Raw genomic sequence first — 72,089 nt, forward strand, 5'->3', positions numbered from 1 at the left:
ACTTTAATGTCGGTCGCGCCTACCGCGGTACAAGAGTAAAGTCCTATTAAAAAATTAGAAGCTCGACAGTTAGTGGTACGAAAATACTTGTTAATTAATGTTATTTTAAGATATCTAAACGCCGAATTACGTGCTCGTTTCGTTTGGCAGAATTTCGAACTTAAATGTCGGTCGCGCCTACCGCGGTACAAGAGTAAAGTCCTATTAAAAAATTAGAAGCTCGACAGTTAGTGATATGAAAATATTTGTTAATTAATATTATTTTAAGATATCTAAACGCCGAATTACGTGCTCGTTTCGTTTGGCAGGATTTCGAATTTTAACGTCGGTCGCGCCTACCGCGGTACAAGAGTAAAGTCCTATTAAAAAATTAGGAGCTCGATAGTTAGTGATATGAAAGTATTTATTAATTGATGTTATTTTAAGATATGTAAACGCTGAATTACGTGCTTCTTTCATTTCGGACTTAAACAATTTTTTTTGTGAATTGCGTCAATTAAAGTGTTGTTTGGGAATTAAAGGAATAAGCTCAAAAATCGAAACTATATCAGTTTGAAAGCTCCTAATATAGATAGCTCCTAATTCTGCCGCAAAGAATGATTCAATATTTTTATTTTTAAGTAGTAGGGGGGCTGAGTCGACGTCGACTCAGTCCCCCCACAAAAAATATTAAATTCCTACTCAAAGCGACGAGCTCTAAATTGGTTTTTTTATTTTTCAAAAGTGAGGGGGCCAGCTCGACAGGGGTGATCCTGTTCTTATTATAGAAGATTCGTTAAAGGTTTTTCTTTGATTGCAAAACCGCTGTTTGCCTTGACAGAAAATAAATCAAAGTTTGTTTGGTCCGAACAGTGTCAAGAAGCTTTCTTAAAATTGAAACAGGCTTTAACCATTACCCCTGTACTTTCTTTTCCTTTAGAAGATGGAAAATTTATTTTAGATACGGATGCTTCTGGTCACGGAATCGGTGCGGTTCTGTCACAAATACAAGAAGGCACTGAAAAGGTTATAGTTTATTTTAGTCGAGATCTAAGCAAAACTGAGAGAAATTATTGTGTAACTCGAAGAGAGTTACTAGCGATGGTGGAATCAATTGAACATTTTCATCATTATTTGTATGGACGACAGTTTTTAATTCGTACGGACCATGCTTCCCTAAGGTGATTAATGTCTTTTAAAGAATTAGAAGAGCAATTAGCACGATGGTCGGAGAGACTTAAGCAGTATGATTTTGAAATTAGTCATCGAGGTGGACACTCTCACGGTAATGCTGATGGACTTTCTAGACGTCCTTGTGTGAAGACAGATTGTAGATTCTGTTCAAATATAGAATTACAGAATACTCTGGAAGAAAATGGGTTAATAGCTCGTATAGTTCTTGAAGAAAATCTAAAGAATGGCGTAGAGAACAATTAGAGGATCAAGATATTTCTTTTATTTTACAAAGAAAAGATTTAGATAGACGTCCTGCTTGGGAAGAAGTTGCTGCTAGGGAAATTTCTTCAAAAATTTATTGGTCGCATTGGGATGCATTAATTATTCGTGATGGAGTTTTATATAAGAGATGGGAAAACCCAAATTTAAAAACTAGTTTGTTTCAGCTTATTGTTCCTAAAAATAGAGTTAAACGGATCTTGGAAGAAGCTCATGATACTCCTTCTGGGAGACATTTCGGTGTTAATAAAACCTGGGAAAAGATTCGCAAGCGTTTCTATTGGGCTATTTGTAAAAAAGACGTAGAAGTATGGTGCAAAATCTGTAAGATTTGTATGGCAAAAAAAGGTCCTTCTGATAAAGGAAAGTCCCCCTTACAGGTTTACAATGTTGGGGTACCTTTTAAAAAGTTACAGATGGATATTCTAGGACCATTACCTGTTTCTATGAATGGAAATAAATATCTTCTTGTGATAGTTTATTGTTTTACCAAGTGGGTAGAGGCTTTTTCATTAAAAAACGTTAGGGCTTCGACAATAGCAGAAGTGTTTGTTAATCAAGTTGTTTCTAGGCATGGTGTACCGTTAGAATTACATACGGATCAGGGAAGAAATTTTGAATCAAAATTGTTTCAGGAATTGTCTTGGTTGCTTGGAATTAAGAAAACTAGAATCACTGCTCTTCATCCTCAATCTGATGGTCAAGTTGAGCGGCAACATCAGACGATATTACAATATTTGTCGAAATTTATTTGCAAAAATCAAAAAAATTGGGACCGTTGGATCCCGATGTTTCTTTTAGCGTATAGATCTTCAAAACATGAAGTTACAGGGATTACTTCTGCAGAATTATATTTCGGAAGAGATTTAAATTTACCTTTGGATTTATTACAGGGTTCTCCTCCGAATCAGAATTCTTCGGATTCAGTGGAAGATTATGTCCGAGGTTTACGGGAAAAATTAGACGAAGTTCATCAGAGAGTAAGAGAACAGTTGAAAATGAAATCTAGTAGAATGAAAAAGCATTACGATCGAAAAGTTAGGAATTTATTCTTTGAAGAAGGACAGCAGGTTTGATTGTTCAATCCTCGGAAAAGTAGGGGTAAAGCTCCAAAATTGCAAAAAAGTTGGGAAGGCCCTTATGAGATAATTTAAAAAATGAGTGATGTGGTTTATTGTATTCGTCGTTCAAATAGACATAAAAATAAGGTTGTTCATGCAGATAGGTTAGCGTCGTATCATGAGAGACTAGATTAAAGGAAAATGAATATTAGAGCCCGAGTTTTGACGATGTATGTAATTTTAGTATTATTTTAGTTTGTGAAAAGAAAAGTTGCTGTTTGGTTTGTTTGTTTTTCAGAAAAAAAGAGAATGCTCAAGGCGGCGTTTAAGGAAACTATAGAGGAATCTCTTTCGGATATCAAGGCTTGGACTTCCAGGAAGGAGTATCAAGGATATTTTGAGGAGTATTGCCTCGCTCACGGTTTTTATGAGCCGTGGTTTTTCCGTGGGACTCAGGGCAAATGCCGAGGCAGGAGCTTGGTGAGTCTTTTTAAGACGATGGGTCCACGATAAATACCCCCACATGCTTGAAGTTTACAAGACATCTCGAGAGGAGAAAATCGATTTCGGAAGAAAAAAAAAGAAAAAGATGAAAAAAGAATTTCCAGTAGTCGAATGGGCTTCAAGATGTACAGCTCAAAATTCTGTGGCAGCAGCTCGGAAAGGAGCAGGAGTACGAGAGAAGATCTTGAAGTCGACAAGGAAACTGGTAGAAATATTTCGAGCACTTTTAATCCTTTGGTTGTCGGGACGATAACCTAGAAAAGGGGGGAGCAGTGTTGCGATACTGCGTCCCCGGTTAAGAGTTACATTCCTGGCAATCGTTGCTAAGGAGGGTTGTTGTCTAACAACCGGCGTTTGGTTGTTTGGAAGCGCCATATTTGAGAAAGTTTATGACAGCTATCGAGATGGTCAGACGCGTAATTAAGATTATGCTATTTGCTTTGGTATTGGTTTATGTTTACTTGTTATTAAAAGTTCTTCGCTTTTTACGAGAGCATTATTTATTTCGGCGCGAGTGAGTGAGTGCGCGAGAGACGGATTGTGACTTTGTTTATTAACAAAGTCGGCTAGCAGAACGTAACAATATGTTGAGCCCTCGGTATTGATTTCTAATAGTAATGGGTAGTGGTCCAATCCCCATGTATCTTTAATTTGTTGATAATCTGATATTTTTGGTATTTCTTGAGAGCATGGTATGAGGTCCAGGTTAGAGTCTCTCTGATTAACATCCCCTATTCTTGTGAGTGTGTCTGTATTTAGACATATGGTCTTCTATTGTTTCCATTAAATATTCACGGTTGGTATCTGTTTCTTGACAGTTCCATCCTGTGTTGTGTGCATTAAAATCTCCCGTTATTATAGTTGGGCTATTTTTGTAATCAAACTCGAATATTTCTCTCTATACTCTGTTACTCTCTTGTCCGTAGGGTTTTCTATATATAAGCACCAAATTAATCATGGGAACAATATTTGTAATTCTGATACCTAGGTGTTCGAAGTTGGATGAGTTGATTTTTATGTCTTTTATTATATCTATCGTTAAATTTTTTCTAATTAGGATCGCTAGACCTCCACTTTTTCCCTGGCTTGGTTTGAAAATGGTGTTGAATCCTGTGACTTTAACCGTTTTTTCATGTTGCATCTTCGTTTCCGCTAGTAACGCCACATCAATATTTTCCAGTCTTTTTAATAATTCTGGTTTCTTACTTTTTAAACCTCTTGTGTTCCAAATTAGTATGGTAATTTTCTGTTTCATTTATTTGTGTGTGTATGTGTTTTTTTTTTTTTAATCGCTAATCTCTCCTTCCCGACTTTCTCGGTTGGTGTATTGGTACCTTTTGCTATTTGTATATTTATTTGTTGTCTTATTCCTTCTTATCTCATAATTTTCTTTTCTAGGTTCTTCCAGCCAAACCCTTTTCTCTTCTTCAGGGTCGTTTTTCGTCATTAAAGTATGTAGTAATAGTTCTTTGAACTGGTGGTTGTTTTCCATTAAATCTACCAATCCTGAGACTAGCTGTGTTCTTCAAATGAAGTTTTGTTCTTCTCGATCTTGAACCATTGCTGTTGAGCATGAGTTTATATTGCTTGTTCTATTTTCCAGTATAATTCCTCTTCTTTCCTTCGCTATTTCTTCTTCTCTGTTGTTAATTCTTGGAAAATCATTTCTATGTATTGGTGTGTACCTTTTTCCTTTCCAGCTATCTTTATTTGTAGAATCCGCTGTCCTTTCTTGTCTGTTATATGTTACAGTTCTTGGTTCCTTTATTGGTCTGTCTTCTAAGTGTATTATTTCTTTTTCATGATAATTATTCTTAATTATATCCGTTGGTTTGTTTAAATATCTAGATTCCGTTGGTATCCTGGGCATATTATTTTTTTTAGGCAGACTAGGCCAAGCCCCATTGGAGTGTGGTATATCTGTCATATTCGTATGACTTGCTGTGTTCTTTACCTTCTATTATTTTTACCGCTTCTTGATATGTACAGTTATTGTAGGCCATGATAACCTTAAAATTTCTGTTGTATTCCATAAAAGGGCAGTTTTTATAATTCGATTTATGTTTTCCATTACAATTCCTACAGCTTGCTTCTCTGTCGCATCTTCCATGAGCGAGGTCTGCACAAATAATGCATCTTGTGTCGCTTTTGCAATGTATTTTTAGGTGGCCGAATCTGAAACAGTTATAACATTGTTTTACTGGTTCAACGTATGGTCTTACTTTTAGAAATATTAAATCGTTGTATAAGCCTATTTTTTTATTGGTTCTCTTCCCTCAGTCGTAATTATTAGTTTATCCGTATATTCTTCCAAAAGTTGCTTATTTGTATTGTCCCACCTTTTTCTTCTCATTCTATCTATTTTAAGAATACCTGATTTATTTGTTAAGGCCTCTATTAGTTTCTCTATCGAGTATTCCCAGTCATTGATGACGCCTCTACTCTTATTTGTTCTTTCCTCAATGTAAGCATTATACATTTCCTTGTCTTCTTTATTACTTTTATCTAAAATATCTAGACACCTATTGGCCTCTTTAAAATTGTAAAATGTAACATTTGCCGTGTTAAAACTTAGCTATATCACTGGGTTTTATATTCGATTTTAATAAATACATTAAGACCTTTATTTGATTCTTGCCTCTATTATTAGTGCATAACTTTCTATCTAACTTAATTGTTATATTGCATTGCCCTTTAGTATTTTGGTTATATCTGGTCAATTTATTTTCCGTTTTGTTTATTATTCTACCTTGTAGGTCACGCGTAGGTGACTCTTCCCTAACTAGTTTTCCTTCCTTTAATATGTATGTTTCTTTTATATACTTATCTCTCTTATGGCTATTTTCTTCACTTCCCCTTTGTCTGTTGATTTCTTTTATAGTCTTATGATCAGACGGTATCTCTTCCGTTATTTTCATTTCTTCCTCATGTTGGCTCTCTTCTTCACTATTGATCTCAATATCTTCATATTTGGATCTCTTTTCTTCCCTGTTCTCCTCTGTCTTTTTGTTAGTCGAATCTCTTGCTTTTTTCCTCGTCTGTCTTTGCACGCTATTCTTGACTAATATATCTTCCATAACTGTCCTTGTTAACTCGTCTAGATCTTTTTTCGTTCCTGATATTTTTCTCTTTTTTTCTATATTGTCTTCTTGACCTGTCACTTGTTTGTCTTTAGGATCTTTTACTATTATTTTTTCTGTTCTCTCGTCTCCCATTGTGGCCGCTTGTCTATCTAACCTCTTTTCCGCATCCACTGAATACGGACTATTGTCCGTCCTCCTTCCGACGGGGGACGTTTTATCTTTGCTCCACTTGCCTATTTCTTTGCTATCAGCTCTAAATCCCTCTCTACTTCCGTACCATTCCTCGATCTATTCTCTAAATAACTATTCTATTACTACTAGAGCACCGTCAACATCCTTTTCTCTCAAGCACTCGCGCGCGACTCTCGAGTGGGGTTAATATAATACAGAGATTAAAAATTATTATAAATTTAACATAAATATTTAATTATATAATTTTTGGATTTATAAATGGTGTTTTAATGGTGTAAAAGAATGACTCATCATATCGTACGATAAAGTAATATATATATAATATTAAATGTGTGTGAATATCATTAAAGTTAATTTTTTTTAAATGTGCATTTAAAGTTAAAGAAGGGATGAAGAATACACAATAGAAAAAGATAGAAAGAAGAACATAACAGAAGTACTAATGCTGGCGGTAAATGGAAAAAATGTATGGGTAACTTTCATATGTAATAACTCCGCGAAAAAAATCGTACGAACTTTGCTTTTTCTTAAAATTTGTAGTAAAAGTCCACATTTTACGATAGTTATAATAAGATTTGCGAAAAAAATTTATTCCACCCCGTGGAGTGCGTCAAAGTACGCAATTTTCTAAAGACAAAACACGTCCTTACTTTTGAAGCAGTAACGTACAGGGGGGGGGAGGATAAATTAAAAATTTGACGAATGGTTTTTAAAGTAAAGACTTCAAGCTTGACACTGAAAAAAAAAATTTTTTCAAATACGATCATTTTTAGTGGAGTTATGCTTATTTGAAATTATGCGAAATTTTGACTTAAAATACATATGCGTTAATTTTGTTGACGAGTGTATATACAGGGTGTCCCATTTTAATCTCCCCAGGCAAACATCTCGAAAAATATGGAAGATACGGGAAAATGTTTCAGACAAAAGTTGTAGGACTTGAAGGGGGACAGATGATGAAAGTATGGACTTGACCTTGAGTGACCTATTGAAGGTCAGGTAAAAGTCATCGGTGTTTTCTTAAATGGAACCCCCTATTTTTTATTGCATATTCTTGTAGCCCTTGTCGAGACGTTTTCAAAACATTACCTATTGATGTCTCTTACGCAAGCCGTTCCCAAGATACGAAGCTTTAAAGTTGATATATCATCGGCATTTGCATTATTCAATGTACAGCGCGGGGAGGTTGTTCAGTCAAATTTGTACATCAAGTGGCCCTAAAAAAGGCAGGCTTTGTGTGTGTATGTGTGTATGTGTGTGTGTGTGTGTGTGCTTTTTTAATAAAACTCTTGTTTAATTATTTTTCTTCTTGTTATTTTAATGTAAGGGAAAGGATAAGAAAATGGTAGAGAAAGAGAGTGTGTGCTTCTTTAGTAAAGCTTTTATCTCTCTTTCTCTACTATTTTCTTATCCTTTCCCTTACATTAAAAAAACCAGAAGAAAAATAATTAGAGAAAAGTTTTACTAAAAAAGCACACACCCACACACACATACACACATACACACACAAAGTCTGCCCTTTTTTAGGGCCACTTGATGTACAAATTTGACTGAACAACCTCCCCGCGGTGTATGTACATTGGATAATGCGAATGCCGATGATATGTCAACTTTGAAGCTTCGTATCTTGAGAATGGCTTGCGTAAGAGACATCAATAGGTAGTGTTTTGAAAACGTCTCGACGAGGGCTAGAAGAATATGCAATAAAAAATAGGGGGTTCCATCTGAGAAAACATCAATGACCTTTACCTGACCTTCAATAGGTCACTCAAGATCAAGTCCATACTTTCATCATCTGTCCCCCTTCAAGTCCTACAACTTTTGTCTGAAACATTTTTCCATATCTTCCATATTTTTCGAGATAATTGTCTGGGGAGATTAAAATGGGACACCCTGTATATATATAATATATATATATATATATATATATATATGTATTTATGTATGTATATACATGTATGTATAATAAAATATTATTATATATTTATTATACATATATGCATGTGTATAGAAAATAGTGTATATACCTATATATAATTTCAAATGTTTGAATATTTTATTAAAGTTAATATTTTTTAAAATGTTCTATATAAGGCTAAAAAGGAATGAAGAATAGGCAATAGAAAGAGATAGAAAGAAGAAAAAAATATAAAAGGAAAAATGAAAGAAAAATGAAAGATTTGAAATCAGAAAAGGCGAAGAATAGGAAAAAGAAAAAAGAAGAGAGAGAGAGAGAGAAAGAGAGAGAGAGAGGAGAAGAAGAAAAAGGAAAAAATAGATAATATAGTATTAGGTAATAATATATTTAATAATAATATTACATAAGTTTATAAAATATGTATATATACATATATAATATACATATATATATATATTATTTAAATGTTTAAATATTATTAAAGTTAATAATTCTTTAAATGTTTTATTTAAAGCTAAAGAAGATGCGAAACATAAGCAACGAAAAAAGATAGAGAGAAGAAACAATAGAACGAAAAAAGGAAACTTTAAAATTAAGGACAACGAAAGTAGGAATACAAGGAGAGTTTTAACCCATGGGGCTCCGAGGGGGGCGCGGGGCGGGGGGGTTCCCCAGGGCGAGAGGGTATGACGTCACGCGGGGCGGGGGGGATCTTGTAGGCGAGGGGGATGACGTCGCGCGGGGCGGGGGCGCTTATCGCTGTGCGGGAGACGCTTATCGCGTATTGTTTTTCATAAACAAAACAGCGTATTGTATTACTTTGAATTATCTAACATGTTTTATTATAAACAAAACACCGCAAAGTGAGCGCCGACATTCGGCCACCCTCGCGATACCTCCCCCACCCCTCCCCCATAAGGCGACGCGCTTTGGCGGTACTTCCGCCCTCCCCCTCCCCTGCCCATATGTGACGTTTCTTCCTCATTGTTTAGGAAGAATTCTTTTGCGATAATTTTGCCGGCATTCGGCCGCCCTCGCGGTACCTCCCCCTCCCCTCCTCCATCTGAGGGGATCTTGGGAGGTCGCGCTTATCACAATGAACACGTCGGGACGTGTTTTTTTTCGCGGTAAAAGACCGTGTTGCATTACGCGCCGATATTCGGCAGCCTTTGCGGAACCTTTCCCCTCCCCCTAAGCGGAATTCTTTCTCATTGTTTAGGGAGCGCCGATGTCCGGCCGCTTGAATTTTTATAAACAAAAATGAGCGATTAAAATCAAGAGGGGAGCAACATTATAATATATGTGTCGTGTCAGAGTAGCAGACTTATACTCACATGCTCGTGCTGTGCGATTGCATGAAACTGTAAGATATACTCTAATTGAAGGGAAAACGTGTTGTAAAGATGTTAACTCTGGAGGAATACATTGCATCGCTGGAAAAACATGTGTTAAAATTTGCTGCTCGGTTTGAAGAAGAAAATTTTGCAGTGCGTCCGACTGAAAGTGATAAAGTGAGTTATAGTAAATGGGAGTTGGAGTGCGATGGATGTATCGACTTGTTAGAAGGAAAATGCCCACAAGAACTAATGAGAATTTTCGTAATGAAAATCAACCCAAAGAAATTATTAATTGGAAATTTGCAGTCACGGACCGCTCGAATCGCGCGACTTGAAGAAATAAGAAGATCGCTACGCAGACGTTACTTAAGCGTAGATACCAATGTTCCAGCACTATCGACAAACACTCCAGTAAATTCAATCGTGCAGGCAATACACGAGCGTGAAATAGGTTTTAAAAAACGTCACACGAAAAACCTGTATGATTGCATCTTTACGCATAATTTGTATCATTCTCCACTCGACTATTTTGATTGGCGAGTTCAAAATTTCTGTGTAACAGAACTCAATCCTGGTTGTATGGCAAACGAGTTTTGTCTTTGGTAAGTCTCATTAATTTTATAATAAATAAATTAAAATATTTAAAAATTATTAAATTAATAAAAAAAAAACTTTTTTTTTTGTTATGCAGAAACCGCATCCACCTCGCCCTGCCGCCTCACAGCCACCGCCGACACCACCTCGCAGCCACCATCGCGCTGCTTTATATATTTTATATTTTTATATATTATAATTATTGTATTATATTTTACATTTTATATTTTACATTTTATATTGTTTATCTTATTATTTGTATTTTTTCTTATATATTCATATTATATTATTATTATATTTTTATATTATATTCATATTATATTATATATTTTAAATTTTTTAAATTTACACACACACACACACATTTTGTAAATACACACACACACACACACACACACATACTCATTTTATAAATAAACATTATTTTAAATATTAAAAATATAGTTTATTTTAGAATAAGTCCTCTCCCCTTCCTCCTATTAAAATCTTATTAATTAAAATTACTATAAATATTATAAAAAAAGTCTCTCTCGCGATCCCTAACCTCGCGCTATCTTTCTTTTTCATGTACCTCGCCGAGCCATCTCTTTCTTCTCTCGCGCTCTTTGCCGCTACATCTCTCTCGCGCTATCTTTCTCTTTCATGTACCTCGCCGAGCCATATCTTTCTTCTCTCGCGCGTCATCTCTCGCGCTCTTCGCCGCTACATCTCTCTCGCGCTATCTTTCTCTTTCATGTACCTCGCCGAGTCATCTCTTTCTTCTCTCGCGCGTCATCTCTCGCGCTCTTCGCCGCTACATCTCTCTCGCGCTATCTTTCTCTTTCATGTACCTCGCCGAGTCATCTCTTTCTTCTCTCGCGCGTCATCTCTCGCGCTCTTCGCCGCTACATCTCTCTCGCGCGCTATCTCTAGTAAACGCTCCACGCTCTCTCTCTTCTAAGCGCTCTCGTGGTCCTTTTCGAGGGTATAAACAAAACAGTATGACAGTGAGCGCAGGCAGCTCGAACTTATAAACAGATATTTATCACTATGGTATTCCTTTGTGGAAAGTTTGAGATGGAGCTGAAGCTTATGGAGAGAGTCTGTCTCCACATCAAAAAGTCTCGAACAGTCGCCGAGCGAAGTGCTAGTGTAAGTGCTAGAATAAAGTGTTAAACAGTTTTTAAAAAAAAATGGAATTTATTGGAGAGATATTTGGGCGGCGCTTCTTCGAATCGCTAATTACGGGATTATTCCGGAATGTCCCCTTCCTGGGGACATCATATATATTTCGAGATGAGTTTGAAGGAAGACGGTTCATCGAATGTGTCGTAAGGGCCATATTCTGCCTCTTCGCAATCCCGGTAAGGCTTATTATTATATACATATATATTAATATTTTTATTTTAATTTATTTAATTTTTGTTTTTAATTTAATTTTCTTATGTTGTTTTTATTAATTATTAATGATATTAATATTTTTTCCAGAGCTTTATGATGTCTGACGTTCAAATTGATGGTTTTGTGAATATAGAAAGAAGGAGAGATGTGAGGTATTGGCGGCGGGTGGATCGCGAACTTCATGATTGGTTGTGGGGTGACCTCCCCGAACAAAACAATGATCATTTCGATTATGAGGATCGCTTCAACATGACACCAATGTTTGGGGAGGAGCCATATCCAGAGGATGAAGATTGGAATTGGTACGTGTCTTTCTTATAATAAATTAAAATATTAATATGTAAATAATAATATATTTAATATATAATTTGTTGTAGAAGAAGCCCTACCCGGTCGCACCACCGCTTGCCGCCTTGCCACCCCCACCATCGTCGGCACAGCCGCCCGGCCGCCTCACCGCCTCGCATCAATCCGCCGCCGCTCCACCATCGTCGGTTCCACCATAGCCACTTCCACCACCGACAATTTTTATATATATATATATATTATAATATTCATTTATATTCTTATCTTTATATTCTTATCATTATATTCATATTTTTATATTCATTTATATTTTATATCCATTTTATACATTTATACATTTATATACATTTATATCCATTTATATTCTTTTAAACACACACACACACAAACACATACACACACACACAAATGTATAATACACATTTATTCATAATTAAAAATAATTGATATTAAATTAATATATTCATTTTAAAAATTCCTGTTCTTTTCCCTCACTGTGTCATCTCTCGCGTGCGCCTCTCGCTCTCTTTCTCTCGCGTTCACCTCGCGCTCTCTCTTTCTCTCCTAAGCGCTATCTCTCTAGCAGTCCCTAGCCTCGCGATCCCTAGCCTCTCGGTCCCTAGCCTCTCGGTCCCTAGCCTCGCGATCCCTAGCCTCTCGGTCCCTAGCCTCGCGATCCCCCTTCCCCGCATGACGTCATCCCCCGCAAAGACCACGCAATTATTGAGGAGCTATACGTATAAGAGCTGGGACTGCTTACGGGTGGGAGAAAGATGGAGATTGGAAATGCATGCAAAGAAATTACATCATAATTTAAACTTAAAAACTCTTTTATTCTTTTACATATTTTTTTTCTTACATATTTTTTTTTCCTACATATTATGAACTAAAAACTAAAGCTGCCAGCTCACAATCGATGAGCTGATGCTTGTTGAAGGCGTCGCTAGCGTGTATTACATTTAATACTTCTTTATTATTCTTTACAGTGGACGCGATATTTGAAAATTGCGTAAACTTGATATCGACTGTATTGGTAATTTTAACTAATCGGTCAAAAGTTACATCGATGCATGGATCGAGATCGAACATGCAGTGTAACGTCGATTCGATCATCATCATGCATATATTTGAAGATTCAAGACTTATTAACTTGACGTCGTTAATCGTACGAACTCGCACTGTTAGTGGTCCAAGGCTTATAAAACTGTAGGCATCTTTAGAGTCGTTTCGAAGCAGATCCTGAATATTGTAACGTTGCTCGTAGAGTCCCTTCCACGCTTCGAGAGATAGTATCAGTTCCTTTCCTCGATAATCTCCTATGGCGATTTCCACGTAACTCGGTGGATCCACTTTGATACCAATTTCGAGGAATTTAAATCCCGTAGCTGTCAATGCATATCGTTTGCATAGTATACGAACCGCATGAGGCTTTAATGAAAAGCTGTAAAAATGAAATTAGTTTAAAAATAAAACAATTTGTAAAAAATATAAAGACAAAATAGAAAAAGTTAAACTTACTTGTCGCATTTGTTCTCAAACGATGGAGTTTCATCACAATTCGGTATGTAATTATTCACATGTCTGCCGGAGCCGCTGCTTCTTTTGGTGGAGTACATTTTTTTTCTATGTAATTAAAGTGAAACCACCAGTACGAACGGTTAACGCGACACTGATCGTATAAAGAAATTAATCGAGTGTTGTACATGACGCTTATTTTTAAAAGTAATGGGGTAAATGTGGTGGGAGATTCTAGAATACTATTGGCGCTATGAAATTTAGGAGAAGGGGAAACGGCGCTCGGATAAAAAGAATTCTTAGAAACGATTCGTGAGGAAAGGATTGGGGAAGGGGAATAAGAGATAAAACACATTAATGTTTAAATATTTTATTTTTCCAAATCTTGCAATTCTTTCTGGCGTTGCGACCACCAGTTAAATATTTTGAATACATTTTGTAATGCGCAATTCTTAACATGTTTTCCACATCGCATAGTGTTTTTAGCATCTAGATTATTTAGAGACTCGATATCGTCGTAATCAGCATCCAAGGTCTCAATAATGAAACCGTTTCCCGCATCATCCAATATATCGGCTAACCATTCTCGTTTTTCAAGTCCTTTTACATATACGAGAATGGATTCTTCTTCTTCTTCATGTGGTCCACCAACGATAACTGTTGTAATCAAACGCTGAGCCATGCTATATGGAACGTTTCCATCATTCCATCGTAATCCATGATGATTTCGAGTCAACCATGAGGCTTGGTGTCTCTCCGATTTTATGAGCACATCCCATGGTACAGGACATGCGAAAAAATAATGTGATAATATTTTATCCTCTTCTCAGGATTTTAATCCTCTTCTCAGGATTGCCGCTTCCTTTACAATGAATTGTTTATTGAGGATAAACCCCTGTAGATCCACAAACGTTGGTACGGACATGACGAAATCTTCCTCTTCGATGTATCAGTTTAAAAAGAAGAATGACAACCATCTCATAACACTTTGATTTATATTCTGCTATGCTTCCCCCTCTCTAAATTGTTGGTGCATTTAGGTGATTTTGCGCACAACGTTGGTCAACGGGTTGTACTGGATCACGCGATCATGTATGATGAGACAGTATGCAGAAGTATTCATCGGCACGTTTTCCTTACACTCAAATTCCAATCTCACATCCACGGTTGCACTCTTGATCGATTCGTTTTGTCGAGAACAATCGATGATTACGAATGGGCCGTTACGTAGAAACATTGAGACGGTGAGACTCGGCTCGAGATACTCGTATCCGTAATAGTTTTTGCAGAAACGCGCATACGTGTCGACCATCTGTTTTTATCGAAGTCCAGATTCATGTCGTCGTACGGATAACATTCCGAGTTCAGATAGAGTTTCACGTTGGTCAATTTACAATCGTCGAATCGACTCATATCCTCAGACATGACATTCTTCCGGCCTGTCTGCAGAGCAAAGATAATGTATCGTGGTTTCTCCAGCTGAGTCGCGGTTTTAATGGCCTACGAATGCTTGGTTGTACGCTGCAATAGCGGAAACTCATACAGATCCCACGAGCGAAAACCCATGCTGAGGTAGCGTCCGTTTTCCAGAGCGCGCAGCATAGACAGCTTCTTAATCTCGCTCAACAACACATGTGGCATTCGCCATTGTATCTTGAATATGTTGATCACAGGCTCCAGCGTCGAATCTCCAACCAGACAATTGTTGTCGTTGCGCGATCGTATTAAGATCAACTCGTGGCGAGCGTTAATCACCACTCGTCTGTAATCCTCGCAAAATCCCAATAACATGTAGAGCGGCACGCAAAAATTGAAGTTTCCATTCACAGTAGTCGGATCACTCCAACTGGCGTTTCTCATAATCACGCTTCTATCGGATGATATCGTTACATAGTTTTTGAGCAAACTTGTTATTCCCACGTTTCTATTGCGATCAATATCCACGCCATCGAGTTCATATCGAATCTCATCAAACATGAATGCGATGCAATTATTTCCCAATATCACATCAGATCCTTCGGCTGGTCTATTTATCCTTAATTCTCCTTCGATGTATAGAAAACTGTCAAACGGCAACGTATACAGATCCTGTTGTTGTATGGGTATTCTTATCTCATCACTGTGTCCGAACGTGGTGTTGGCGAACGGGTTGTACGTGTGAGTCTCAATTTTGATGATGCGATCGTCGAAGATTGGCTCTTCCCCGATGTTGAGGATGTCGGTCATTGTTCAGATATTTCGCACCGCGAATCCCAAAGATTGTAAAAACGCAACGTTTGATGCGTTCAGTTTCTTTTTCTTGGCGCAACCGGATGATTGGATATTAGCGAATGTCGACGTTGTTGTTGTTGTCGCTGGCTCCGTAAAGATTGTGTTATCTCTCGTGTCTTTCGATCCGTTCAACACAAGCATCTCCTACACCGCACACGTACGTTATCGCTGTCGTCGTCGTACGTACAATCTAATGGTGATCTCTTCTCCTCGAAAATCGAGCAATCGTCTGTCCTGGTCGACAACGCGTAACGTTAAATCCGTAATGCTCCGCGCGATGATCGGCAAGTAAATGATGTGCGCCGGTGTTTCCGATATCTTATATCCTGGTGATACCCTCGGTGAAAATTCATGTATCGTATGAACGAGTTTGCCGTTGCTGTATGCGCCCGCGGTCACGTTACACTCTACGCGGATAATGTTCACGTTGATAATGTTAATCGGCATGTCCGACTCGTACCATTTTCGCGGCTGCAGTATACGGTTCGAGAATCCCAGCAGCGATCCAATGTTGTTAGGCTTGTTAAAATTTATTCTGTAGGCACATTTGATCTCGCTCCTCATCGTATTGTAATTAGCGCGGAGCACTATCGGGTATTCTTCATCTTCAAAATCACCATTGTCAATGTGTTTTTTATCGTCATCACGAACAGCGTGTCGCGGACGTTTTTGTGAAATTGCATGTTTCAAAAACTCATGTATCGCTTGCAGCTCGTACGATCCCTCGGGAATCGTAATTTCCGCGTCATCTTTGCCAAAGTAAAATTTATTATTCGAGGAATTCACGTTCGATATTGTGTCTCAAAATCCGCTAGACCGAGTTCGTATTCATCGTCGCTCAAATCTATGGCGGGAAAGTAGTTTGCCGCGAGGACGCTACTCTTTCCAGTCAGCGTGAATGTCATAGACATATCGGCAAAACTGTTTAACGAATACTGAGTTAAATAATGCAATGTCCGTCTTTAAATTCACGTGTACCGTTCGGAGAAACTGCAAACACAATTGTCCACAGATGTTCTGATCATAAGTTTGAACAGGTGTGTGATTGTACTGTATCTTTGTCACGTTCCGCCCGAAATATTGGACCAATTCATGGTCCAATTCGGTGGTCGAAGATTGCCAAAACTGTCGAAATATATAGCGCGATTCCCCCTTTTTGCGTACGCCACCCAATGAGTACCTGATCCTTTAGCGTCATTCAAATTTATGATGCTGCTCTCGTTTTGATATATATCACCGATCGGTAGCGAATCACGCATGAAAACACCTCTAAAGTATGGAATGCGCATACGTTTTGCCAGTTGCAGCAATTGTATATTAGTAGTTTCGCCCTTTGGCATTTTTAGCGTCTCTTTGACGTTTTTTTTCCCCTTTTTTCTCGTTGAAACTCCTCGTCCACGTTTGTATGGAGCGAGATACAATCCGTGACCTTCCATGGCGCGATTGTGACGTAGCATCTCTTGCAACTGACGTTGTGCAGCTTTTCCATCGTTCACCATCTTTGCTACACCAGCCGCTCCACCAATCATGGATCCAAGCGCGCCCAACATTGGTAGAATTGGCAATATGCCACCGCGTTTCGATACCGGAAGTATCCGTTTCTTCGTCGTCTTTTTCTTTGTCTTCAGGCCCATACCGAGCTTCGTCTTGGTTTTCATCGCTGCCCAGACAGCTGTGGCGGCGGCTCTTTCACCGAGAGTCGAATCTCTCGCAATGATACGAGTTCGCGCTTTGTCGGCGAGTACCTTATCCGCCACGTGTCTCTCGGTGAGATCGTTGCTCCGAGAGTACGCAATATCGTGTTCACAGCACGCCTTGTCCAATGGGTTGATACCTCGATCGCCTCTGGCTAATCGCTTTTGTAGCCGCGTGCCCGGACCACAAAACTGATAGCCGAGGATATGGAATTCGATTGGAAGTGCGTTTATTGCGTGATTTAATAGTCCTCTACCTATTTTTTTCGCTGACATTCGCTGCAATCCTTTATCATCGGCGCTGGACCGTCGATGTGCGTTCGCTGCCACGGTCGATTGTAATGTTCGAAACAGCGGCGACAGGCCTGAATCTCTGGATCCGCCTTTATGTGTTCCGGAAGCTTGTCCCACACGTAGTGGATGTAATTTTCACATTGCAGTAAAACTGCTTTTGGCACAAATTGCAGCTGTTCGGTGCTTAAAACGTGAATATCGGAGGCACTTGTTAGCAGAACAAACATTTTTTCGTTACTAAGCGATTCGTGCTTCCGCGCAGCTATAAATAGGCAAGCGTTCGATTCAATCGGGGAGTGGGAAAATGAGATTCATGCGACAACCTTTGACGATACGCGTGACGAATTGCGACGACAGATTACGCTCGGTGGAGGACAACGCGGAAATGCGCAGACATGGTACGATGTTGCCGACTACTATACGCGCGATCGTATGCGGCCCCTCGAATTGCGGTAAAACTAACGTCTTGATTAGTTTGATAGAAAGCCCGCACGGTGTTTGCTTCGAAAACGTGTACATGTACTCAAAGTCGCTGCAACAGCCAAAATATCGGTATCTGGAGAATTTGTTGACGTCGATCGAAGAAATCGGCTACTTTACATTCTCCAATAACAGTGACGTCATTCCACCGAGCGAGGCATGTCCAAACTCGATTTTCATCTTTGATGACGTGGCGTGTGACAAGCAAGATACGATAAGAGAGTACTTTTCAATGGGACGCCATTCGAACGTTGATTGCTTCTATCTCTGTCAGACGTACGCGAGAATACCAAAACATCTTATACGCGACAACGCGAACTTACTGATCTTGTTTAAACAGGACGGTACCAACTTGAAACACGTGTACAACGATCATGTGAATACCGACATGTCGTATGAAGATTTCAGTAAATTATGTCGTATTTGTTGGCAACAAAAGTATGGATTCCTAGTGATAGACAAGGACAGCTTGCTTACAAACGGGCGATACAGAAAAGGATTTAACGAGTTTGCGATACCGCAAAACGATTAGTCGCTGCCGATATTCTGTCGAGAAGAGTGAAACGCGAACCCTCTGCAGACATGGCTGATAACCATAACATTCGCGAGCGTGAAAAGATTGCGAAGGAAATTGTGAAAACGAGCGAATCGATCCGTAAGAAACATCGTGCTTTAAAGATTGGTAAGATCGATGACGATATTGCAGTCAAGACTCACTTTAAACCTATTATCGAACCACTACAAAAGATTGTCGACAACGCGAGCTTGATCGCAGTGAAAAACGAACCTGAGAGTAAAGCTGACGTGAAAATTAAAACGTTACCCGCTGTTAAGCGGTACGAGGAGGAAGAGGAAGATGCGACACCGAAAAAGAGAAAACGACCAAACACAAATCGCTCATCGACATCACGTACATCGGACGGATTTTTACTGGATGAACCACCGATAAGCTCTACACCGTCCACCTCTACACAGTCCGCGACAACGAGCATCCTACCATTTACAATACCCGAATCACTCGCAAACGAAAATGTTTTCGAAACCACAAGCAATTCACTTGAAACATCCGTTCGAAACACGTTACAAACATCGGAAGGTCAAGAAATGTTGCGAGAGCACTTCGGACCACTGGGACAAAAATACATGGGTGCTCTCCTCGCTGTCGATAAAAAAAATGAGATTGATCACGTATATGGTGTCTATTTCGAAAAGGATGGAATGTTGCTCGGTAACAAACAATTCGACATGGATAAATATGACTCTATAATTATAGACAAAGTAAAGTACATTGGTACACCTGGATTATACGAGCTAGTCTTCAAGAGGATTCCCGATGATGTTATTTACACGGAAGACGATATGCAAAAATACAAGAGCATATTATTGGCGACGAACGCGCATAAACGCAAATATGATGCGCAAGGTCAATTACGGAGCAACAGGGGATACAAATACAAACAAATAATCGCACCGTTGATGTCAATTGAAAAGAAAAAATCTGGAAAGGATGTATTCATGCCTCAAGCGATGACGCTAACCGACAATAAAATTGATTACGTTCACTGGGACGACCCCAACGAGCTAGTGGATCGGGTACGATTGCTCGATGCTTCGCGCCGAGCTGGCCACAACGCTCACGACAATGAGATCCTGTCGATCATCGAGGAACTTCGCGAAGCAGGCATTATTATAAATTAAACGGGGTCTCGGCAAAACTAATCAGTCGATCGGCGTCATTCGCATCGAAAAATGCCTATCAACAAATTTGGATTATTCGAACGGAGAAATGATGCAACTGGCACAAGCGATCATTGGGATAGATTGGTGAGAAGTTATGTGCGCGGAAACGCTCTGTGTCGTGTCGCTACAGACTATGATGCAAGATCGCGCAAGATTCGTCGTGTAGCGCAACCTGAAGCTGACACTGATGCTGTCAACAAACTGTATGTGGAATCCTGCGTTAAAATATTGATGAATCAACAGAAAGAATCAGATGAGAAGCTGACTTCGTTCGAGAAGGACGTGCGAGCAGTACAGACTGCGATAAACGAACTTCAACGTACAGCTAATGCTAACTCAAAAACGACCTGAATGAGCAGCAGTGAACGGGTTAGGAGCGGTTATCGAACGGTAATCAAACATCTACGAAGGGTTATCGAACGGCTACGAACAATTATCGAACGGCTACGAAGGATTATCGAACTGCTATCTAACTACAATGAGTGGTAGTGGTAGTAAACGGCCTAGCAACAGCTGCGAACGAGGGTACGAACAACTCAAGCAGGGCTGCGAACGAGGCTACGAACAAGTCATTAAAGGCTACATACAAGGCTACTATCAACTCAGGAACGGCTGAGAACGGGTCAGGAACGGTTGCGAACGGGTCAGGAATGGCTACGAACGGGGTAGAAACGACTGTGAACAAGGCTGCGAACGAATCAAGAACGATTTTCGAATGGGTCAAGAACGGAAGTAAACAACGCAAGAACGGCTATGAACGGCTCAAGAACGGGTCAAGAACGGCTACGAACGGCTCAAGAACGGGTCAAGAACGACTACGAACGGCTCAAGAACGGGTCAAGAACGACTACGAACGGCTCAAGAACGGGTCAAGAACGACTACGAACGGCTCAAGAACGGGTCAAGAACGGCTACGAACGGCTCAAGAACGGGTCAAGAACGGCTACGAACGGCTCAAGAACGGGTCAAGAACGACTACGAACGGCTCAAGAACGGGTCAAGAACGGCTACGAACGGCTCAGGAACGGGTCAGTAACGGAAATGAGCGATAAAACAAGCAACAGTAAACGACGATCGGGAAAAATCGACGAAGCGATGAAACAACATAGTTTGGAGAGACGGCAGTTGGTGAACGAACTGCACGCGCCGGCGAGAAAAAATTTTCCCCGAAGACATGTCATAGTGCGAGGATATGATGATCTGTGGCAAGCCGACATCGTCGAGATGCGTCCGTACTCTCGTTTCAACAAAGGTTATCACTACATACTCACCATCATCGATGTGTTGAGCAAGTACGCGTGGGCCGTACCACTCAAGAGTAAAGGTGGAAGCGAGACGGCTGACGCTATCGCCGAAATAATTCGAGATAGCAAGAGATGCCCGAAAAACATGCAAACTGATATGGGGAAGGAATTTTACAACGCTGACGTGCAACGGCTTATACGGAAACATAACATCAATCATTATTCTACATATTCGGTAATGAAGGCATCGGTCGTCGAGCGATTCAATCGTACGCTGAAGAACGACATGTGGAAGATGTTTACGCTGAATGGAACTTACAAGTGGATCGACGCGTTGCCGCGACTCGTATCGGATTATAACGCGCGCAAGCACCGAACAATCGGCATGCGACCCGCCGACGTCACCCCCGCAATCGCTGATAAACTTTTAAAAACAGTATATAGTAACATAAAGATTGCCGCTCTGGCGAAATTCAAAGTAGGTGACTCGGTACGCGTCAGCAAGTATAAGAAACTTTTCGAGAAGGGTTACACGCCAAATTGGACGACGGAGGTTTTTAAGATTGTTAAAGTGCAGCGTACTAATCCCGTAAGCTATCTACTCGAGGACTATCGCAAAACATCTGTCGCTGGAGCGTTTTACGAGTATGAGTTATATCGCGCGAATTATCCGGACGTGTATCTTGTGGAGAAAGTACTGCGCAGGAGGGGTGACGAGGTTTACGTGAAATGGCTGGGATTTGACAATTCACACAATTCTTGGATACATAAGGACAATGTGATTTAATTCATATAGACTATTTATTTTAAGAAAAATATAATGTGTACAACGTATAAAATATATAAAATATACATGAAATATATGAAATACAAAATCTTTATTAATACATCCTTTCCTTTAATCGTTACAATATATTACACATATGTTACATAACAATATATCATACACACACACACACACATTATACTACATTATATTTTATAAGGGTATCTGGTAATGTGTCGGTCGAATCAGGTATAATATACCGCTTATCGTCGTACGGACTTAGAGCAATTTTTGTCTCGCGGATGGTATACACTTCATGCAATTTCGATCTAATACATGACTGCTGACGTGTCATTTCAATCTCTTCATTCAGGCATCGCGTATAATCGTCGAATGTTATACTACGCGCTACGACATTACTTTTGACACCTTTTGCTTTTATAGTGTCTTTTTTGCCGTCCACCCTCACCGCGTACATTTTTGCTCTAAGCCCGACGAATTCGGACATTATCGCGCCGTTATTCTCGTCTTTCATCAAGCCTGGCACCTTTTTGTTTGCATGCGCTATACCGTACGCGTTGTCAATTGGATAATCGCTCGTATCGAATCTAGCGATATCGCGTTTCATGTTCTCGTACACATCGTCGCACTCGATGTGATATATTAAACTGTCGGTGTCGGTGTACATTATCCGACATCTTTCACGATAGAGCGGTGACATGTACTCATAGTGAAATTCGTACAGACACACTTTCGATATATCGAGTATACACATACCAACATAGATTGGTTTGTTATATTTTACTTCTAGTTTACGTAATTCAACGGCGATTAAATTTTCCGAAAAGACGCTCCTGCTATGGAAATTTGGTTTCGCGATCATCGCTTCCGCACCGTATCGTCCATCCCACTTTGTCAATAATTTTACATCTACATGATTTCGAACGTTTTCCATAGTTTTGCCGAATACCGCGTTGTTCATCAATTTGTACAAATTTTTTTCAAAATCATTTTTCGCTTGTGTTCTAAATTTTGTATTGAGTTCGATGTAATCGCGGAGCCATGCGGATTGAGTAAATTGTAATACGCGATGTATCTTTACGATACGAAGACCGTGACGTGTACACTGCTGCAGGTTGCGATAATGTATGACGTAACGCTTCTTGTCATATAGCGTCGCGAGGAGCTTATCTTCCCGCTTGCCGGGCGGCTTGTCGCGCGTCGGACAGAACGGTAGGTCAATGTGTGTGTTGTGTTTATTTTGTGGGTACTCTAAATCAACCTCGAGAATATAACCTGTGAGCGAATCCGGAGCGATCGCGTTAACGTCAAAGTTTGAAATGTCTTCGACCCATCGAAAATCGGCATAAGGCAATGGTTGACACATTGCCCATCCATACAAATTATTTACATCGAAGTACATAAGGTACGACGATGGTTTCGATGAATCATATGACTGCATGTACTTGTTATTAGCATGCGCGTATCTGTTGGAGCATTGACTTAGACCACCGCGTATACCCCGTTCAATAAACATAACCATGTCGATATCGGTAAGCAATTCAAACGTAATATTTGTATGTTTTAGCATCGCGTCCCATGTATACCCGGGAAGAGTATAATAATACGCAGGATCGAGTCCGTAACTCGCGATGCAAGTGTGGCGGAAATTTTCAAAAATATCTGCTAATAACAAGACATCAGTTTTTAAGTACAAATCGCTATATTCGCCAAGAGTTCGAAGGGAGAATCGATTCCAGACGTTCTCAGCGTGCGCGTAATCGCTCTCGGATACAGTGTCACCGGTTAAAGAACTGTAAAACGATTCGCGCGGCGGTAAACGCGTGTCCTGCAGCTTGTCCACGCAGTCAATGTACTCGTACGGAAAGACACCTTTTCGCGTCAATAATTCGAAATTGTGAGCGGATAATGCGGAAAAATTAAAACGTAAAATTTTTAACTTATTCTTATCGAGAAAAGATGCTAATTTGTCAAGACTAGCACTGAGAAATTTGTATGAATCGATGAATCGTAATTTTATGCAAGCTTTCCGATCTTTGTCATCGTCGTCGGTACTATTGACAGTCTTTGTAAATGAAATGTATTTTTCTTTTGTTATTGGAAGCACATCTACACGTCCTTCGTATGCGGTAGCTATTTCTTTTATGATAAAATGTGCATCATAACCGGATAGATTGTGGAAAACTACAGGAATGACATAAGAGTTTTTGTAATTTAGATTACAGTTTGAGTGTGCGGGACCCCTGTATCGCCCGGTCAAATGACAATGATCGCGTACTCGATTATCGTCCGGCGCAAACGGTTTTTCACAAATGTGACATTGCGTGGCGGTATGAAATTTTTCACACTCGTCTGATGTTAAATTTATCATGGGGACATTATTAGACAAAATACCCTTTATGCGATGCGCTAATTCCTCGAGTTTGTTGGCGAACCACGCGACACAATCGGCACCGCGATAAGATCGGTATGCGGATAATGTTTCATCGTACGAGCATTGCACATAGTATCCAACGCTAAATACCTCGTGATGTTGATAGTATGACACGTGTTCCGATGTCTTCCTCAGCACACACTCCAAGTCGGCATACACCATGAATGGAAGCCGCTCTTTTCTGTTGTAGTTGTCGAAGCCGAGCCACTTATCTTTATCGCTTGGTAACCGGATAGCGCAGTCGTTCATTTCTCCACAGTCTACCGTATGTGCCTGCAACTTGTCCTCTGATCCGAAATAATGCATCTGTGAAAAAAAAAATTACAATTTTATTTACAATTTTATTTACAATTATATATAATTTGCAATAAATATACGTACCGATCACAGATATATTTTTGACCATTGTGTTTGCTCAGAGTGAGTTGCGAGCTTACGAGGCGAGACAGATTTTTGATATACGCGAAATATCCAACGTTGTCGTCCTCCTCCTCCACGTACAGCAAATTCACATGTTTTTCTCTTTTCCGATCGGCGAGTCGTATTGGAAGAATTGATAATTCCTTCTTCCTCTCGATGCCGTAGACGTTGATTGAGATATCGTTTACATGTTCAAACTTTTTTATTTGATTCAATTATCGGAAACTCAATGTTTTGTAAATTTTACACCGTTGTATAGTGCGGATATGAAGATGTTCTCTCAGTATATTTTTCAGCGGGGTACAGAGCGGCCATCACTGACCACGCGAAACACGCATTATCCGTTGATCGCACATTAATTACCGCTCTCTTCGTCATAATTTCTCGCGGTAATTTAATATGACATCCTGCGCGCATAAGATTGCACTTGTTGACGTTGACCGTAAGATCATGGATTCGTGACAATGCCCATCCGCTATCACGTTCCTGAAACTCTTCGAGAGACGTCAATATGATTTCGATGACGTGCCGCTCATACCACTTGCGTAAATCGGACGTGCTAAAGAGTTCATAATTTCTCGTGTTAATACTTTTGTTGGCCCGCTTATCACCTGTCACAAACTCACCGTTGAACACTGTATTTACTTTTACACAGTTGTGTATTTTTATAACGTCTTGCACTTGCTCGAGTACTACACTACTAGCATCTTCCAAAAATTGTCGCGGTTCGATATAGTCTGCGTTAATCACCGCACCGGTCAGTATACGATTTTCAAACGCGATATCGATCTCTCGCCAAACGAGTCTTCTCGCGTTATTGTCGCCACTGTAATTACCACCACTGGATATAAATTGTCTCTGCAATCGAGTTTTTGCACCCTCGAGTCGCGCGATTCTAGCAACCAAAGATTGTCTATATCCAATCGAGAGTCGCGGACGCTTGACACGGCTGTTTTCTTCGAGCAGTTTGATAAATTCCTCGCAGCGCAGCGCCCATTCAAAATACTCGCCCAAGGTGGCGATTTGATGGGACCGCTCCAACAGGTCGCGTTCAGTCTGCTCGATGTTTTCCATTTTTCCACACTTTTTAAAATCACGTTCTATAGAGCACTTGCACCGGCTATACTTTTTTCGACCGACGTATCTGTGCGCTTGCAAATTACGTACTATGATTTGAAGTGGCAGCAGGCCTTATTATATTTCGTCTAATCATTTCTTCCCCTCTTCATGATTAACAGATTGTTTAATTACATATCAGAAAGGTGATCTCCCTTCATCGCGTTATCGCTTTTGACACAGAGCGGCCGGACATCGGCGCTCATTTTTGTTTATAAAAATTCAAGCGGCCGGACATCGGCGCTCCCTAAACAATGAGAAAGAATTCCGCTTAGGGGGAGGGGAAAGGTTCCGCAAAGGCTGCCGAATATCGGCGCGTAATGCAACACGGTCTTTTACCGCGAAAAAAAACACGTCCCGACGTGTTCATTGCGATAAGCGCGACCTCCCAAGATCCCCTTAGATGGAGGAGGGGAGGGGGAGGTACCGCGAGGGCGGCCGAATGCCGGCAAAATTATCGCAAAAGAATTCTTCCTAAACAATGAGGAAGAAACGTCACATATGGGCAGGGGAGGGGGAGGTACCGGAAAGTACCGCCAAAGCGCGTCGCCTTATGGGGGAGGGGTGGGGGAGGTATCGCGAGGGTGGCCGAATGTCGGCGCTCACTTTGCGGTGTTTTGTTTATAATAAAACATGTTAGATAATTCAAAGTAATACAATACGCTGTTTTGTTTATGAAAAACAATACGCGATAAGCGTCTCCCGCACAGCGATAAGCGCCCCCGCCCCGCGCGACGTCATCCCCCTCGCCTACAAGATCCCCCCGCCCCGCGTGACGTCATACCCCCTCGCTCCGGAGAACCTCCCCGCTCCGCGCCCCCCTCGGAGCCCCTTGGCTTAGAACTCTCCTTGTATTCCTACTAACGAAGAATAGGAAAAAAGAAATTAAAAATTCTAATAAAGTAAAAATTTGTTAATTAAATTTTAAAATAATGTTATAAAAATTAAAATTAAAATATAATATAAATAATATGTAATAATACCATATCTCTGATTAATATTTTTTGACAGAAATCAGCAGATAACTGTCAAAAATATTAATCGAGTTTAAAGTTATTATCTAACATATATTATATATTATGTTAATTTTTTATATCATATTATTATTTTAAAATTTAATTAGCAAATTTTCGTTTTATTAATATTATTTGATAGAATTCAGCTGAATAAAGCGTTAATTTGCTAATTAAATTTTAAGATAAAAATATGTTATAAGAATTAAAATAATAATGTTATAAATTATACTATAGACGTCTCGTTCTCTATGATTACTGGTAGTAGCGTCAGCTATGCTCAAATTCACAACGTTCAGAGTATTGAAAAATTGAATCGCGTATCCTGTGGATACCGCCTGTTTCTCTTCTTCTACATATTGTTTTGTTGTGCTCAATGATTCGCACGTCAAAAGAAAGTTTATTTAATAATATAATTATTAAAGTATCAATCACAATGAAGAAAGATAAGAAAAGAAAACGTTCTCGTTCACGTTCAAGGGAACGTAAAAGGAACTCTCAAGGAACTGAGGATAAACTGCAAAAAATGCAGTCTCAACTTGATAACCTTACTTAATGTCCTTTCCTAACTAGTTAAAAATAAAGAAAACTCTTCAAGAAGTACCAAATGATAAAATTACTGATTGTTCAGGTAAAAAAAAAAAAAGTGTTTATTCCATACGAATGATTCACTTTAAAATAAAAGGTACTTATTCCACACGAATAACGCACTCCTAATAAAGGTATACAAACATTGATCACTGAACTTTAAAATTCCTGCAGAATAGTTCCATACGAACGCTGCAATGACAATTCCTTTTTCTCTAAAGAAGGTTTGTATATAGTATTGTTCTTTCACTTTCAGAGAGAAATCTTTCCGATAAGGAAAGTGTTCATGAGGAAATACATGATCTGACGGATCTTGTTACTGATGTCTCTGAACTTAGGGAGGCTGAGGTTATATCCTCTAAAAATGCGGATAAAACAGAAGCGGCAGATGATTCTATCATCGATGATGAAATCTTACAAATATTGGAGAAGATCCCAATGCTATACCACTGTTACATCCTGTGGACTCCACGATTCTTTTCTTTCAAAGAACGCAGGGCGATGATTGAAAAATCACAGGCGTGGGAATAAGACTATGATCTGGCAGGCGAAGCAGCTGACCGGAGACGGTTAATCGTAAAAATAAAAAAAAGAGATATATACATACCAGATGTAACTCGCGGTGTCCGAAATTCTTGCTTTGACTAGTTGACAACTCGCGCTTGAAAAGCAATAACAATTTTTCTTTTAAAGGAAAATTTTACTTAAAAAATAATAAAACTTTTTAGAAGGAAATCTCCACTTGAAAATCAATAAAAATTTAGAAGAAAACTTCCACTTGAAAACGAATAAAATTTTACCAGACTAACAACGATAACCGAATCCAAACAAATGCCGCCTGACAGATCACCGAGATAATCTCGAGAGGATAATAAAAATATAAACCTCAACAAATTCTCCATTGATCAAAACCTAGGGCCCTAAACAAAAGCCCTGACCAATCCCGGTAAACTTTTAAAGTCAAGAGACGCCTCCGGGACTGAAAGGGCATTATTGAAAAATTTCCTATTCGTCAGGAAATATTAACAAACTAACGGGAAGGAGGAGCAAGAAGGTATATATACCCGCGACATCTCTCAGAGAATCTCAATCTTTTTTTCAAACCTACGCACGCGAATCATTCGCGAAAAGTTATACCACTATCCTTCGAGTCCGTAAATTGTTCGAATCTCTAACTCGTGAGCATTCGTAGTGACACTTGTGAGATCATTGTGTGCTCAGTGCTCACCGATTACGACAATTTTCGCGAGTGAACAATCGTGAGTGGAACACCATCCTCACGGAGGAGTCCTTAGCCAGATTCACACCTGGGATAATCAGAATAGCTAACACCTACCTACGCACTCAATAAGTAGTAAGTGACCCTCTTAAATTCCTAATTTTATATTTTTTTTATTTCTTTATTTTAAAAGGAATAACTCTCGGATCTTTCAATTATTCATTTATCTAATTTTAAGCGCAATCATTTACTTCTCTGAAAATTATCTTAGAATCTCATTAACTCTCCTCTTTTTCCTTCCTAAAAATCACTCAGATTCTTTGCGTTAGCGAAGTAATTCGTGATTTTTCCCCTTTCTCAATATCACTCAGGATTCTTTGTGTTAGCGAAGTAATCCGTGATTTCTCCCCTTTCCCAAAATCACTCAGGATTCTTGGTGTTAGCGAAGTAATCCGTGATTTTTCCCCTTTCTCAAAATCACTCAGGATTCGTTGCGTAGCGAAGTAATTCGTGATTTTTCCCCTTTCTCAAAATCACTCAGGATTCTTTGCGTAGCGAAGTAATTCGTGATTTTTCCCCTTTCTCAAAATCACTCAAGATTCTTTGCGTTAGTAAAGTAATCCGTGAGTTCTTTTCCCCACCTCTCTTCTCTTCAACTTTATTTAATTTAAAGAACAGAGAAATAAATGAGGAAACATTTATATAAAAATGTTTTTCATTATCCCTTGATCTAAGAATTTCCGAGAAATATTCTTGATAAATCCGCCTTATCAATTATTCCTTATTTCGTTCGTTCCCATAGTGAACGACCTCCGCAAACGACCCTCGCGAGCGGCAGCTAAATCAGCGCGAAACCGTCGAAACCGTCGGTTGAGGCGAGAATTGGCTCGGGCTACTGCGGGACTGCGCGACGATCTCCATCTAACTCGCGAGACACTAGAAAGATGGACTCAGGAGCACACTTGGGCTGCGTTCGGAAACGTCACACTCGGTGTGATTTCGTGATTCCAGTGGAGAAGAGGAGGGGATACGGTGTGTCCTTAGGTGTGGAGTGTTTCCGAACGGTTTTGTGTGTGTAAAAATGGAAAATCATCGACGAAATGCTATTGTTGCAATCGGTGTAGCGGCTGGACAAAATTTATTGACAACAATAATCGAGAAATTTCTTCATGAGGAAGATAGTGATGACGAATGTGATCATTTGAATCAGGAGGCAAATTTGCTGGAAGCACGGATCCGTATTCAGAACGATTTAAGAAAAGTCACGAGAATCAAAGATTATGTTGCCACAACAATACGTGACTACTCAGGAAGGCAGTTTAAAGAACATTTTCGAATGAGTAGGACAACATACGAAAATTTAGAACAAACATTAAGACCTTATTTAATAAGAACTGCAGAAACTGGAAGACCAACTTTAAATGTGCGCACTCAATTATTAGCAGTCCTCTGGTTGCTTGCAACTCCTGATTCATTTAGATAAATAAATAGATGTCAAATACACACCATAGTTTTTGTATTACGAAGAGAAAAGAAGTTAATAATTTTTTTTATTTTGTCTAGATCTGTGTCGGACCGCTTTGATATCAGTAAATCAATGTTGCACCAATGCCATGAGAAGAATTGTGGCAGCTTTAAATGATTTAGCCGATCGATTTATTAAATGGCCTGTCAATGATCAATTAATGGAAGTGAAACGTAAGTTTTCAGAGATTGGCTCTCTTCCAGATGTAATTGGGGCAATCGATGGATGTCACATTCCCATCCCAGCACCTAAAGTAAGTTATTTATAACAATTCATGAAAAGCACAAAAATATTCTTTAAATCTTGCATTTTATGATGTATATATAGGTTCACCCCGTATTTTATCGAACGAGGAAGAAGGAGTATGCACTTACGCTACATGCTGTGTGTGATGCAAATCTAGTATTCATTGATTGCTTTGTCGGATTTGCTGGATCAGTCCATGATGCAAGAGTTTTTAGCAATTCCGATATCTGGCACGCAGTAATAGCAAACAAAAATGCCTTTTTTCCTCAACATGAATATATTATAGGCGATAAGGCATATCCAGTATTATCATAGTGTTTAGCTCCATATATCAATAGAGGCAATTTGACCGAGGTAATTGTAGTTTCGAAAATTAAATCTCTTTATTCTTCTTATAATTGTGTAAACAGAATAAAGAGATAAAATATATAAATAAACACTAAGAATATAAAGGCTCGATATATATCAAATATAAATCGGGAATAGATAGGCTATTCGAGCCGTACGCGGATGTCGGTGCGTCGATTCCAACGAAAATTAATTTTTCGTTGGAATTAACTAATTGTGCACGGGGCACACATTTTGCTTGGTACACCGCCAAGACTTTATTAAGGAACAATCTCAATTCGAGATTTTTAATTCCAAAGATCCCCTCTAACCCCCCTACAGAATTATAGGCGAGAAAAATATAGATCCGAAAGTCGCTGAATCGGGAATCGAACCCGAGACCTTTCGCTTGCCGGGCGACTGCTCTCACCATCTGAGCTATTCAGACCCTTCGACTCTATATTTTTCTCTGCCTTGATAAATAACTATTTGTAAATAACACCTTTTTCAGCCGGCGTGAATTAAACACTAAGAATATAAAGGCTCGATATATATCAAATATAAATCGGGAATAGATAGGCTATTCGAGCCGTACGCGGATGTCGGTGCGTCGATTCCAACGATTTCTCGCCTATAATTCTGTAGAGGTGTTAGAGGAGATCTTTGGAATTAAAAATCTCGAATTGAGATTGTTCCTTAATAAAGTCTTGGCGGTGTACCAAGCAAAATGTGTGCCCCGTGCACAATTAGTTAATTCCAACGAAAAATTAATTTTCGTTGAAATCGACGCACCGACATCCGCGTACGGCTCGAATAGCCTATCTATTCCCGATTTATATATAAATAAATAAAAATAAATAATAAATAAATTGCTTACTCTACTTCTGCATATAGCAGAAACTTCTTTTAAGTTTGTAATACATTACTTTAACTGAATCTTCTTTTTTTTCTTTACAAATACAAAATAATTTTAATCAGCATTTATCAAAAATGAGGCAGGTAATTGAAAGAGCTTTCGCTCTCCTTAAAGGGAGATTTCGACGGTTGAAATACCTACATATGAGTTGCGCCGATCTGATACCTTATGTCATCTTAGCATGTTGTGTGCTTCACAACGTTTGCCTTCAAGATTGTAATGATTTAAATATAGATGATTTAATATGCGACGGTATGGAACAGAATGATGATAACAATGGTGATAATGCGAACATCATTTTCCCTGATCGATTACCGAATGACGAAAGAGGATTGACTCGTCGCGATTATATAGCAACTCTTGTAGTACACATTGCATCATAAGGCTGTTAATATAAATAAGAAGATCGAAAGGTTTAGAGTACCGTGTCATTCTTGCTGTGCAATTAGGAATTCCTAATTAATTATTATTAATTATATTTAATTATATTGTATATTTATTTATTATTAGTTAATTATTGATAATTATTAATTATATTATTAATTAATTATTATTTCTTAATTATTATATTAATTATTATTAGTTAATGTTTCATTTTAATAACAGTGGAGCCAATATCAGACTTACAGAATTAGACAAACAAGTAGAATCTAATATTATTATAATTATTTAAGACTTGTGCTATACAACAATATGGTTGTTATTTGAGTCGAAAAAACTAAAAACATACCATTGCTCTATGTACTACAGTATTGTACAAAGATAAGAATAATGTTAAGGCTTTGTTTGATAATAAGAAATAAAGTATATTTATATTATAAATAGAAAAATATGCATTTTATTTCTATCAACAATAACGTTATCTTAACTATACTAATATTTAATTGCATATTTATATTGCATATATTTATATAAAAATAATAACATTAAATTAAAGTGTTACTTATTTTTATTACAATATTAATATACAATGACTAAAAAACAAAAGTGCTGCAAGTATATGTGATTTTCTTTTTTTTATATTAAATAAATAGAACAAATTAAAATGTTAAATAATAAATAAGAATTAATAATATATATAACTATATATGAGTAAAATAAAATCCCAGTTTTCTTTTTAACATTTCTTTTAAACACTTAACTAATATTAATTACTAAGACTAATATTAACTACTAATATTAACTACTAAGAGAAACTACTAAGACTAAATAAACTATTAATAAAATAAAACATTAACAAAATAGAACACTTAATATTATATAAACTTTACGAACCAATAATATTATAATATGTCAAAAGATCACAAGAAATTTCATTGGTAAATATATATATATATACTTATATATATTAGCAATCTTTGTCACAGCCTTTTGTCACTCATATGCCGACTATAGAACGGATTGTTATAATCCATTCGAAATTTTTGTGAATGTTTTCTAAAGCATTCTACATTTAGCTTAAACATCAAAATATCTTGTCATATTTTACACAAGATGGTTAAACTAAACGTAGAATGCTTTAGAAAACATTTAAAAAACTAGAAAATCAAGGGAAAGTTAATCACAATTTGTTGATTAGCTTTCCCATCATTTCTTTGTACGCTTCAATCGCGGCTTCTGCTACTATTTCTTTGTGACGCTGTTCCTTTGCTTCCTCTCGAATTTTAGCATCTGTAAGAAGAGCAGCGGACCAGTCTTTGAATTCTCGTTGAATTCTGCTCATCTTTTTCTTCGGAGGAGAAATTTTTTATTTGAACCCGATAAGCCACTTTCATTTTCGTCTTCATCTTTTTCATCTTCTGTGGCCATTCTCTTCTTGTTGAGATTGGATGCAAGAGCAATGGGTTTAATACACGGCATCTCACCCAACACTTCTTCCAATTCCTCATAAAATTTACTCATTTATGGGTCATTTCCAGATTTATTGTTGTGGTCTTTTGTCTCTGTATATTTTCGTTTAATATCTTTCAATTTATTTTCACATTGAATGGCCGTTTTCTTTTTCCACTCTTTTGGTTTGGTCTTATTTAATTTACTAGAACACTACAAAGCGCGCGCTTCGCGCGCGCCATTTATTTCCTTCAACTATACAATATAAGCTGCGGTCGAGAATGTGCTACTAATATGGAACAAAGATAGAATGATGTTTCGAATTATTCGTAGCGCATTCTCGATCCACAGCTTGTACGTTAATTACATATTATACAACAATTATAATATTTATCTTTTGGGAACACTTAATCACACACATCAAATATATAAATAGAAATATAGGCTCGAAAATGTGCTGCAAATAATTCGAAACATTATTTTATCTTTGTTCTTTTGTAATGTAGAGGAAATATAGAATCATGTTTCGAATTATTCGTAGCATTCGTAGCATTCGCGCATTCTCGACCGCAGCCTATATATTATATATACTATTTAGATATTTGATATGTGCGATTAAGACACCCTGTACATACGTATAGAAAAAAAACATACAAAGTCAAATGTCATACCGATCGCTTTGATTGAAAAATCGTTAATTATATCTTTTTAACTCATGATTTCTTACTGGGTATTTATTAAAGAAAATATAAATTTAAAAAAAAAATCTGTATTATAATAATATATAAATATATTTATAATATTTACCATAATATTTATCGTAAATATTTTCTGATATTTAAGATAAATATTTATGATCTATTGAATCTAAGACTCCAAAAACATTTATAAAATATTTATAATAAATATTTATAAAATATTAAAATAATTACTATAAATATTCTATAAATATTTTATAAATATGCTGTACTGTCTAGGATTTTAAATAATACAAATATATAACTGCTATGTAACTCGTTATAATATGCATATTAAATGTAACGTACACGTTAGTTGTTATTTCCCACTCATTGATGTAACATTTGTAATATGTAACATATGTTATATTGTAGTTATATTGTAATTTTATATTCCAACTAAAAAAATTTGATTATCTTCGGCATCCTACAATATCGATGCTATCTGGGATCTATAATTACAATATAATTAAAATATAACAATATATGTTATATTACAAATGTTATATCTATGAGTGGGAAGTTACAACTAACGTGTACGTTACATGTAACATGCACGTTATATAGTATATATATAGCATTATATACATGTTACATAGCAGTTATATTTTGTGTTTGCTGGGATGCGTTGTTAAACGTACTTTTTTGTTCTCTTCCCTTTTCTCTTTCTTATTCTCCTTTCTCTCTATCTTCTTTTCTCTTTTTCTACCTCTCTCTCTCTCTCTCTCACTCTCTCTCTCTCTTTTTCTCTCCTTTTCCTTCTTTTTCTGTCTTTCCTCTTAATGGCTTGACAACTGATAAATTAAGAGATATTATTAACATTGTATATAAATATTATTAAGTATATATGAGATATATTATAATATATAGTATATATATATTGTATATATACTACCCAGACAGCACACAATATTTATGATAAAGATTCATAAATATTTATGAATATATATTTTTTCAAATATTATATAAATATTTTAAAAATATTTTATAAAAACCTTTATTTAACATATTATTAAAACATAGATTAAATATTTCATATAATATTTATCGTATGTAAAGATAAATATTATGATAAATATTTATAAAATATTAAAATATTTATTATAAATATTCTATAAATATTTTACAAATATGCTGTGCTGTCTGGGTATATATTAAAATGTATAGTAGTACACATATAATTACACAGGCAGACACACACACACACACACACACACACACACACACACACACATACGCACGCACGAACGCACACACACACGCACACACACGCGCGCGCGCGCACGCACGCATGCATATATACATGTATATATACAAATCTATTTGTTACTTTAGGTTACGTTCCAAAACGTCCTCTTCGAGGGAAATTTTACTTAAAAACTATAGTACACACACACGTTACGTACATTATTGATTATCAGTAAAATTTTCCTCGAAGAGGACGTATTGAAACATAACCTTAATTACTTTTTTATTCGTCTCTTCTTCCTCTTTTTTCTTTCTATTTCTCTCTCCACTTCTCTCTCTTTCTTTTCTTCTTCTTCTTCCTTTTCTTTCTTCTTGTCTTTCTTTTTCTCTTTCTTATTCTCCTTTCTCTCTATCTTCTTTTCTCTTTTTCTACCTCTCTCTCTCTCTCTCTCTCTCTCTCTCTCTCTCTCTCTCTCTTTTTCTCTCCTTTTCCTTCTTTTTCTGTCTTTCCTCTTAATGGCTTGACAACTGATAAATTAAGAAATATTATTCACATTGTATATAAATATTATTAAGTATATATTAGAGATATATTATAATATATAGTATATATATATTGTATATATACTACCCAGACAGCACACAATATTTATGATAAAGATTCATAAATATTTATGATTTATAACATATTATTAAAACAGATTAAATATTTCATATAATATTTATGGTATGTAAAGATAAATATTATGATAAATATTTATAAAATATTAAAATATTTATTATAAATATTCTATAAATATTTTACAAATATGCTGTGCTGTCTGGGTATATATTATAATGTATAGTAGTACACATATAATTACACAGGCAGACACACACACACACACACACACACACGCACGCACGCACGCACACACACACACACACACGCACGCGCACACGCACACACGCACGCACGCACGCATATATACACGTATATATACAAAATTATTTGTCACTTTAGGTTACGTTCCAAAACGTCCTCTTCGAGAGAAATTTTACTTAAAAGCTATGGTACACACACACGTTACGTATATTATTGATTATCAGTAAAATTTTCCTCGAAGAGGACGTATTGGAACGTAACCTTAATTACTTTTTTATCTCTTCGTCTCTACGTCTCTTCTTCCTCTTTTCTCTTTCTCTATTTCTCTCTCCACTTCTCTCTCTCTCTTTTCTTCTTCTTCTTCTTCTTCTTCCTTTTCTTTCTTCTCGACAACTGGCTAATTAATACAATATAAACTGATTATATAAATATAAAATAATATACGTATTTTATATACGTATAATATTGTATACGTATATAAATATATAAATATATAATATAAATATATATATTAATATATATATAATAATATAAATATATAATTATTATTTACCTTATTCTTCTTAAAACTTCCTGCACAATTTACACACTTTTAATATTATAACCAATTTTGACTTGAAACTGTCAAAATAATCTTGACGATCAAACACTACGAAGCATGATCAGCAAAAGAACCAATCAGTACCGCGGATTAAAGGTAACAATACTTCGATACATTCGAGAATAAATAACATGCCTTTTTTAGAAAAGGATCACAGATTAGTGCCCACACATCCCGACTCTTCATGTTTTTAAAATAACTTTAGTGTTCATGCCACAGATGAATGAGGCATCTTACTTCATTGTCATCTTTCCAGCATGCATTTGATGATACTAAAAATTACGTTGACATAAATATTTCTTAAATTCGCTAAAATATTTATTTCATGTTTTATTAAAATATATTGAAGAAGCAAAAAAACATTTACCTGTAGATTGTGTGGATTCAACTGTGCCTGTATTAGTTGATACTTGTGTGGATTCAACTGTGGAGTTAGTTGAGCCTGTATTAATTAAGACTGTTTCGCTGGCATTTTTATTCATAGGTGACAAATCCTCCTCTTCGACAAATTTCAAATCAAAAAAATTCATAACTTTTTCACTTAGAGGCAAAGTGAAAATACTGTTATCTGTAAACAAATACAAAATCTTCAGAATATATTAAAGCACAAAATGTGAAAAAGCGAACTTTACAATTTCTATTCTTATGATTTTGTTATGAATTCTAATGTAATAACTCACCTTGTACATCGTGAAGAAATAAATTCCCGTTGGAATCAAATAATGGAACATTATTATTCATCACGGTTTGATGCCGTCCTTTTATCAAAGAAATATTTGGCTGATACATTCTTGCTTTCGACATTATAAACAGAAACAGAGGTTATGTGTTTCAGTTAGTAATAGAAATATATTGTAAACACACCGAGTCCCACCGACTTCCCCTTGTATTTCGGCGAGTGGTTTGGTGGCACACCAGTGTGATTCCCTCTATCCCCGAAGGCACCCGAATACACACCGAAGGTTTCCGAACGGGTGGTGTGAATTCGTGTGCACACGAGTGGCGTTTCCGAACGTAGCCTAGCATATCTAATAACTTTTCGAATACCACATTTAATATAAACACACCCATATCTCCCTATCAACCAGCACCTTCCCCATTTCCAATCCGGAAATCCAAGAACCTCCACGAATCCTTTCCCCCTCCCCTCTCGAACTAACAGAAGGAGACTCCCGATTTCCGTTCCCTTCTTATTCTCCCGTACCACCCGCTAAATTTCAGCGCATTCCTTCCCCCTTTTTCCAGGCTCCACCTGAGTCCCCCGCTGAGTTTCAGCGGAGTCCCTCTCCCTTCTTTCGCGATTCACCCGAGTCACCCGACGAATCTCAGCGGATCTCATCCCCGCTCCCCCCTTGTTTCTCCGAACCACCGAGGTCCCCTTCCCCAGCTCCTTCCACTATCATCCTCGGGGATTCTCCTCCTCCCTCAACTACTTCCTTCGAAGCTCAGGAAGAAACCAAAGAACTCACGGAAGAAGAGTTCCGAGACTGGTTAATTGACCAGTTACCAGAATTAGCAGATGTCCCCGAGGACTCTTTCGTAATCGGACCGGGCCCAGTAGAATATGAGGCCCTGCGTCTTGCTTTAATCGACGCTCCTATAGATGGGATAATCCCTTGGTATTTTCCTGGGCTCAATCGTCCACTAGGTGTCCCCGTTCAGCTCCTATTAAGGTCCTATCCCCGCTCCACTATCGAATTCCTCTCGTAAAACCCGTGGAACACATATATACACACACACACACGCATATGTACACGCATAGATATCCATGTAAGATAAAAATAATTGTATCAGCCAATCGAGACCTTAGAATAGTCAACACAAAACACTTTCCCTCGTTGTCTCGATTGACGCCCTCCGTACTAATGTATCACCCGCGACCCATACACATACACTCACACTTTCATTAGCAACTAAGTCCGTCGATTATATTATTATGTATATAATCTCTTTCGTCACTATATTAGGAATAAACTTATAAATTTCAACACAAATGATTTTCATTTATTAACAAGTCCGTTCCCACTCATTCCCGTAAACCGAGATTGCACAAGGTCCCTGCGCAAAAGAGATTAAATTCTCTTGCCGAAAAGGGACCACCGAGCGAACGGCCCTTTAAATAGAGTAAGAGCGACCCTTGCGGTCGTTGACCTATTTGGGCCCAGACGTTCGTTCGGGTCGAACAGACGGATAGTCTGCCGTCGTTCGAAGATAAATTTAGTTACGTCCTTCCTTTCGACTCTTCCTTCCTTGAGTCTGGACATAACACCACTAAATGCTGTAAAATTTCATACTAAAATTAAGAACAGATGGAAAGCCTGGATGACAGGAGGTTTACCAGAAGATACGAGAAAGACATTACTAAAAAAGTATCCACGTAATGTAGAATTGTACGCTGATCCCCCAAAGGTTAACTTAGAGATTGCGGCAGTATTATCAGAAATTACCAAGGAAAGAGACCAACATTTTGTCGAAACTCAACAATGCGTTGGCTCATCTATTGTCGCTCTTGGAGGAGCAGTATCGCTATTATTACATGACTCAGAGGAAGGAGTTGATCAAATGAAACTCATTGAGTATATATGTGATGCAGGAAAATTATTATCTGATGTGTTTCATCAACAATCGACGGCCAGAAAATCTTTCATCACACCGGTAATGAAAAAGAGCGTTAAACCTTTAATTGATTCAATGAAGTCTGATGAATAGCTCTATGGACAAAAATTTGCTGAACAAATAAAAGAAGCAAAAACGGTCGAAAAGGCTTGTGGTGGTTTAAAAGCGCAAGATAAATCAAGTAAAAAACTATTCCAACGCTCGCATTTCCAGGGAAACTGGAGGAGCCCGTCTGTCAAATTCAGACAGACGGGGACATATTACAGGAAACAACCCTTTCGCTTCAAACCGAGGACTCAGTATCGAACGAAATCCTCGAGTCGAGACAACAACCGATCGTCGAAGGAAACATCGAAGAAATAAAAATGGTATGCAGGCAGACTTCGTTATTTCTTTGACAAATGGAGAAAATTAACGACAGACAGTCATATATTAAATACCATTAATGGTTACGAAATTCCTTTTTGTAAACCCCCTCGGCAATTTCATCCCCCTGAGCAGAGAAAATGGTCAAATGATGAATTTAAAATATTAGATTCAGAAATTAAAAAGCTCTTAGAGAAAAATGCTATAGAAAAATGTAAAATGAGTAAAAATCAATTCCTTTCTTCTTTCTTTTTAATTCCTAAACTTGATGGTACAAAAAGGTTCATTTTAAATTTAAAAAATCTAAATAAATTTATTGATCCACTTCATTTTAAAATGGAGGATTTACGATCTGCAAAGAATCTAATATTTCCTAAAGCGTTTATGGCTTTCCTTGACCTCAAAGACGCATATTTTTTAATCCCAGTTCACGAAAATTCTAGGAAATATCTGAGATTTTCTTTCAAAGGACAGATTTATCAATTTACTTGTTTACCTTTTGATTTAAATACATGTCCATTTTTACGAAGATCATGAAACCGACCATAATGTCTTGAGAAATCGAGGTTTCTTGTCGATAATATATCTAGATGATATTTTTTGCATTGGCAAAAGTTTTAGACTTTGTAAAAAGAGTATTTTAGAGTCAAGACATCTTTTAGAAGAACTCGGGTTCATATTAAATACGGAAAAAAGTTGTTTAATTCCGTCTCAAAGATGTAAATTTCTAGGTTTTATTTTTGATTCAATTAAGTACACTATTGAATTACCAGATAAAAAGAAAGAGAACTTAAAGAACTTAATTTCAAAATTTATTATTGGTAAATCTTATAAGATTCGAGATTTTGCAGTTCTTCTTGGAGTACTTAATTCATGTTGTCCCGCGTTAGCATATGGTTTTGTTCATTGTAAGAGATTAGAGCGAGAAAAATTTCTTGCATTAATTGCGTCTGATGACGATTATGATAGAAACATGATTATAAAATCTAAATTAAGTAAGGATTTAAATTGGTGGAAATTTAATAATCAAATAGGAATAAATCCTATTAGAACAACTAAATATGCTTTAGAAATTTCATCTGATGCCTCCTTAACAGGTTGGGGTGCAAATTGTGATGGGGAATCGGCAAACGGATGGTGGAATAAAAAAGAAAAACAATGTCATATTAATTATTTAGAACTTTTAGCTGCTTTTTTGGCCTTAAAATGTTTGGTGGTAAATTTACATGATTGTGAAATCTTACTAAGGTTAGATAATACTACAGCAATAACATATGTAAATAAAGCAGGGGGAATTCAATTCCCAGTTCTTACAAATTTAGCGCGTCAAATTTGGGATTGGTGTGAGAATAAAAGAATTTGGGTATTTGCTTCTTATATACCTTCAAAACAGAATATCTCTGCTGATGCTGCTTCTCGAATCACAAATATAGACACAGAATGGGAGTTGTGTAATGAGATGTTTGAAAGAATTGTTAAAAAATTTGGTTTTTTTACTATTGATTTATTTGCATCACATTCAAACAAAAAAGTTAAAAACTTTTGTTCAAGGTTTCCTAATCCAGACGTATTTAAAGTAGATGCTTTTACTGTTTCAAAATGAAAAATCATATGCTTTTCCTCCGTTTGCTCTAATATTACCAACTTTAAAAAAATTTATTACTGACAAAGCTGAGGGAGTAATAGTTGTGCCAAACTGGTCCACTCAACCCTGGTATCCTTTATTCAATTCTCTGCTCAGAGGATCACCAATTGTTTTTAATCCAAGTAAAAAGTTATTATGGTCTCCTTGCAGAGAAATAATACACCCACTAGCAAAAACACTTTCCCTGGTGGCAGAAAGGTTATCTGGGAAGCATTTTTAAAAAAAAGTATAATCGATGAAGCAATTGAGATCATGCTTAACTCTATATCAGATTCTACGATGAAGCAATATGAATGTTCTTTGAAACAATGGTGGTTTTTTACACAAGAGAAAAAATATAATTTTTTCGATACAGACAGGAATAAACTTATAGAATTTCTTACTCAACGTTTTCTTAATGGTGCCAAATATGGAACTTTAAATTCAGATAGAGCAGCTATAGCTTTTATTACGTCGCGTAATATTTCTGAAGTCAAATTGGTAACGTTTTATGCGCGGCACTTTTAAAAAACGTCCTACTCGTTCTAAATATTCCACCACATGGGATACTGATCCAGTTCTTTATTACATAGAGTCCTTATCTTCTACAGAACATTTAAAAATGAAAGATCTTGCTGAAAAAACAGCAACATTACTGATGCTTGCTACGGCTCAAAGATTACAAACTTTGGCATTGATCAATATAGACAATATTAAGATAACTAAATCAGGAATTCAAATTAAGATACATGAAATTATTAAAACATCTAGGCTGGGAGCTTGTCAACCTAATTTAATATTACCATTTTTTAAGTCTAAAAGGAAATTATGTGTAGCTCAAACTCTCTTAGATTATATTAAATATACAAAAGAGTTAAGAGGTATTCATAAAAATTTATTTGTCTCAACTGTTAAACCTCATAAACCAGTTAATGCTCAAACTTTAGGACATTGGATAAAATCTTTACTTAAGAAATCAGGCATTAACACTGAAGAATTCACTGCATACAGTACCAAACATGCAGCTGTTTCTAAAGCCAGTAGAAATGGTATAGACATTGATACAATAAGACGAACAGCAGGATGGTCTGAAAAATCAAAAACATTTGGAAACTTTTATAACAGACCAATTCAAGATGCAAATTGTTACGTCCAGACTCGAGGAAGGGTGAGTCAAAGGAAGGGCGTAACTACTTAAATCTCAATACACGCGACGGGACGAGTGTTCGAGTCGAACGAATGCGGTAGGCCTGAAACAGGTCAACGACCCCAAAGGCCGCTCTTACTCTGTTTAAGGGACTATTCGTTCGTTGGTCCCTTTTCGACAAGAGAATTTAATCTCTTTTGCACGGGATGGGACCTAGTGCGATTTTTGGTCAGGAGAGAGTAATGGGTACTTGAATAACTTACTAATTAACAAAAAATTATCATTTATTTATGTGAACACGAATATATATATAAATATATATATTAAAGTACTGGTATGTGTCTGATTGTGTGTGTGTGTGTGTAGATACAATTAATTTTATCGTTATGGTTCATGTGTGAGATCTATGAGGGAAGGAGGTGAGGGAGGAGAGTCGTCAATAATTATGACGGGAGGGGTAAGAGAACTGGACGGATATCGTTCCCGAAAGGATCTAGGAGGAGATTGGTAGTATACAAGGTCATCTGTAGTTATTGGAATAGGTGAAAATAGAGAGGGGGAGATGGTCTTGAGTCAAGGGACGAAGGACCGGACAAGAAAAGAAAAAGGAGAGACAAGTACAGGTGGTTAGGGAAATACACGATAGAGAGGGAGAGGGAGAACGTGGAATGTACGTGTATTTGGTTATTAAATTAAATTCTTCCTTAAGGCGGTAGTATTGTGCTACTAAACGTTCCGCTCGCAGCGGAGTACGGCCGAAATCGTTGCGCTTCCACTTATGGGCGCGCTTGATCGCATTACAGGCGACGGAATTCACTGAGAATTATGTTGATTTTAGTCGCGTTGTTGGACTTTATTTGTTTTTGCGGGATTACGTTTGAATGAGTGTACTTACTATTTGATGTGATCTAGTTGCTGAACGGCGCTGACAAATCAGCTGGTTCTCAGGATTACTGGGTTCTCTCGAGTTCTCGAATGTGTCGATGAAGACGCTGGGTGGTTGTTAAATATTGCTGAGTCCGATCGTTACAGTAATGGTTATTATGATTGTGTACTACGAGGTACGTGGATGGTACGTTGTAAGTGGAATTAATGAGAGCGTTCTTGGAAGATTCGCTGCTTTTATACTATTCGTCTGCCCTTCTTATAGGGCAAAGAGCGTCTTCTTTTCTTGTGACTCATAGTCATACGTTCGGTGTTTTAATCCCTTTTGCGCAACGTATTGCTCTCTTGTATGAAGTGTTTTTTCCTAATTCTGATCTTTGGTCCGCTGATAGCGTGTGTCGATCGTGATATTTCAACATTACCTATGACTTATTGATCAAAGTGTAGGTTTCGTAATCTCACCGGTCGAGTTGTTTCACAATCACTGTCTTTCTCCGTTTAATTCTTATAACTAATTTCGGTCTTATAATTAATATGTTCGCGGAACGCGAATCTGCGTAAATCGGGGAGGAGAAAAGAATCGTGCAGTCCACAGGACGTAACACCCCCCGTCTTAGACAAATGTTGGGGGTGTAACACAACATTTGCAAAAGAGAAATAAAAATTTTCGATTCTTTTCTTGCCGCGATTTGTGAATATCGATAGAAAGAACCACATTTAACCTGTTGGTTAATTGTGGTTCTTTCTTTTAGTTAACATGTATCTCTTTTTTGAAAAGGAGGAAAGAAAAAGGCGATCACCAAAACCCCTTCCTTATTCTTTCGTTCTTTTCTTACATTTTTTTTTTAATTTTATTTTATTACTGGTAAGGACGCGTTTCGTGCGCGTGGAATCTTTTTCCCTTTATTTGTCCATATCGATAAGTAGGAGGTGTGAAATATTTTTGAAATGACACGCGGTTTACTGCCTGATCGTTGTCAGTGATTTATGGTTGTTTTCTCTCCTTTTCCTTTTATTGTTCTTCTCTCCCTCTGGGAAACACAGCTTGGCCCCATCCGTCTACCAGGTGTTCGTAGTTGACGTATAGAAATTCTTCTATACATTCGATACATTCTTCTGCAGGTTTTATTAGTACGATTATTATTTCGCACTTAGTGCAGTTTGTTTGGTTGTCTGCTGAGTCCTTATGGACTAGATTGTGGGATGGTAGTGTCATATACTCCTCCTTGGTTGGTATTTTATTATAACATTCTTGGCAGATTTTAGAGTAGTCTTCAGTATTTTGATAGATGTTCCCCCGTGCTTGTATGACACATCGGATTTCCATCAATTTTAAATAAGTTTCAGGATGATCTTGTGGTCTCACGCCGTCGATGGGTCTTTGCCGTATTTCTTCTGTTATTTCAGGAGTCCATTGGAGTTGATGATATATTGGCATTGTTATACTGGAACTGACGATCAAGTAGTTTTTCTATAGAATGGAAAATGATTCCACCTTCACGATTACGAAGAATATTAAACTAAAATATTGGTGTATACGTGTTGGTTATAGATATATATATATATAGGTAAATTCCTTCTCTCCTTTTACTACTGAAATTACATGATATTATTTTTAACAAAATATAACTTATTTTAATCTAGAGATAAAAAGACAATATTTTATGTATTTGAGACTATATAAAAATTTTTTGTATATATATATGTATAAAGAGAAGGTATTTAACGAAATATAACATATGAATAATATAGAGTATACGAGGTTATAAAGAAAATACAATAGTTTAATTTAAGATTACGGATGAATATATATATGCGTATATATATATATATATATGTTTTCATTTATACGGCGGGTTCGACGTCGGCTGTGATTTTTGTGTGCAGCTCTGCATGTCCTAGTTTGACAAGCACGTCTCTAACGTTGTATGCTCTGTTGAATTCGCTGTCGGTTTTCATGTGTAGTTTTACGAGTGCTGCTCCTTGTCTCAAGGGATGTATGATGTTAATCCATCCTTGTTGTTTTTCTAGAAGGAGTTGACATAAGTGGCGTGTCCTCCTGGGCCAAGTGGTTTTGTTGGTGGGGGCCTTGGTATAGGCTAACCCGCAGATAATGGCCTGCCATGGCAATTCTTTGAATCTATCTTCCAGGATGTAGACATCGTTCGCGTGGTGCCAGGTTGTCCTGCCCCAGTCGCCTAGTACTACCTGGACCATCCAGATAGACTTGTCGATGCTTCTAATGAAGCCGCGTTTCCACGTTTATTATTAGATATTGATTTGATGTGCGATATTCGTAAACGATTAGGATGTACTATGCAGCTGTTTTACTTTATTTTGATCTTTACATTATTTTTGTTTAATATCTCTAAAATTTCATGAGGTCCGGTATACTGGTCTCCGAATTTACCTGGTTTCGGTCCTTTTAACAAGAATACCTGATCTCCGGGTTTAAAGGTCTGAGGGTTTAATTTTTTGTCGTAATATTTTTTTGATTTGACTTTTGCTGTTACTACGTTTTCGCGCGCATTACGTTGAATCGTGTGAAGTTGTGTGACAAGATTTATTAAATAGTCTTCATAATTTGCTAATTTATCTTCAGGTGGGAGAAGTTCATTTGACGGAACTCGTGCTATTTTTCCGAAAACTAGTTCGTACGGAGTGTGTTTTGTGGCTTCGTGTACGCTAGTATTATAATTGAACATAGCTAATCCGATCCATCTGTCCCATTGTTTTTGCTCGTTTGCATATTGTTTTAAATATTCTCCTAATGCGTGATGCGATCTTTCTAATGAGCCGTTGGATTGTGGATGAAAGGCCGTTGTACGAAATTTACGAATTCTAAATATTTTTGCAACCTTTTTCATTAGATCACTAAGAAAATTTCTTCCTTGATCCGTTAATATTGCCTTTGGCGCTCCGAATATGCAGATGAAACGATCTACGAAAGCTTCCGCGATAGTTTCGGAGGTTTGGTTTTGTAATGGTATACCCATACAGTATTTGGTCAGCTGATCTTGTAAGGTCAAGATGTATTCGTTATTTCTTTCTGTCTTGGATAAAGGTCCGACAATATCCATGGCTACTTTGTCGAAAGAAGAGCCTAGTGTGTCTGTGATTATCATAGGCTGTTTTGTTTTGACGCGTACCAATTTTCTCAGTTGGCACTGCAAACATTGTTGTATGTATCTTTGAACATCTAGTTTTAAGTTTTCCCAATAGTAATTGTGTTTTATTCTATTGTATGTCTTAGTGACGCCGCGATGTCCTCCTATCGGCGAACAGTGCATCTCACCAATTATAACGGATCGTAGATCTTTCGATGGATATTTAATTTGTTCGTTGCAAATGATTATTTTGGTAGTGGAATTAATGAATCTTAATTGCAGTTGCGATTTGATATTATTCCATGGAACGTTGTTGATAATTTCTGTTTTTGCAATGCTGAGTGTTTCTAAATTTAAATTTTCAGTCAAATTTCGTAAGTCGTGTATGACCGCGATAATTCAAAATTAATTTTAGCATATTGTTTAATTTAGTAGTGCCTAGTTTTTTTAATTAAAATTTTTTAATTTTTTTTTATTTGTATTAATTTTAATAATTTTTTAATTTTTATACTATTCTACATGGGTTTGCAACTTAAATTTTTCACTGGTTCATTATACGACTCTATAGGTTTGCAACTTAAATTTTCCACTGGTACAAAAGTTTCTACTTTCACTTGGCGCGCAATTTTTTTTTATATCATTACTTTTATAGTACGATCTACATGGGTTTGCAATGGATAATTTTTCATATGATTCTACATGGGTTTGCAATAGGTAATTATTTATACTACAATTCTACATGGGTTTGCAAAAAGTAATTTTCATACGATTCTACACATGGGTTTGCAATGGGTAATTTTTCACTACTGGCGTGCCCATACTAGGCGCCTTTTTTTACCTTTTTTTTAAAGGTAAGTTTTTATAGGGATATCATTCATTTTTGTATATTACAAATTCAGAAGGAGGCTATATGGAGCCACGCGTAGGGTGTAGGTACGCAAATACTAAAAACAAACTTGTTGGAATAACAAATTTATTAAATCTAAACGTTTCGGTCCTTTCTTTGGACCTTCTTCAGTAAATTTAATAAAATAAATTATAATGTGGAATCTACATACTGACGCACGCAGCGCAAAACGCCGTGAGCCCCCCGATCGATACCCCACTAAATAGACAAAGTGAAATAATATGTCATGAGGTACTCAAAAGTGGACTCTAATGAAGAATATAGTGAGGAATTTCCGACAGGGGGCTCACTCTTACTCACACACTCCATCGCACGTTCACACGACCGTACGCGGACGCGTCCGACGCACGAGTGAAGAAGATATTCGGTTTGATGCTATTTATAAGGCGCCATACAATGGCTCATAGCCTGTTATCGAAGTCAATGTCAAACACAATGTGTGGAATGTTAATTTATTTCTCTCCCTCTCTCTCTCTCCCTCTCCCTCTCCACTCTCTCTCTCTCTCTCTCTCTCTCTCTCTCTCTCTCTCTCTCTCTCTCTCTCTCTCTCTCTCTCTCTCTCTCTCTCTCTCTCTCTCTCTCTCTCTCTCTCTCTCTCTCTCTCTCTCTCTCTCTCTCTCTCTCTCTCTCTCTCTCTCTCTCTCTCTCTCTCTCTCTCTCTCTCTCTCTCTCTCTCCCTTTCTCTCCCCCCTCTCTCTCCCTCCCCCCTCCGCCTCTCTCCCTCTATCCCTGTCCCCCTTTCCTCTCGCTTCCCCCCCTTCTCTATCTCCTTCTCTCAAACATACAATGTATGGAAATTAATGTTACAACTGATTTATGGCTCTCTAAAGGAATTCGATAACAACTAAACGAAGACCGTCTTTCAGGAAATTTGTGGCATATTTGTCACAACAGATATATATGCTTGACTTAGTTTAGGCCATTTATCTGGCGCCTGATAAACAGCATCTCTGATACAAGTCTCTTTCTTAGAAACGGTTCCTCATCCAAGATCTCAACGTTATCCCAATCAAATTCGTGGTTATTCAGCCTGTGGTCCGTGATCACGGATTTTTGCGCGGTGTTTCTTTTTATGTGATTTCTGTGCTCCCTAATGCGTGTTCTCAACTGTCTGCTGGTCTGACCGACATAAGAGGCATTACAATTTTGATATGAAATTTTGTATACAACGTTATTATGCCAGTCTTTCTGCAGTGTGTCTTTATGCACGCGGATAAACGAGCGTAACTTATTCAAACCTGTGTAGGACATTTTTACATCTAGATCACGGACCACATGGCTAAACCGCTCGGAAAATTTGTAGGATCTTATAAGAAGCAAGACCTTGCAGGTCTTATAAGAAGGATCCCACCAGAAGAATTATCAACAGTTTGCATGAATTGCTTACAAGGAGGAAAAACTTAGATTACATATCCGATACGACATACAGATCGTTGAATTGTTCGGAGGGGGTATTGCCGAGAGCCTATGGGCTCCCTAAGATTCACAAGTCGGGCTGCTCCCTGCGAATCATCGTCTCCTCACTGAACACGCCACTGCACCGTCTTGCGACGTTCCTCCACAAAATCATATACAAGTCGGTCCCGGCGGCAGACAGTCATGTGGAGAATAGCTTTCGACTGGTCAACAAACTCGATGGAACTTACATTGGTGACAATTATGAACTTATTTCACTGGATGTGGTCTCTCTATTCACTAACATCCCATTGGATTTGGCATAGCCGCGAGGTGGAATTTCATAGAGAATAACTGTACGATACCGCGCGTGGAATTTTTGGGGGCAATCCGGCTTGTTCTTCACTCAACTTTTTTCACCTTTGATGGCATAATCTATCAACAAACCTTCGGAGCGCCCATGGGCTCTCCGCTGTCTCCCATAGTAGCCGATTTAACCATGCGCGATTTGGAGAGCAGGGTGATAGGAGACCTTCCTTTTGAACTCCCGATCTACGTACGCTATGTTGATGATATCGCGTTGGCCGTCCCTCCCGGGACGAGCTACAGAGATGCTGTAATCAGGAGATACTAAGACAGTTTAACGCGTGTCATAATAGATTACAGTTTACTTTGGAAAGGGGGGGCAATAGACTCGATTTTTTGGATGTTACATTCATTCTAAACCGGGGATATGTTGAATTCGACTGGTACCATAAACCAACATTTTCGGGAAGATATCTGAATTATTACTCCTGTCACTCTCTGCCACAAGAGAGGCACAATATTTGGCCTAATAGACAGGGCTTTCTGGTTATCACACCCAAGATATTACCAAAAGAACCTCGAATTGATCATTGGGATGTTACGTGATAATGGGTATCCATTGCAACTGATTTTTGAAACATTTCACGACGAAAGGCTTAGGACTTTGTTTGCGAGAAATAAAAATAATAATTCAGGTGACGCTAACAGAACACCTGATACTAATTCGGCCCACGTTGCATATTTTAATGTCCCATACATACCCAAATTTTCCGAGCGGTTTAGCCATGTGGTCCGTGATCTAGATGTAAAAATGTCCTACACAGGTTTGAATAAGTTACGCTCGTTTATCCGCGTGCATAAAGACACACTGCAGAAAGACTGGCATAATAACGTTGTATACAAAATTTCATGTCAAAATTGTAATGCCTCTTATGTCGGTCAGACCAGCAGACAGTTGAGAACACGCATTAGGGAGCACAGAAATCACATAAAAAGAAACACCGCGCAAAATCCGTGATCACAGACCACAGGCTGAATAACCACGAATTTGATTGGGATAACGTTGAGATCTTGGATGAGAAACCGTTTCTAAGAAAGAGACTTGTATCAGAGATGCTGTTTATCAGGTGCTAGATAAATGGCCTAAACCGACAAGAAGACACAGAGTGTCTAAGTCAAGCATATATATCTGTTGTGACAAATATGCCACAAATTTCCTGGGTGTCGATTATGTATTTTCAAGCGAAACTTTTCACTTTTCACGATTCCGCTTTTACTTTTCACGATTCCGCTTATCCAAATTCCGTGTGTACTTTTTCACGTGAAATTATAACAGAGCCATTACGTATTATGTATGAAAAATGAAATCACCAAGGTAAGAAAAATTACTAGTATTACTATCAAAAATTACTAGTACTAAACCGCGAATTCTGAATATTTAAAATTTATAGACTGCGTTTGGGCAGGAGATGCTATTAGCGCCAAATGTAAACTTTCAGTAAATAACAAAAATAAAACGACATTGTTAGCACTAATAACATCTCCCCGAAGTATAACAAAATAACAAAATGAACGTTACACTAAAACAGAAAGAAATGTTATTAAATTATTTAAAAAATAATGCGGATTTAACAAGGGGTCGAATAGATGGAAAAAGCGAAAGCAAACGAAAAATGGTAAATTAAAAATATAATTATTTACGTATCAATAGATATGCATACACGTAGTAGAGATAGAGGTTATTGAACACATAACTTATTAATATGTTTAGAAAGATATGTGGAATAGTATTGCGGATAATATTAATGCAACTGACATAGGTCCTCAGAAAAGTGGACAAGAGTGGGGAAAGGTAAAAAATGTATATCTCTATTGTGTAAAATATGCATACCTCTAATTTAAAAATCAAATACTAAGATAAAATTATAATTAATTTTTTTAAAAAATCATATATAATAATTTGTATACATATATATGTATATAATTTTTTAGACATGGAAAGATATAAAATCATATATCTTGAAAAAAGAAGCCAAACGAAGAAATTGCATACAAGGGACAGGTGGTGGATTACCTCCAAAAGTTAATTTTTCTACTTTTGAAGAAGATGTTTTAGAATTTTTAACACCAGAAGCAGCTGGAATGGATAATATCCCAGAGGGTGGAATAATTGATGATGAACCAATGTTACAAGAATGTAGTTCAAGAAGTGATGTGTGTTCAAATAATAATGTAATAGAAAAGCAGAACATGTCATATCCAGAAATAGAAGAAAATGACGATATAGAAAATGTTCCACCAAAATCAGCACCAAAAGTTAATAAAAACAGGAAAAATAATACATTTATACAAATGAATGCTACAAGAAAAGGTAATGTATTTAAAAAAAGGTATTTTATATGTATATATATATAATTATAAATTTACTATTGGATTACTTAATATTTACTTTAAATTGCAGAAAAGTCCAGTCATGAATTATCGTACAACATATTAAATATACAAGATATTAAATTAAAAATTAAGAAAAAAGAGTTAAAAATTCGAAAAAAAACATTAAAGGTGCAAGCAAATATATTAGCCCAATTAAGAGAAATAAAATGTATTTTGGCACAGTCTGCAGAATCAATAGTATAAAAACTTATTGTTAGTATAAGAAATATTATATTTCAATTAAAAAAATTAAGTATGATTTTGTGCAATATATATAAATATAAAGTTTGTGTTTTTCTTCATATAAAATTTATTCGCTTAGATTTGAAAAAATGTATTTTTTGATTTTTATAATATAATAAATATTTCTTACAAATATATTATACCAATTTACGGAGTTATGTAAAATATCTCTCAATGATCGCTTCGCGTGTTGCATGTCCTCTTGCGCGCATATTTTGAGGTACGTTATCTATTCCGATATTTTCCTCATTAATATCTTCGTCATCTAAATATATTTCAACATCCGCAACATTATATTGTTTAGCAATATTATGCAACACACATGTTGCATTTACTATAAGTGCTAAAATATAATAACAAGATTTTATAGTAATTTCGAATATAATTTTTATAAAATATTAAAATTAATTATATGTATTTTTCTTACCAGCAAATTCTGGTGAATAATGTAACGCCCTTTCTTTACGCAAACATCTCCATCTTCCTTTTAAAATTCTTATCGTTCTTTTTACAGAGCATCGTGCTCTCACATGACTCTCCGTATATGCAGCACTTGGGGACCCCGGTGGCTGATTTAATTTTGGCGTCATGAGGAATGGCAACAATGGGTATCCAGAATCTCCTAAAGTCATAAATTATAGAAATTAAATATACTAACACAAACATACACTAAACAAATAAATTTATATTATAACATAACTATAAATTTATGAATCATCTCAATTATAATATGTAATTCTGAATGAATATTGATTGATTCACACATTTTTCATATTATGTAGATAAAGAAATTTTGTAACATTAATATAATTGTCAATATGATTTATTGAATATTAATATTTAATATTCTTGTATTTTTATCTGTACAAATTGCAATACTTTTAATTTTTGATTCATGAAATTTTTTCTAATGATAAAGATGTATGTTTTTTTATAACTTATATATTAATATATAAAAATCACACTTTCTTACCTAACAGCCACATATTTCTTCTTCCATTTTCGTATTGATTTAACATGTGCCTCCATAAACGGGATGAGCTCTATACTCTAGCATCATGTGTACGACCACCATGGCTTGCAACAACAGCCAATATTTTGCAATAATAATCAGACACCTGTAAATAAAATATAAAATAAATAAGAAGCACATTGAGAAAAAGATGTACGTATGCAATCGTGGACAATAAGGTTCATGAATATATTTGTGAGTTTAGAAATGCACTTTTCTTATTCAATGAAAGAATACTAACTGTTGTATTGTATAAGGCACATGTGTTTTGAAATTCATAAAGAAATATTCGTAAACCGGTTTTTCATAAAAAGGTAAATAATAAAATAATAATAATTTGTATTTACAATCATAACGTTTAAAGAATGATATAGCTTCCTATTTATATATAAATGTTCCCTATTTTTTGTAGGAGGCCAAATCGCTACATGCGTTCCATCTATAGCTCCTATCACTCCAGGGAAATTTGTATTAATTAAGTACCTAAACATATAATTTAGTTTTGTACAAAACAAAAGTATGATATAAGTTGATATAATTTTTTCTACAAATTTTAAGTATTTTTATACCTCAATTCTCTCAAATTGAAGAACATAAAAAAAATAATTGCAAAATTATGCTCTTTTTAAGAATAACAATATATTTTTAAAATATTATTAGTTACAACTTACTGTTGCTGGACAACCTGAATATCATCATTCTGAGTAGGAAACTTTATCCATTGTGGCATTATGGCGTTCAGCGCATTAACAATTTCATGTATCGCTTTACTAATTGATGCTTGGCACATACAAGATAAAAAGTCCTGACCAATTCTCCTCTGATAAGATCCCGAACTTAACAAACTTAAGGTCGCCAAAAGCTTTAAAATATAAACAAAATAAAATGTCAATTAATTAATATTACTCTAATAACAAAAAATTAAAAATAATTAATAATACTTTATATTACGTTATATATATATTTATTTATTAAAAATATTTATTTATATTTAATTATTTAAATTGTATTAATTTTACTTTCAGTTCCAATAAAATTGCCGTTGCTCTCACAGCTTCCTGCACGTAAGGCCGTATAGCGTTGCATAATTCCAATGTAGCAACTTTTGAAAGCCTGTGAATTAAATATATTTTACTTAAAAAGTTTTAAGTTTTGAATATATTTGATGAATTAAATTGCTGTGATATAGATGTTAATGTGTCAAATTATTGTTCATATCATATTATATTAACTCGACAAACAGAGTATTATCTTTTGATATATATCTTTGACCACATCTTTGAGAAATTATTATTATAGATCTAGCTTTATCTCATTAATTCAATTATATACGTAAAACCAATATGCTTATATATTATTGAGTATTTTTTTACCTACCGATATAAAAGAAGAAATTGTGACTCCAAAATCTCAAAGGGATTGGATGTATCACGCAGTTGTCTTCTTCGTATTTTCAAAATATTTCTTTCTTCTTGTTGTGCAATTTGCAACTGCCACAAAGCAAGTGCCATGTTATGCTAAAGAATACAAAATTAATAATGATTAATTAATAATTAATAATTTATTATATAAGGAAGAAATACTTATATTTATAATTTATATGTAATTATATTTACGTTTTTTTATGTAATTATTAATTAATTAAGTAAAGAAATACATACCTCTTCGATAATAATAAATTCGTATTTGTATTTTTAAAATCGTTTTGTCCAAATAAATAACAGCTATACACATGTCACTTGTACATACAATATAGGAATTTTGCAAAGGTTATAGGCAGCATCACTATTTCCCTATATTTCCACTTTTCCGCCAGCAAATTTCATGGCTAACAAGTTCACATGAAAAGTTTCACGTTTCCACACTTATAAAAGTTACATAATTTGGTGAAATTGTCGAGTTCACGTGAAAATTTTCACTTTTCACGGTTCCACCCTAGGGGAAAAGATACGTAATCGCTGCCCTGAAAGACGGTCTTCGTTTAGTTGTTATCGAATTCCTTTAGAGAGCCATAAATCAGTTGTAACATTAATTTCCATACATTGTATGTTTGAGAGAAGGAGATAGAGAAGGGGGGGAAGCGAGAGGAAAGGGGGACAGGGATAGAGGGAGAGAGGCGGAGGGGGGGAAGGGAGAGAGAGAGGGGAGAGAAAAGGAGAGAGAGAGAGAGAGAGTGGAGAGGGAGAGGGAGAGAGAGAGAGGGAGAGAAATAAATTCCACACATTGTGTTTGACATTGACTTCGATAACAGGCTATGAGCCATTGTATGGCGCCTTATAAATAGCATCAAACCGAATATCTTCTTCACTCGTGCGTCGGACGCGTCCGCGTACGGTCGTGTGAACGTGCGATGGAGTGTGTGAGTAAGAGTGAGCCCCCTGTCGGAAATTCCTCACTATACTCTTCATTAGAGTCCACTTTTGAGTACCTCATGACATATTATTTCACTTTGTCTATTTAGTGGGGTATCGATCGGGGGGCTCACGGCGTTTTGCTCTGCGTGCGTCAGTATGTAGATTCCACATTATAATTTATTTTATTAAATTTACTGAAGAAGGTCCAAAGAAAGGACCGAAACGTTTAGATTTAATATATTTGTTATTCTAACAAGTTTGTTTTTAGTATTTGCGTACCTACACCCTACGCGTGGCTCCATATAGCCTCCTTCTGAATTTGTAATTTATCAATGCAGGGAGTCTACATTGTTGACTTATTATTTTTGTATATGATTTAGATTTACTAGGGTTGCTCAAATAATGCCATTTTTTTCAGAAATTATTTATTAAACAGGTTTGAAATATTTTTAAACATACATGGATATTTCTTCTTTTTAAATATATATTATTTTTTAATATAATCTCAATCAACTTCTATAACCTTATACCAGCACGATACAAGTATACGAGAGTGGTTTGAAAAGTCCGTGCAAAAATGAAAACTACTTAATTTTTCGGGATAAACATTTTTTATTTTTCAACGTAGTCTCCTTTTAGGCTTATACACTTCGTCCAACGCTGCTCCAGTTTGTTGATCCCTTCCAAATAATAAGATTAGTCCAACTCTGCAAAATAGGTATTCGTTTCTGCAATCACCTCCTCTTTGAATAAAATCTCCTTCCCCCCAGCCATTTCTTCATATTGGGGAACAAGTAGTAGTCCGAGGGAGCCAAATCTGGAGAATAGGGGAGATGCAGAACGAGTTGAAACCTTAATTCCATCAATTTTGCGGCTACAACTACAGATGAGTGAGCTGGTGCGTTGTCGTGATGGAAAAGGACTTTTTTGTGGGCCAATCGTGGACGTTTTTCTTGCAGCTTGATTTTCAAACGGTCCAATAACGATGAATAATATGCACCTGTAATAGTTTTACCCTTTTCCAAATAGTCGATGAGGATTATTCCTTGCGAATCCCAAAAGACAGTCGCCATAACTTTCCTGGCCGAAAGAACGGTCTTCGCCTTCTTTGGTGCAGACTCCCCGCTGGCAACCCATTGTTTGGACTGTTCCTTGGTCTCAGGCGTGTAGTGGTGTATCCATGTTTCATCCACAGTGACGAAACGATGCTTAAAGTCCTGTGGATTCCGCTGAAACAGCTGCAAACCGTCCTTGGAACACCTCACACGATTTCGTTTTTGGTCAACTGTGAGCAATCGCGGCACCCATCTTGCGGATAGCTTTTTCATGCCCAAATGTTGATGCAAAATATTATGTACCCGTTCACTCGAGATGCCCACAGCACTAGCAATCTCGCGCACCTTCACTCTTCTATCATCCATCATCATATCATGGATTTTATCAATGATTTCTGGAGTAGTGACCTCAATAGGGCGTCCAGAACGTTCAGCGTCACTTGTGCTCATATGGCCACTCCGAAAATTTTGAAACCACTTATAAACTGTTCTAATCGAAGGTGCAGATTCACCATAATGTTTATCAAGCTTCTCCTTAGTCTTCTGAGGCGATTTGCCTTTCATAAAGTAATGTTTTATCAACACACGAAATTCTCTTTCATCCATTTTTTGGAAATCACTCGACTTTCTCGATTCAAACGAACGCCAAACACAGAGAAATAGACCGATCTGGCTGAAACTTGGTATGTGTTCTTCCAAGAGATGCTACAAACTAAAAATAACCCCGATACGCACCAGTGGTGCCATCTCTCTGACTTTGCACGGACTTTTCAAACCACCCTCGTATGTATGCCTTTACTGTATCAACTCTTGTTTTTTCTACGTAACCATGTCATCACAGCTTCAATCATCCCCTCATCATCTTCCCAATCTTGTTTCGCAGAGATCTTTAAATTATATGTTTAACATAGTTTAGCGATAGCTTCCAATATTTAACTTTTTGAACCACTTAATTAAATGCACTTCGCGAAATACGGTTTGGAAGATGAAGAGGGCGTGATTCAAATGTGAAACCATGTTCATGGTTACGTGAAAAGGACAAAAGTTGGTACAGTAAAGGCTAGTAAATACATATAATGTATCGTACTGGCATAAAGCAATAGAAGTTGATTTAAATTACCATGTATGTATGTATGTATCATTTATTGCATATCCCTTCAGGGTTTACAAGGCGCTTTTCACAAGGAGCGTTCCCGAACCTTTTTACAACATACTTCTCCCACCTCTTTTTTACCCTGGCCATAGGCGACCTTACAATTATAAATACAATCTATAATATATACTATATAATATACACTATACTATATTCAGCCACCCGTCTTCCAACACTCCTTTTTCCTCCACATCTCCCAGCAATCCTCCATCTCCTTTTTCGTATACTCCCCCCGGCTCCATTCTCCCTTCCAGCTTTCTCAAACTGTCCTCCTTCTTTCCATCCTCCTTCTTTCTCCCAGCAATCTTCCATCTCCTTTACTCATCCTGCTCTCCCCCCTTCTTTCAATATCATTGTCTCCCTTCTTCCACCGGTACCCGAGCAGGGATATGGAGTGTGTTGGTTCGAACTGGATTCGAACCCGTGACCTTCCGCATGCCAGTCAGATACTGAGCATGCGGGGCCACTTTTCACCCCTTATTACCATGTATATTGTGTATAAATTGTTGAATAAATATTCTGAAAGAATAATGTAGGGGATTACTTTTTGAGCAACTCTAGTACTATTTCAAAAGATTACAATGTCCTCATTCTGTATCTCTCTGTAATTTAAATATGTTTTAATATTTAAATCATTAGAATACGGACATATATGCAAAATATACTGTTTCTTTATTTTATATTAACAATTATATATTTATGAAAGAAATAGTAACATAGGATGGCAGCGTAACAAGAAAGTAGTTATTATTGTGAAAGCAACATAGAACATCACATATAAGTAGTATTGCATATCACATGTATGTAGTATACATTGCAAAATGTAGATCCTTCTATTTCTTTCTTGAATACATATTTATATAATGATATTTGCAACTACTTTCTTGTTACGTTACCATTTTACTATTTCTTTCATAATAATAACTACTTTCATGCTACGCTACCATCCTACTATTTCTTTCATAAGTATATAATTATTGATATAAAATAAGGAAGCGAATAATAAAAGCTAATAATAATAAATAACGTAAAGATGTATTTTTGATAGCACTCATAATAGTGCTATGATTATCTTTACATTATTTATTATTATTAGCTTTTATTCGCTTCCTTATTTTACATCAATAATTATGTACTTATAAAAGAAATAGTAGGATGGTAGCGTAGCATGAAAGTAGTTATTATTATGAAAGAAATAGTAAAATAAAATGGTAACGATACATGTGATATGCAATATACTACATACATGTGATATGCAATACTACTTATATGTGATATACTATATTTTTTTCATAATAATATAATAATAACTATTTTCTTGTTACGTAACCATCCTATTATTTTTTCATAAGAATATAATTGTTAATATTGTTATAAGAAATATAAAATAAAATAATTAAAATTAAGAAATATTTTTATCGGCTCTCAGTATTTAATAACTAAATGTGATTCTTAAATTCGGCCTAAGAGCCACGCACGAAAACTAATTCTAATTTTTCGGAACGGTATCTCTTGGTTTGAGATTACTAAGTTCCATCAAATTAATAATCCTCGAATTTTTACAACGGGAAAATAGGCGAGAAAAATATTGATCCGAAAAGTCGCTGAAGCGGGAATTGAACCCGCGTCTTTCGCTTGCCGGGCGACTGCTCTTCCTCTTCGAGGATTATTAATTTGATGGAACTTAGTAATCTCAAACCAAGAGATACCGTTCCGAAAAATTAGAATTAGTTTTCGTGCGTGGCTCTTAGGCCGAATTTAAGAATCACATTTAGTTATAAAATAATTACTTGATTCTTATAAATCTCATTTTCTTCTTCTATCGATTATGCCCCTCTGGCTGGATTCTCTTATAATAAATAAAAACGAGCTAACCGCACACTTAACCTATGTCACATGTCACATATCACATACACGTTATATATATTATATATATATATATATCTATCTATACATAACCCCGCACGCTGCTAATGTCGCGGAGCGCCACTAACGCCGCCTGTGTCAAACGTGAGAACTGTACAAGATTACCACTACATGCATCTATTGTATGTGTTGTTTACGTGTATGCATGTGTTGTATGCATGTGATATACGTGTATGCATGTGTTGTATGCATGTGTGATTAATAATCCGTGTAGCACGATAGATACTACTATGTATGCGTGAACGACGATGATGATGACGTGGACGTTTCTTAAACGAAATTTGTCATATTTAGACTTTGCATTTTGATATTTCCGCTTACAAAGCACGTAGAGCAAAAATAAAGACACTTTCTTTATATAATTCGACCTCAATCTATCGATTAAGCGTAGTAAGAACTCGATAGTTTCAGCCGTTTATATTGAGTATCCGAAACTATGACTACTGAACTGTCCGATTCACGTAAAGATACACGGTGCCTCGCTGAGAAGTCGGCTTCGCCCTAACTAGGCGCGAGACACTACCGTGTCTCTTGATACCAATGTGTTATGTATCTTATGTATACCAATTATGTACACTATAAAATATCTTTTGAAATATTCATTTTTCAATAATCTTGCTTAATTTTACGTGCAAAATAATGAGAAAAATTAATTAGTGTATAGAAAATTAATAATTTTTTTTCAAGAAAAAGTTTATGTAAATGTATGTAAATTGCAACTAGCAGTTACATATCTCTTTTTTAAAACACCTATGTTTTTTAACCAATTGATTCCTGTCATTATTTTGTAAATTAAAGTATTGAGATAAGATCATCGAAAAATAAATGTTTTACGGTATTTTATAGTTTATGCAAGATTATGTTAAATTAAAGTATAATATAAAAGTATAAAATATCTCGTAAATTATTCACTTTTTTTTGGTCAGCCTACCATATAACTTTTTATGCCGAATATGTTGAATATAACGAGGAATCAATGTATGTAAAAAGAAGAGTGGTTCCATTTAAAAAATTTAAGGTAATATTTATTTTTTTATGAAAAAAAAATATTTTCCAAATTTTGTTATTGTATGTGTTAATTTGTGTGAAACAGATTAATTTTTATTATATAATTTTTTAATTAATTGTCGGAAATTTCTTAAAAATTGTGTGGAGATAATTTTGAGTAAAAAATGTTATATAAAGGTCTCGTGTTTGATAATTACCTGCATTGTACCGACGAATCAAGGAATCATGCACACAATACATTATTTATACAAATTTCATTTGTTGCATCAATCATTTTTTGATACGATTGTTCACGGGTGTTTATTTCAACATTGTACGCTATCTGTTAAGATTATTATGTAAATATTAAAGGACCTATATTTATATAACATTTTTATTCAGAATCTTCTCAAACTTGTTAAAGCTTTTTACACTCGTTTTGAATCATCCTATATATACAGAGTCTCACAATTTTCGTACAATATTTTATTAGTATAACAAAATTTATTAATTAATTTTTATTAATTTATAAAATATAACTGTTCATTATTTATTTGACATTAATATTTATTATTTTATTTTCAGGTACGCAGTAAAAACACGGATAAAATAATAATAGTTATATATACTTATTTTTAATAATATTAAATTATAATATTATATTAAGTATTATATAAGAAATTTAAGTATTATAGTTGTATAATAATTATATATATATGTTACATGTTTGTGTTTATATTATTTGTATTTATTTTATATTTCTTCCTGTTATATTTTTTCCATATTTATACTGAATTATTAATATAGATTTTGTACATAAATTGTAAATAATTTGATAATTTAATAAAATGATGGTGATAACAATGATGATGATGACGATAATAATGATGATGACGACAATGATGATAATAATGATGATGACGATGATGATAATGACGATGATGATGATGATGATGATGATGATGATGATGATGATGATGACGACGACTATGATGATGATGATGATGATGATGATAATGATGATGATTTATGTATAGATTTGCGTTTAAACTTCTAAAAATTAAATTTCAATAATTTTAATTTATAATTTCAATAATTTAAATTTGCATAATTTAATTTATTTGTTTAAGTTCTAATAGACAATATTTGTTTTATAAATTGCATTTTAACATAATATTTCTATTTTTTCTTCATACATATTTCTATTAAAAATCTAAAAAATTTTAGTAGTTTAGTAATTTGTTTGAATTTAATAATTAATGCAATTTTGTTTTTATTAGTATAGTATATCTACATTAATTATTTTTCTCGTATATTCTTACATTTAAAATTTCAAAAATTAAATTTGAATAATTAATATGTGTTTTAATTAGCAAAAAATTACACTTACATTTTTTTGTATATATTTATATTTTTAAAGCATAAAAGATTAAATTTTAGTTGTGTACCATAAGTTATGTGAATTTTAATAGTATAATATATACATATATTTGACGGAAATTATACGTGTTTATGTATATTTTTTAATTAGCGTATCTATTAATTAGTATATTTATTAATATATTTATTAATACTTTTATAAAATGCCGAGACGCAAAATACAACGTACTATAAAAGAAGAAGAGGAACTTCAACGACGACGTTATGAAAAAAAAGCAGAGAATCAACATCAGATTGCAAAAGTAATAAATAATATACCAAAATCAGTTGATGATAAAAATCATACTATTTGTATTGCTGGCACAATACATGATAATCGTATAATACAATTAAATGATAATGTTGAAGAATATTCATCAAATAATATATCATTACACCAACAAGTTGTTTGTACTTCTGGTACAATACGTGATAATCGTGTAATAGAATTGGATGGTGAAATTATTGGACAAAATTCTGGAAATACTGTATCAGTATGTCAGGAACGTTTTGCAGAATGGCAATCTCGTTATCGATCACGACAAAAAAATCAACCTTGTTTAAATAATACTATGTCAGTAAATAATGTTGTTGAATATTATATTGGTTCTATGAATGTGTCTTGCGTTTATTGCAATGCAAAGCATTTTGCATCTGAAAAAATATCTAATAGAGGAAATTCATTTCATGATTGTTGTAATCACGGCGCAGTGTATTTGCAACCATTGCCAGAACTTCCTCAATTTCTTCATTCTTTATTTGATGGAAGTTGTGTAAAATCTAACAGTTTTTTTCAACATATTCGTAGTTATAATAGTTCATTTTCGTTTGCTTCGTTTAATGCAAATTTGGTTAATTTGCAAGGAAGGCGTCCTGGTCCATATTGTTTTAAAATACAAGGACAGATTTATTATCAAATTAATACAGCTTTATACGCTGCGCAAAATGAAAGTCCTACTAATGAGCAACTTTTTATTGTGGATTCAAATGAAGCGATCAATCATCGTCTTAGTCAAAATTCGTGTTTAGATTTCGAAATTGTTAGTACAAAACCTTGAACGTATAATGCGGGATTAATGTATTTGCTCAATCTTATCAAATGATGGGTGAAGAATTAGAAAATCAACGACGTTTAGAAATGGAATCGGATGATCTATTACCGGAATTACAATTGTTGAATAATATAGTTTATCCTGCTTCCTTTATTATTGGTGCCCACCGGAGGCAGTCAAGTAGCTACAAATACATTTCCACAGGTTTCCGCGGATACCGGAAAGAGTTCGAGCGCAATCGCGTACCGAAACGTCTAGTCGAGTCGAGACCGGTGTGCTACACACTCCGAACGTTGCTCTCGTACGACCGTTGATCCGTTAGTATCGTTCGCTCGCCGATATTGCTATACTGTAATTGATTATCCAAATATATACTTTATACTTTTCACCGAATCACGTACGTTATTATTTCACTCCAATAACCAATAACAATTATTATTTACTTTAAAACCAGGTGGGATGGATCGACGTCGATATAATGCTCAAAGAACTAATGAAGTTGCTGCTGTTTTTTGTACAACTGCTGATGGAGAAATTCCAGAATCATACGTTACAATACGTAATAGAAATACTAAAATTTTACAAAAAGTTAGTATTATGGATCCAAATGTTGAGCCATGGATATATCCATTGTTTTATCCATATAGTACTTCAGGATGGCATCGTGATTTAACAAAATTAAATAATCATAGACGAATAACTAGAGGACAGTATATTAAATATCGTATGGCTATCCGTGATGAATTTAATGTTTTTTTATTTGGACGTCGCTTATTTCAGCAATGGCTTGTAGATAGTTATGTAAAAATGGAAAAAGATAGAATTGATTATTGTAAAAATCATCAAAAAAATTACGTACCGAAACATATCAAGGTTTAAGAGATTATTTACAAACTACGGCAAATAACTTAAATAGACGTATTGGAAAAATGGTTATACTTCCATTTGTTGGATCACCGCGTAATATGTTACAAAATTATCAAGATGCAATGGCAATTGTTAGTAAATTTGGTAAAATTCAAAATAACAACTCCATAGATTGTTGACAAGTATATTTCTGCTGAAATTCCTGATCCTTGTGAAAATCATGTTTTACACGACATAGTTATGAGAAATATGATGGACCTTGTGGTGATTGGTGTTTGGTAGATGGAAAATGTTCTAAACATTATCCTAAATCGTAGACCAGTAGAGCCGTAGAGACCAGAATGGATGAAGATGCTTATCCTTATTATCGTCGACGAGATAATGGCAAAAGTTTTGAACGTCCTGGTGGATATATAGTTGATAATCGTTATGTAGTTCCATATTGTCCTATTTTATCAATTATATTTAATTGTCATATTAATGTTGAAATTGTTTCAAGTATCAAATCGGTTAAATATTTATATAAATATATTTATAAAGGACATGATGCTGCTGCTATTACAATTGAACCAATAACAGAAAATATAATTATAGATCATGATGAAATATGCAATTTTATAGAAGCGCGTTATGTTGGACCTGTAGAAGCGAGCTGGCGTGTTCTTGAGAAAAAATTACAAGATAAAAGCCATAGTATCGTACGTTTACCCGTTCATCTCCCTAATGAACAAAATGTTATAATTGAAAACAGAGCAATTGAAGAAGCTATGACTTCTGCTTTAGATCAAGTTACTATGTTAATAGATTATTTTGCATTGAATTCTCGTGATGAAGAAGCAAAACAATATTTGTGTTAAAGATAACAAAAAAAAGGCTTTGTATTAAATTTAATATTGTTAACTCTCTGTATCAATTTATATCGTCTTTCGTCCGGTTGTTATTATTTCCGTAATTCTTTCTGTTTCTATGCTTTCTCATATGACCTTTCGGTCGTCGCGTCATGTATTGTTTAATTCTTCCGAGCGAGCCTTCGACAACGAAAAGATCATAAATCTATCGAACCATCGTTTGTCATTTCCAGTATTCTGACTTATACCTATCGCGGATTATTATTGTTTTGGTCTCGCAACGGTAGTCTAAATTTAAACCATATATGTAGTGTATTGCGCAGACCACGGAATCCCCGGCTCGATTCTGAGAAGCTTCCAGAAACTCGACAATATATAAACACGCGAAATGCCCGGCGACTTTTAGACTTGCTTATTTTGTCTGGCTGTTCACGAGAGTCAGTTCAAGCATTTAATCGAGCGATACGATCAGTTACTTCAATCATTTTAAGAAATTTCCGATAACGAGTTGCGAGTCTAGCGATTCATCGCTCAGTGTATATCTTTTAACTGCGATCATTAAAGATCTCATCAAATCTTCCAAATTACTTGGTAACAATTTTCACTTCTTCTTTCATTGACATTGATCCTTGTTCATTTCCGATCTCCTTCGTTCGATTCCCATCTCGCTTTCTCGCTCTCTTTCAGTTTACTGCTTCTTTCGCTCTTTCACTCTAGTTTTTCCTCTCTCTCACTCTCTCACTGTCACACGCTCTCCATTCTTTCCCTCTTCCTCTCGCTCTCTCGGAGCAAGCCGACATCCTCGATTTACACGCGACAAAATTTCGTTCGTGCGTAAACAATTTGTATATAGAAATTCCACGTTATTATACGTTTAAAAAAGAAATAATTAATGGTAGAAATGTATCCCGTTGGAGTAAACGCAAGAGTCATTATAATTGCATAGGACGAATGTATTCCGTTAGTCCAACACAAACTGAATTATATCATTTACGAATATTATTACTTACAGTAAAGGGAGCTACGAATTTTGATAAGTTAAAAACTGTAAATGGAGAAGTTTGTCAAACATTTTCAGCCGCATGTCTAGCTTTAGGATTGATTGAAGATGATGAATGGATACGAGCTATGAACGAAGCTGTTGGATGGATGATGCCAAGACAACTTCGTAAATTATTTGTACGTATATTATTACATTGTCAACCATTGTATCCTGAAGAGCTTTGGAAAAATATTAAAGTAGCATTGTCGGAAGATTATGTACGACAATTTGGAATATTAAAAGGACAAAATAAAACATATGCGCAAATCAATGCTATGCTGTGTGTCGAAGGTAAAAGTTTTGCTGATTTTCCACAAATGAAACAATTGCAAGAAAATAACGAAGGAGATGAGTAGGAATACTATGCCAGTTCTAACTCAGGTCCTCCGAGGGGGGCGCGGGGCGGGGGGTTCTCCGGGGCGAGGGGGTATGACGTCACGCGGGGCGGGGGGATCTTGTAGGCGAGGGGGATGACGTCACGCGGGGCGGGGGCGCTTATCGCTGTGCGGGAGACGCTTATCGCGTATTGTTTTTCATAAACAAAACAGCGTATTGTATTACTTTGAATTATCTAACATGTTATTATAAACAAAACACCGCAAAGTGAGCGCCGACATTCGGCCACCCTCGCGATACCACCCCCTCCCCTTCTCCATCTGAGGGGATCTTGGGGGGTCGCGCTTATCGCAATGAACACGTCGGGACACGTGTTTTTTTCGCGGTAAAAGACCGTGTTGCATTACGCGCCGATATTTGGCAGCCTTTGCGATACCTTTCCCCTCCCCCTAAGCGGGATTCTTTCTCATTGTTTAGGAAGCGCCGATGTCCGGCCGCTTGAATTGATATAAACAAAAATGAGCGCCGATGTCCGGCCGCTCGAATTTTTTCTAGGAAAAATTGCGATAATTTTTGAGGAGATGGGGCTGAAACTTATGGAGAGGGTCTGTCTCCACGTCAAAAAGTCTCGAACCGTATTAGTGATCGCAGCGAGGACTTTACGGATATTCACGACAAGGTAGTGTCTAATTCACAAATCCTTGCGCTAAACGGACGTACAAAAGTTTGCGCCATATACTTTTATTATTCTACGGGTGGTGCTCTGGCTTTATGTACTTCATGTATGATCTTTATTCAAGATTTCGGACACATGTATGCTGTACGAAAGCATGAGATTAAATTACACAATGCAGTGGATTGTCGATGGTGTTGCAATTGTAGAGAATCATTGTGTCAGATATTTCCATGTGATATGTGTCCTATTTGCACAAAATAAACTTTTGGAGATTGTGCTGGGACACTTAAAGTGAGAATTCTACAAGTGTTGTGAAAATGGCGACTCAGAAAAAATCGAAGGACATGTCTTCGGTGGTACAGTTTCTACGAAATTGTGAACTCGGTGTACAGAAACCCCAAACAAAAGATTTGGCCCATTTTATAGAAATTCATGAAGATATTTTAAGAACAACTGGCGGTTTATCTAAATGCTTCAGAGCACACAACAATATCAAATGCTTTCGACGTCGCTATAAAAGCTGTGTGGTTTATTTTAAAGGATCTGAGGACCCATATATTGGTCGAATGGATATGCCATCACCATCGGCATCATGCGAATCATCGGATTATGATTTTTCGGACCAAGATATTGAGGAACCATTATGATTTTTCAGACCGAGATATTGAGGAACCGTATTCTCCCTAACCTGTCATGGAGGCAGTATGTAATACTTGTAAGTATTTATTTAAATAAATTAAAATATTTATAAATTAATAAAAAAAAATTTTCTGTTATACAGAAGGGGCCCCTTGCTGTCCCATTATGGTCCTCTACCGCCTCGCAGCCACCGTCCCAACACCTCGCAGCCGCTGCTCCTCCGCTTGCCGCCGACGCATTTAAAATTTTTATATTTTGTATTTTAAATTTATATCTATTTATCTTATTATTTGTATTTTTCTTATATATTCATATTATATTATTATATTTTTTATATTTTTATATTATATTCATATTATATTATTATATTCTTATATATTCTTATATTTTAAATTTTAAATTCACACATACACACCAAACACACACACACACACACACACACACGCGTAAATACACATTTATTCATAATTAAAAATTAGTATTATTAAAAATGTTTTTATTTTAAAATTCCTCTTCTTTTTCCTTTGCAAATCTCTCTCGCGTTATCTCGCGCTCTCCTTTGCAAACATCTCTCTCTCGCATGCGTCTCTCGCGCTATCTCTTTCTCACATGTGCCTCGCGTTCTCTCATAAACGCCTCACACTCTTTCTTCTAAGCGCTCTCGCGCTATCCCTTTCTCGCATGCGTCTCTCACGCTATCTCTTTCTCACATGTGCCTCTCATTCTCTCATAAATGCCTCACACTCTTTCTTCTAAGCGCTCTCGCGCTATTCCTTTCTCGCGTGCACCTCTCGCGCTATCTCTGGCGGTTCTTAGCATCGCGTTCCCCCTTTTCCCGCATGATGTCATCCCCCGCAAGGACCCCACAACTATTGGGAGCTATACGTATAAGAGCTAGGGAACTGTTTACGGGTGGGAGAGAGTGCGGATTGGAAATGCGTACAAAGAAATTACATCATAATTTAAACTTAAAAATTCTTTATTATTCTCTTTTACATATTTTACATATTATTAACTAAAAACTAAATCTATTTGCGCGGGCCTAATATGCGTTATAATAATTTTGGGTTCAAATATCACAGATTTAATTTCGATTTTATTTATAGAACATTTGGTGAGCGAACAGCTTATTGGGTAAAAAAAATGGATTGATGTTAACTACAAATTAAAACCACATCAAAACTAACTTTTTTAAGGTCATGCAAAAATTGGGATTTATTTCCCAAACATCTAATGAATTTATGTAACTTTGAATTTAATTTATATCATCATAGATCATTAAAAAGAAGAGACAGAATGCTGCATACATTCAAGGTTGATTCATTAAAAATTGAGATTTTTGATCTTCACAGATTAATTGAATTGTTACATAATGAAAAATACACCATAAACCAAATTCTTTCCAATAGTTTTCCTACATACATATGGTCTGACATAACAAAACATTACATGAGAGCTTTTGATAATTACCATAAAAAATTCATTATCTACATATGAAAGAATTTCAAGGTTTACTAAAGGAAAATAACAAAGCATATATTAAAAACATCAAACCAATAACCTTCAGTTATAACTTAAATAATAGTTTAAAACATAAACCAATTACTACTATTAATAACAATCTTATTATCACAGATATCAAAGCATCTGATTTCCTAAAAAAAAAACCTGTTTATCCTTTAAATAATACTAATGAAAAATGGTTCATAAATTTATCTAGTCATGAAATCCCGGGAGAGGTTTCTAATTTGTTACAATTAGGCAGTAATTTCAGCCTCCCGATCACAAAAAATAAAAAAAACGGCCATACATGAGTTTATTAATGATATTGAATTTAACACCAACAATATCAATAACATTACAACTATCCGCAACATTTCCATACCACAGTTCCATCATTTTATTCGGAATAATCATCACACGAACCCTATTCAATCAAGATTATTATCGATGCTCCATTTATAATAACTAAACAATTTTGCTCTCATAATCCTAACATCCTTTTCACGCGTACTGATAAAGTCAATGTAACGGTTGCACTAAACGAAGACAATTACATCGAAAAAGTGGAAGACCTACTAAATGATAAAAAGAAAACCTATACTTTGATCAACAAGAACCCCGCATCAAAAAATTGAAAGGGAACTTAATGACATATTAAAGAATTGGTTAAAAAATGAGCACATTACCAAAAAAGAATATTATTTTTTGCATTCGAGTGACTCGATACTACCCAAAGCTTACGGTCTACCTAAGATCCATAAAGACAATGTACCGTTCAGAATTATTGTATCTTCTATCAGCACGTCTTTATATAATATAGCCTCATTTATTCACAATATCTTAACAAAAAGCATCCCGAAATCGGCTACCTACATAAATAACAGTTTTGAATTGTACAGCATTCTGTCAGGAAAAACATTAAGAGAACAGGATATTTTAATTTCACTTGATGTGGTTTCACTTTTTACAAATGTACCTCTAGATCTTGCAATTGGAAGTATTATTAACAGATGGAATTATATTAAACTACACACAAAAATTCCAAAAGAGAAATTTATTTTCATGGTTACCCAGTGAGCAATATATTATCAAAAGAAATTCATAAAGTACTCAAGTTTAAGAGTCGGACTTCCGATAACTCCATCAAAATGATAATATTATGATATCAATAAGTCCTCCAATGCGTCGATTTTAGAGGAAAGAAAGACATCACATAAACGATATCTAAAAGAGTTCCACAATCTGACTTCTTTTAAATATCAAAAAAAGGTTACCGTTAAGAATTGCTATTTGTAGTATTATATTTTTACATATTTTTTTATATTTAAAAAAAATATAACTCTTAGTATACATTTCTTTTATAACATTTTATTAAAATTAAAACAGGTTTCAAAATGCCCATAGACTTTGAATAAAAAAAGCTTTATGATTGCAACGTGCTTTTTGCAGACATAACCCAACTTCTTTGGTTGGATATAGAGGCAACATAGAACAAATAACAAAAATATATATGAAAATATATAATCTCTATTTTATGCTCAAATACATATTTAATAATATTTATAATTTAAGAAAGAAAGATTAAACGTTAATATCGAAGAACGTAAATGCTATCTCCTTGAAATTCAACTCAGAGCACGCAGTTCACACATGTATATATGAGGCTTGCCCATGTGCGGCGTTCGTAAAATAGCACGCTTGCTAGAGACTCTACAGACATCTATGAATAGACAACATAAAGAGCTCTTCTGAAAGATATCTTACAAAAAGATAACTTACTGATATCATTTTTAAGAGAAATTAATAAGATCTTCAAAAGTTCTCTTAAAGAGCTCTTCTGAAAGATATCTTACAAAAAAGATAACTTACTAATATCATTTTTGAGAAAAATTAATGAAGTCTTCAAAAAGTTCTCTTAAAGAGCTCTTCCTCTCAATAATGCTCACTGGGTAACTTTGTTTTATCATCTACTTATTTCATATTCAATGAAAAAATTTACAAACAAACTTATGGTACTCCCATGGGTTCTCCGTTATCGCCAATAATTTCAGACCTAGTTATGCAAGATCTAGAAAATTCCATTATAAACACATTAGATACAGCAATATCATTCTACTATCGCTATGTAGATGATATCATATTAGCAGCACCAGCGAATACAATAACAGACATCGTTGAAAGATTTAACAATTGTAACAATAGATTAAAATTCACTGTTGAATGGGAGGCCGGTCGTTGCATGAGTTTCTTGGATTTAAATATCATAGTTAATAACAACAAAATATATATAGATTGGTTCCAGAAAAAAACCTTTTCAGGAAGATCACTATCTTTTTATTCCAATCACCCTATTTGTCATAAAATAGGTACGATTTATAATTTAGTTGACAGAGCATTGCTATTATCACATCATACTTTCCATAAAAAGAATTTAGAGAAAATTATAAATATATTGCTCTGCAACGGTTTTCCTCTCCATCTCATTTTTTGATGAAATCAATCGCAGGATAAAATACCTCATTAAGAACAAATTCAACAACAACAATGAAATAACTTCATCACGGTTGACTAAAAAAAAATGCTGAAAATAAGTTCTTAGGTATACCATACATCAACTCGATTTCCGAATCGATTACCCATTCAATGAGAAAATCGAAACATAAAGTGGGATACAGAATACTTAATAAACTTAATAAATTTATTAAAGTATATAAAGATAACGGGAATCCATCTTATAATGTAGTTTATAAAATAAATTGCTCAGAATGTAACGCTTCCTATGTGGGGCAGACAAAAAGACAGTTAAGATCTAGAATCAAAGAACACATAGAAAATATAAAATTAGATCCAACAAAGCAGTCAGTGATTTCAGAACATATTACAAATCAAAACCATGCTTTTGATTGGAATAATGTTAAAATTTTAGACCGCGAAAGCAATTATCACAAAAGAGTAATTTCCGAGATGTTACATATAAAAGAACAAAAACGGTCTTAATCTAAACAAAGACACGAAATTATTGGGTGGGTCATATTTTGACATTCTCGACATCTTAACAGATAAATAATTGTTTACAGTTATATTTGTTTCAATCTGTTATATGTTTATGATTAGCTTATTTACATATTTAAACCGAGTTGATGTACCACGCATGAGTTTGAGAAAAAAAGCATTAGTTGTTAGTGCGAGGTCAGCGACACAGTACTTTCTATACCTCTAGACAATAAAAAAATTATTTGACCATGGCGGGTGATGTAAGTTATCGAATTAATTTGCCAATCATTACTACTTACAATCATTTTTTATAGTAATCAAATTAACATTAATCCACA

General features: G+C 35.9%; 2 protein-coding genes and 1 pseudogene across 2 annotated transcripts; 2 read left to right on the plus strand and 1 right to left on the minus strand.

The window, feature by feature from the left end:
- The first annotated feature begins 18,645 nt into the window (after positions 1–18,645).
- Positions 18,646–19,761, plus strand: LOC145947742 (uncharacterized). The gene is made up of 2 exons (XM_083057517.1): positions 18,646–18,899; positions 18,939–19,761. Exons 1-2 carry the CDS (start codon positions 18,646–18,648, stop codon positions 19,759–19,761), a joined length of 1,077 nt encoding a protein of 358 aa, XP_082913643.1.
- A 4,232-nt stretch (positions 19,762–23,993) lies between these two features.
- LOC145947743 (uncharacterized) lies at positions 23,994–29,545 on the minus strand. The gene is made up of 4 exons (XM_083057518.1): positions 29,489–29,545; positions 24,646–24,885; positions 24,183–24,574; positions 23,994–24,018 (listed from the first exon to the last, which is right to left on the minus strand). The coding sequence occupies exons 1-4, from the start codon at positions 29,543–29,545 to the stop codon at positions 23,994–23,996; spliced, it is 714 nt and encodes a 237-aa protein (XP_082913644.1).
- Positions 29,546–37,683: 8,138 nt separating this feature from the next.
- Positions 37,684–39,838, plus strand: LOC145947744 (uncharacterized; annotated as a pseudogene).
- The last annotated feature ends 32,251 nt before the right edge of the window (positions 39,839–72,089 follow it).

Source organism: Prenolepis imparis, unplaced genomic scaffold (genome assembly GCF_030444845.1).
Source record: "Prenolepis imparis isolate NDT839.2.m4 unplaced genomic scaffold, iyPreImpa1.0 SCAF_134, whole genome shotgun sequence".
NCBI classification, from domain to species: domain Eukaryota; kingdom Metazoa; phylum Arthropoda; class Insecta; order Hymenoptera; family Formicidae; genus Prenolepis; species Prenolepis imparis.

What these genes read in the sequence shown, in the direction of transcription:
- LOC145947742 (XM_083057517.1), top strand. Translation starts at nt 18,646, where the DNA reads ATGGCTGATAACCATAACATTCGCGAGCGTGAAAAGATTGCGAAGGAA. An exon ending in ACGTTACCCGCTGTTAAGCG is followed by an intron (nt 18,900 to 18,938) that starts GTACGAGGAGGA and finishes ACCGAAAAAGAG; the next exon opens with AAAACGACCAAACACAAATC.
- LOC145947743 (XM_083057518.1), bottom strand. Translation starts at nt 29,545, where the DNA reads ATGGAGATCGTCGCGCAGTCCCGCAGTAGCCCGAGCCAATTCTCGCCT. An exon ending in AATTCTCGCCTCAACCGACG is followed by an intron (nt 24,886 to 29,488) that starts GTTTCGACGGTT and finishes CAAATAAAAAAG; the next exon opens with TTTGAACATGTAAACGATAT. An exon ending in AATATATCTGTGATCGGTAC is followed by an intron (nt 24,575 to 24,645) that starts GTATATTTATTG and finishes TTTTTTTCACAG; the next exon opens with ATGCATTATTTCGGATCAGA.